This window comes from Olea europaea, chromosome 2 (genome assembly GCF_002742605.1).
Source record: "Olea europaea var. sylvestris chromosome 2, O_europaea_v1, whole genome shotgun sequence".
NCBI lineage: Eukaryota > Viridiplantae > Streptophyta > Magnoliopsida > Lamiales > Oleaceae > Olea > Olea europaea.
In genome coordinates, this window is record NC_036238.1 from 7,861,258 (window position 1) to 7,926,909 (window position 65,652).

Genomic DNA, 65,652 nt, shown 5'->3' on the forward strand with positions numbered 1-65,652 from the left:
ATGTGTTCAAAGAACTAAACATATATAAAGCAATAAGAATACAAACTCCCACTAAAACGTGATATCCTCAAAAAGTACAATACCCATATGAGCGGTGTGCTCATGAAAGACCTTGGGTGGTAATCCCTTAGTAAGCGGATCCGCAATCATGGAATTTGTTCCAATGTGCTCTATAGAAATCTGTCCACTCTGTACTCTTTCCTTCAAAATCAGGAATTTAATATCAATATGTTTTGACTTAGATGAGCTCCTGTTGTTGTTAGAATATAGAACTGCTGAGTTGTTGCCACAATACAACTTCAGTGGTCTTTCTATGCCATTCAGAATGCGCAGCCCAGTGACAAAATTTCGCAGCCATATTCCATGATTAGATGCCTCATAGCATGCTACAAACTCTGCTGCCATGGTAGAAGAAGCTATGAGTGTCTGCTTGGTACTCTTCCAGGAAATAGCTCCTCCAGCTAGCAGATAAATATAATCTGATGTGGATCTTCTACTATCTTGGCATCCAGCAAAATCAGAATCGGAGTACCCTATGATCTCTAACTGATCCGATCTGCTATATGTGAGCATATAATCCTTCGTTCTCTTTAGATACCTCATAACCTTTTTAGCTACCTTCCAATGATCCATCCCAGGGTTGCTTAAATATCTGCATAGTATTCCAACAATAAATACTATGTCTGGGCGTATACATATTTGAGCATACATTAGACTCCCAATAGCTGATGCCTAGGGAATCTTCTGCATTTCCTTAGCTTCAAGGTCATTTTGTGGGCACTGTTTGAGACTAAATTTGTCTCCCTTAGCGACAGGGGTGTCACCTGGTTTACAGTCTTGCATGCCAAACCTCTTAAGTACTTTATCGATATAGCTCTTTTGTGACAATCCAAGAATATCTCGAGAACGATCCCGATGTATTTGAATCCATAATACAAAAGAGGCGTCACCAAGATCTTTCATCTCAAAATTCTTTGATAAAAATCTCTTGGTTTCGTGCAACATGCCTATATCGTTAGTGGCAAGCAGTATGTCATCAACATACAAAACCAGGAAAATATGCTTACTCCCACTAAACTTGTGATACACACAATCATCAACGACATTTACCTCAAAACCAAATGAGATAATGACCTGATGAAATTTGTGATACCATTGACGGGAAGCTTGCTTGAGCCCATAGATGGATTTCTTTAATTTGCAAACCATGTTCTTCGAGTCTCTTGACATAAGGTTTTCTGGTTGCACCATATAGATTGTCTCATCAATGTCGCCATTGAGAAACGCCGTCTTGACATCCATCTGATATAACTCATGGTCAAAGTGCGCAACAAGTGCCATAATTGTCCTTAAAGAGTCTTTCGTTGAAACTGGAGAGAAAGTCTCTTTGAAGTCAATACCTTCCTTTTGGGTAAAGCTTTTAGCCACAAGACGAGCCTTATATCTTTTCATATTACCATTTGAATCCCTCTTGGTTTTAAAAATCCATTGACAACCAATGGGCTTCACACCTTCAGGTAATGGGACAAGATCCCAAACTTTATTGTCTTGCATAGACTTATACTCCTCATTCATGGCATCAATCCACTTTTGAGAGTTAGAACCCTGCATGGCCTGATGGAAATTGATCGGATCATCTCCCACCATTCCATTATTTTCCTCATGTTCTCGGAGAAATACTATGAAATCATCTGAAATAGTACTTTTCCTCCCTCTCGTGGATCTTCTTAATGGTATTGGCTCTTGAGGTTGTTGAGTTTGTATTTCTGGAATAATTACCTCATTTTGGATGGGAGGTACTTCAACATTGTCTGGTTGAGGTTCTGGATATGCTTCTTGATCAACAACAGGTATAGAAACCTGTACATTGTCAAAAGCAATAGTAGGAATCGAAACCGGTCCTTCCTCAACTTCTTTCTCAAAGACAATGTCTCTAACCTTATTTCTCTCCCCAAACTCAACATCCTCAAAAAATGTTGCGGTTCCCGTTTCAAAAATTGACTTAAGTGTGGGATCATAAAATTTATAGCCCCTGGATCGTTCAGAATAACCAATAAAATAGCTGCTAACTGTTTTGGAGTCCAATTTCCTTTCATGTGGCTTATAAGGCCTAGCCTCAGCTGGACATCCCCAAATGTGAAAATGCTTTAGACTAGGTTTTCTGCCTGTCCAAAGTTCATAAGGTGTTTTAGCAGCAGCCTTAGTTGGTACTCTGTTCAAAATATAAGCTGCAGTCTTTAATGCTCCTCAGAGTGATTTTGGTAAGGTGGAATGACTAATCATACTCCTTACCATGTCCTTAAGAGTTCTGTTTCGTCTTTCAGCTACACCATTCATGCTAGGCGATCCTGGCATGGTGTATTGTGGGACGATTCCACATTCCTCTAGGTATTTAGCAAATGGTCCCAGACATTGTTCACCTGAATCGTCATATCTGCCGTAGTACCCACCACCACGATCAGACTTAACGCTTTTTATCCTTTTGTTGAGTTGATTCTCAACCTCAGCTTTAAAAGCTTTGAACACGTCCAGTGACTTAGACTTTTCATGTATGAGATATAGGTACCTATAACGTGAGTAATCGTCCATGAATGATATAAAATATTGTTGGCCATTCCAAGAAGCTGTAGGGAATGGTCCACAAATATCTGTGTGTATCAATTCTAAGACATCTGAAGTTCTTTTAGCACCTAATCTCCTTGTTTTGGTCTGTTTTCCCTTGATACACTCGATACAGACATCAAAATCGGTGAAATCAAGGGAATCCAAAATACCATTTGACACAAGTCGTTCAACTCTAGCTTTTGAGATTTGACCTAAGTGCTTGTGCCATAATGTTGCAGAATTTTCTTTATTTAATTTGCGTTTAGTACCACGTAAATCCACATGCAAGGTCTCATTATATGATGCAATAATATCAAGCAAATACAGGTTATCATATGCAGATAATGAACCAATACCAATAATATTGGAATTTAAAGAAAGACTAAACTGATTGTTTCCAAATGAACAACAATAACCTAATTTGTCCAACGAAGAAACAGAAATTAAATTTCATCTAAAAGACGGTACAACGAAAGTGTCTTTCAAATCCAAATAATAACCAGTTCTTAATAACAACCTAAAAGTCCCTATTACATCAACTTCCACCGATTTGCCATTACTCACATAGATGTATCTTTCATCATCACTTGGCTTTCGATAGTTCAGGCAGCCCTGCATAGAAACACTTATATGAGTAGTAGTACCAGAATCTATCCACCAAGTATTTCTAGGTACTGAAACTAAATTATCCTCAGAACAGACCAAAGTAAGAAGTGTACCTTTCTTTGCACGCCATGCGTGATATTTGGCACAGTCCTTCTTCATATGTCCAGACTGATGGCAAAAGAAACAAGTATCTTTGTTTTCCTTTCGTTTCTTTTGTGCTGGACCCTTAGGAGCAGCTTCATATTCCTTCTTTTTCTTGCCCTTATCCTTAGAAGTGCTTGCCAAGTGAGCACTTTCAGTTCTTTCTTGCTTCAACCTTTCTTCCTCTTGCACACAATATGAAATGAGCTCATTTAAAGACCATTTCTCCTTCTGGCAGTTATAACTGACCTTAAATTGACTGAACTGTGCAGGAAGCGAGATCAATACCAAATGAACGAGCAAGTAATCAAATAGCTCGAGCTTTAGACCTTTAAGTTTTGAAGCAATATGAGACATCTCCATGATGTACTCCCTTATGTTTTCCTTGCCCTTGTACTTCATTGAAATCAAGCTTTGCAAAAGTGTGCTTGTTTCAGCCTTATCGTTTTTCACAAAACGCTTCTCAATTTCGGCAAGAAACTCCTTGGCATTAGTTATCCCTTCGGATACTGCACCTCTAAAGGCTTCCGGAATGCCGCGCTTAATGATCATTAGACTCATGCGATTTGAGCGATCCCACCTCTCAAAGTTCCTCTTTTCATCAGGAGAACTTTCTTCCGTAAGAGGAGTGGGTTCCTCAACCCGAAGTGCAAGGTCAAGATCCATGCAGCCAAGAACAATCAATATGTTCTCTTTCCAATCCTTGAAGTTTGTTCCATTAAGTATGGGAATTGAATTGACATTAGCAGATATTGTAGTAGCAGATGAACTAGCTGTAGAGAGAACAGAAAGAAACAATTAATTATGCTCATATCCATATTTAATGAACAATAAATTCAAATAATGGTAAGCCCCATCTCAAGATATCTAGTGCAACATTAATATCAAGTCTTTGCACAGTAATACTAATTGCAAGTGGTACTCTCGGTGTAGTGATCGAACATTGACAATAACTCCTGTCAAATAATAAACCTATCTTTGGATTGATTTATTATTTACATGGAAACCTTATAATTGTCACACATTCACCACCACAAGTATGTATGTAATTCGGCCAAGTATTAACCTTCCTGTGGGTCGGCTAATACCCGCATGAAGAAACACACACACATCTAAACATCCAAATAAACCAATCTACACAAAAGAGGTCACTTTGGTGACATATTGTTTCAATTAGTTTATTAAAATGCTAGATAACCTTAATTTATTATGAATAAATTACCAAAATATTTGAATTTTATTGTTCCACATAATTAAATCTTAATTAATCCTCTTAAGGGAGTCTTTGGTACCAAAATTTTAGAGAGAGAATCACTTTTTTTTTTGCATTATTAGATGCCTTTAGAAAGTTTAGGGATCTAAGGGTTAATAATTCAAAACTTTTGGGATCAAAATTTGAAAATTTTTAAAACTTTAAGGGCCAATTTTAATTAATCATGAACTTTGGGGGCTTTAATTGCAAAATTTAAAAGTTTAATGGCCCAGATTAAATAATTTTCCAAAATCTAGGGGCTGAATTATTAAACCCATAACCTTAAGGTCCAACTTGGATGGATAACAAAGTTTAGGGACTGAAATTTAAAATTTTAATTTTAAAACCCTAATTAGAAATTGCAAGCAAGGACCTGAGATTACAAAAATTGCACCTCAGGCCCCCGCACCCAAAATCCACCCGACTGTAAGGCATCTCTCTCTCTCTCTCTCTCTCTCACACATTTACGCCGGCGCCGGCCATGCCGGCGATGGCAGGCACCATTGCAGCAACGCCCGGGCTGCTGCCTGCACGTTGCTGTGTTTTGTAGCAGCGTGCCGCTGCTACGAAACGCAGCAGCAGCCAGCGCCGGCAGCGACACCGTCGGCGGCTAGATCCAGTAAAAATTTTTTTTTTTTTTTTTAAACCAAAACTGAAAAAATGAAATTTCAAAACTTTAGATTCCAAAACCTTTTACTAGATCTAGATCTATAACCATAAATAATATGTCAAACAATTCTCAAATTCAACAATAATGAATCCAAATAGTTAAAATTGAAAATCTCAAAAAAAAAAAAAAATTGCAGAAATATAAATTTCACATAAATATCATGGAAGATCCATAACAATAACCAAAAAAATTACTAAATTATTGCAATTTCTCAAGGATTTCAACAATGGATGGCTCTGATACCATTTGTTGTTAAAATTGAAAGGAACCATATGCATAAAATCCTTTCATAAAATTATAAATTTCATGTTGAAATCAAAGAGACAATGATAAGTGCGGAAACATACCTTGATCCATGAATCTGTCTGCTTTAATTGGGTTTTGATTTTCCAATTGATACGTGATTTTTGGTTTTCTTGAAAAGTCTCTGTTGATGAGAATGCAGAGATACCATTAAAAGAAATCACGTTCAAATTGGGGACCATAACCATTTATTAAAATAACTGCTATTGGTAGTTATTAACTTTAAGTTATTTCAAATCGGCCCCTCATCAATTCAAAATAACACCTTCTGGTCTCTACACTTTAATCCCATAAAATTTAATACCCATGAGTCCAAAATTAAATCCAATGGATCACTTTATCGACTATATTTACTTTAAAATAGCTCCACACGTTCTAATAAATGTACATGTGTGGCCCCCAAGTTGGAATTTTTTCCAACAAGGGAGGGATTGGATGAAGAAATTCTCCAATGAACACCCGTGATGTATTTATAGAGTAAGAGACCAACTAACCTAACTATCATAACCACTAACTAACTAAACTAACTGACACAGCTGTGGACAACTGAGACAGCTGGGTTGATCTGTGGAAGACGCTGGAGTCAGAAAAATGAATAAATAAAAGAAAGAAAGGGTTTTTAGATCTGTTTATAGTCTAAAATATTTCAGAATTGAAAATTGAGAACATAATCGTGAAAGTGACTAAAGAAAAGCAAGAAGAAGGGTTTTTCTGTTCCAAACTCTCAAGGGATGTGAAAACATTATACATTATCATGGAAAGTGCATAAAGAAAAACCAAGAAAGCTATGGTAGAAGCACCAGAAGTTAAGAGAGAGAAGCCCAACCCTAATCTTGAAACTTGAAAGATTGCAATAGGAAGAAGAACTGAGGGAACTTCTTTACTTGTCTTTCTTTCTGTGTGTTGTTCAGCCACTACGCAGATGTGAACATGCACGCTTTTAAGTACTCGATCAAGTAACAGTGTGCGCCTGTAGCGCGAGAAATTAATTTGAATTAAAGATCTTTTATATGTTCAAATTATTAGATAATAACATCATACTTGAATACTGGATATTATATTTACAGATCAGACTAAATTATCTTATCTAAAGATTTAATAGTTTAAGTATATTATTTAATAAATTATCGTTCTCAATAAATCCCCACTAAAAAGATCGATTAGGAATTTTGAAAATCTTTTTGAATGTCTGTCATTGCGGGACGATTGGATTTATATTATTGGTCTTCCTGTGTGCTTTATTTGTTTGATCAAGTATGGTGTTAGAAAAATATACGTGGCATGTGCAGAAGATCGACTATTGTTAAACCATATCTTTTATTTATAAATATTATGATTTTTTCAATGAAATACTCATTCTCATATCATGTCATGTAACATCACCATACATGAAATCGAGTATATATTTATATATTCCATTGTTAGTCACAACCAAAATGCGCCTTTCATTTTCTTCATGTTATTATTATGGATTAATTAAGCAGTGGTATACACACGGTGGTTAAAAATAGGAAATAATTTTGAATTTACGTGTAATATTATTTTATAAAAGATTATAAGGTTGACAATGAGTTGGATAAAAAGGAGTAGTGAAGAAGAAACTCAAACATTTAATGAAATCTTTTACCCAAAAAAATTCAAAACGCGAAAGTGACAAACACAACTGAGTAAACCGAACCAGCCGGTAAAGTACTTCCAGCAACGGTAAAATTACCGGCTATAAACATGACATGGAGCCCCACAACCATCAACGGTCATATTGCCCTTCAACTATCCTTAATGCAACGTTTAGTTCCAAAATATTCCCTATATATCCGAGATCTTTGTCGGCAATGTTCACCGGCGAGCAATAATCGGTGAATCTTTAGCATTTATTTACTGATTTGCATCTTGATTTTGTTATACTGCAAAAATGGGCAGATTGTTTCTCATCGCCTTGCTAGTTTTATGTGCGCAATATAACGGCAATGCACAAAGCACTAATGCGCCTTCTCCGGTGCCCACGAAGGCGCCAGCGAAAAAACCTACTCCGCCGACCAATTCTCCCTCGCCTATTCCGGGAAGCCCTCATGCGTCACCAGAGAATTCTCCGGTGCTTTCACCGCCTTCAAAAGTTTCTCCGACCGTGCCGGTTAATTCTCCAAAAACCAGCCCAACTGCGTCTCCGACTCCCATTCCGTCGGCCGGTGTTCTTGTTCCTGCCACATCTCCGGCATTGCCACCTAAGACGGAAACTCCAACCCCTGTGAGTACTCCGGCAGTGTCCCCTCCGATATCGACTCCATTGCCCTCAGCTCCGACGACTTCTCCGTCGGCGTCTGCCAGCGTACCTTCCAGTTCCGTAACTCCATCAGAAGCACCAGAGACGTTCCCATCCAGTAGTAGTCAACCAAGTTCGGCACCAACGGGTTTGGAACCGGAAATTGCACAGGGCCCAGTGGCTGATGATAACTCGGGTTCAAACTCCATATATGAGGCTTCGATTATTCTAAGTGGGCTTGCTGTTTGGGCCTCTTTAGCAATCTAAATAGAACTTTTATCATGGTCTTATACTTTTATCATAGTGTAGTTTTTTTTTGTTGTATTCTACTTTCCACAAATTATAGTGAAGAATTATTTATCATTTATTCCTTAATTTTTGGTGTATATTAATGGATTACTTGTGATAATCATCCTTTTGTGACGAACAAAGTGAAGTAACAGCTTTCTAATATCATTTTTCTCTCGCATATTTTCTTAAGATTCTTGAGCAATTTGATGCAACTCGATGCTGTTTATTTAGCCCCCGTTTGAGCCCCATTTCTTGGAAATTATAATGTTTTGAATAGTGTTTTTTTGAAAAATGAGTGGTTGAAAAGAAAAGAAAAGATTTTGATTTACGTGTAATATTATTTTATTGAAGATTGTGTGATTAAAAGTAGGAGAGAGAAAAATTTAATTTAATTTAATGAGGGACAAATTGTTTCTCATTATTGAGAAAAGGTAACAAAGATAAAATACGAGCTTGTTTTATAGCAATAGTAATTAATCGTTGTTGTTTCAAGGTCAATCTATTCACTCGTCTAGATAATATTTTTCCTTGTTCACTAATAAATCGACTAATTAAACTCATGTTTCTATAATCAATTCGATCCCCCGATTGAATCGGGGCCAAACGCCTACGAAAAATATTGAAAAATATGATCGCTATCCATCACATTAAGTCGACATATTTGACTTTCTATCTCTTGTGTGGAGTTCATAATGATTATATTTTTCATTCACTTTTTTACATTAATGTGTACCAAACGAAGACTAAGAAGAAGAGGTGACGAATGTGATGATAAAATTTTGCGACATCAGTGACGTATTTATTATTTCTTGGTCAAAGTATTGAGTTTCAAAAGTTATATAGTAATATTCTTGAGTGCCGCGGTGCAACCAGTCACGACAAGACCAATTTCAATGATGACACTTGAAAAACATATTCAGAAAGTTTCAGATATTTCTCTCTCCTACCAACCCAATATTAATTGACAGGTGTAACTTGCTTCCCCTGTACCACCATATTCTCCTCTGAATTTCATGCAGTGTTATGTAATTGGGTTGTGCTATTTGCACAGGGCCCTGTGCAAAGAGGATTACCCTATGTAATTATAAGAATCAACCATTTTTTGATATTTATTTGACATCCAATTAGCATGCAATTGTTGGTCTAAACTGTCGGCAAAATATGTTTTCATTATATTTTTTAATGAAAAATGCTACTTTTACCGGGGATGGATTTAGGATTGAATCGAAAATTGGGTTATAAAATTTCAAATCGAGTTACTACGTGAAAAAAAAATTTACACATAAAAAATTAGTTTTTTACCAAAAAAATAAAAAATACCTTTAAAAAAAAGTTGTTGGGCCTTGGGGGGGGGGACTACAGCGTTGCCCTGCCCCCCAAATCCGTCCTTGACTTTTACAACTCTGATTGACAACATCACATTCGTCCGTTTTAAAAATTGTTAAAAATTGTTTTTTAAATTAGCAGCTTGGATTTTGACACCATCAAGGTTTTCAACAATGATTGTCAATAAGGATTGTACAAATAGTTTAATTTTTTTAATTATTTTTTTACCTCATTATTTAAACAAATTCAAATTTCAGTTAGCGAGTAGTTTCAAGAAATTTAAGAAAATTTCGAGAATTAACTCAGTGAGTTCACATTGAGTCTGATGCTTCATACATTTGTTATAATAGATTCGACTCAAGAAAGTTATCATGTCAATGTCAATCTTGGTTGTATAACTTTTCATGTGAACACTTGTACCGTTAGACATGAATTTTAATGCCCGTTTGACACTCACTAATCTAAGTTATGGTTTGCTATATGATCATTTTCAACCACACAATCACACAATAAAATTTTTCACACGTATACCAAAAATTCTTCACTACTTTTTAACAACACATTCAAAACTATTTTTTCTACAATAATGATTGTCAAATATACTCTTATTATAAGGAATCAGGATAAAAGGTTATACTACATGTACATAATGGTATCCATAATGTACAAGTAACACATCATCATTGGAGAGTTGAAAAACAGTTTTTCAACTATTCAATCATGAAATTCCACATGTACATTATGTGTCATGTAGAATTATCCCAGGTTATATGGATGCATATTATCCAATTTCTTTTTGCCTAGAGATGAAGTAAAAGATTTTCCTTATTTTTAGTTTAGAATGATTTGATTTGATATTTTTGAATTCGTTATTTAGCTCTCTTGTTATTGTTGTTGTTATTATTATTATTATTATTATTATAAAAATCGTAATAATTTCTTTTAAAATTATTGTACGGCAAATAGTTAACAAATTAAAAGAATTTGCTCGCACAACAAGGAGGAAAAATGGCCCTAGAAAAGCTCATTCACTGCAATTCTTGAAGAAATCAAAATTGTTCATAAATAGGATTATTGATAGAAGTTGCATCTTGGAGTGAACGAGTTCTTATTTACAGCGTTGCCCTGCCCCCGAAATCCGTCCTTGACTTTTACAACTCTGATTGACAACATCACATTCGTCCATTTTAAAAATTGTTAAAAATTGTTTTTTAAATTAGCAGCTTGGATTTTGACACCATCAAGGTTTTCAACAATGATTGTCAATAAAGATTGTACAAATAGTTTAATTTTTTTAATTATTTTTTTACCTCATTATTTAAACAAATTCAAATTTCAGTTAGCGAGTAGTTTCAAGAAATTTAAGAAAATTTCGAGAATTAACTCAGTGAGTTCACATTGAGTCTGATGCTTCATACATTTGTTATAATAGATTCGACTCAAGAAAGTTATCATGTCAATGTCAATCTTGGTTGTATAACTTTTCATGTGAACACTTGTACCGTTAGACATGAATTTTAATGCCCGTTTGACACTCACTAATCTAAGTTATGGTTTGCTATATGATCATTTTCAACCACACAATCACACAATAAAATTTTTCACACGTATACCAAAAATTCTTCACTACTTTTTAACAACACATTCAAAACTATTTTTTCTACAATAATGATTGTCAAATATACTCTTATTATAAGGAATCAGGATAAAAGGTTATACTACATGTACATAATGGTATCCATAATGTACAAGTAACACATCATCATTGGAGAGTTGAAAAACAGTTTTTCAACTATTCAATCATGAAATTCCACATGTACATTATGTGTCATGTAGAATTATCCCAGGTTATATGGATGCATATTATCCAATTTCTTTTTGCCTAGAGATGAAGTAAAAGATTTTCCTTATTTTTAGTTTAGAATGATTTGATTTGATATTTTTGAATTCGTTATTTAGCTCTCTTGTTATTGTTGTTGTTATTATTATTATTATTATTATTATAAAAATCGTAATAATTTCTTTTAAAATTATTGTACGGCAAATAGTTAACAAATTAAAAGAATTTGCTCGCACAACAAGGAGGAAAAATGGCCCTAGAAAAGCTCATTCACTGCAATTCTTGAAGAAATCAAAATTGTTCATAAATAGGATTATTGATAGAAGTTGCATCTTGGCGTGAACGAGTTCTTATTTTGGCTTGTGGAGAAATCCTAGTTCAATCGTGGGAGTTGTGTAAGGGTTAACATGATGGAAGATTTTCTTGCTTTTGATTCATATTTTTAGTTTTTGGTTTTGCAATTTAATTTCTCAAGAGATTTTTGTAATACCTTAAACGTGAGAAGATTGTATCCTTCTTCTTTAGTGAATCATTTTCTTCTCATGGCGTGGAGCAATGAATATTTCGTTTAGAGGTCTACCACATTCACTACTGAAAAAAAAAATTTCACCTACGAAAAATTATCAACGGATGCAATATGTTGGTAATTAGAGACAGATTATCCGTTAGTGAAAGATATTAACTTTCAGCTACGATAATCAGCAACGAATTTTCCGTTGATAACTATGATATCTATTTACCAATGGATATTCCGTGCTTCATGTAACCGTTTAACATTTGGATCTTTCACCAACATAATATCCGTATGTGACGTACCGAATATTACCAACGGATTGCATATCCGTAGGTCACGTACCAAATATTACCAACGGATGCGTTGGTAATTAGAAACGGATTATCCGTTGGTAAAAGTGCATCTGTTGATAATTAGAAACGGATTATTCGTTAGTAAAAGTAATTCACTTTCAACTACGATAATTAGTAACAAATTTTTCATTGGTAATGATGATATCTCTTTACCAACGGATATTCCATGCCTCATGTAATCGTTTAACATTTGGATCTTTCACCTATGGATATTCCGTTGGTAATTAGAAACAGATTATCTGTTGATAAAAATAATTTACTTATCCCACATCGAAAGTTCACAACAAAATCTTTGGAGTTGCCCTCTATAAATTATTTTATGATCCAATAAGTGGTTAAACAATATTTTGATTTTTTCATTCGGTTGGCTAAAAGTGAAAAAAATATAGAATTATTAAATAAATAATAATAACAATAATAAAAAAATAAATAATTTTTTTTTACCATATCTCACACCTGTGCGACTATTTACAACATTAATTTTTACCAATTGTAATGGTAGACATTTATCAACGGAAAGTCGGTTGGTATTGGTTAAGATTTTTACCAACGAAAATTTCGTTGGTAAAAGATTCACACTTTACCTACGGCAGGATCCGTTGTTAACTATTAGCGACCCTCAAATTAGCAACGAATTTGTAGTTGCAAATATTCTGTTAGTAAAGAGTAATAACAACGGATATCAAGATTTCAGGAACGAAAAATTCGTGCCTGAATTCATGTTTTTTAGTAGTGATTACATCGCTCGTTCCATACTTGCATTTAATTAATTTATTAATTTATTTTTTCTCAACATATTATTGCTATATTAGAGAATCACAAAATGTCGTAGGTCACAAACATGTTAGAACATGCTAGTGAACTATCAGGGTAGATGAGAACTGCATAATTAAATAATTATAGAGTTGGATGAGTTTACTTTGAATGCCAAAGTCTTAAATAAAACTTTCTATTTTGTTGACTAAGAAATTCCGTTTGATCTCTGTTTGCAAGGTTGAGAAAGAGGCCTAGGTAGGATATACTTGAAACTACTTACGAAACCATCAAATCTTTAGAACACCATATGCTTGCAAGCGAATTTGAGAACTACAATCAACCACAAGCAATCTAAGATGAGAATGATTTCACGTTCATGAAGTAGTTAATTATTTATGATCCATCAGAACCATCCGAAAATCACGTACGGTTATTAAGTACTACAACATGTACAAAAATTGGAGAGAAATCATAGTAGTTACATGACTAAAAGGGGTCTTGGCGTTGGAACTGTTGATGCTGGTGGTTGTAAAAATATTGCTGATCTTGCGCTTGATAACTCCGGCCAGAAACGACCTCCAATGGATTTTTTCTTGTGGAGATTAGACCATTGATCTGCTGATGATCAGTAGCTGATGATGAGGGGGAGGATCCAAAACACAAAGTGATTGGCCCTTTCTCAGTGTGGCTGCAACCGGTGTGTTTTTGCACTAGGGATCTAAAATTTGTTATGTGGGCATTCAGATAAGTCGTCGGAGTGAGCCTCGAAGCTCTGGACCGCCTCTGTTTTGGAGTCTCCGGACTGGTTTTCGTCTTCAAATCACTCCCAGTAGATGAATTTGAATTTTCTGGGTTGTTACTTGTAACCACTACGCTGTAATTAGGGTTGAATACGGTTTCGTTTATGTCGAAATTAGTACTTCCCACTATCGTTGCGTCGGAAAATTCGGGACAAGGCATGGAAAAGTCATCAATAAACATTGGTTCTTGGTAGTATTGTTCCCACGGAGAAGAGCTTGGGACATGGTCACTCATGGTGGTTTTAGGCTGTTGTTTCTATATCACTCCCTGTTAACTCTTTTTAGCCTTTGGTCGTAGGAAGAATACAACACCCTTTGCTAAAAACACACATATATAGTGACAATCAATCAGAATAACAGGTTCCGATTATTCTTTTCAAACCGGACATGTATAGAGAGAGAGAGAGAGAGAGAGAGATTTGTCTGGGCTTTTGATGACGTTCAAGGAAGAGCATGACTATAAGAGTAGTAGTATTATAATAAATGATGCATTAGTTTTCATTTTCCACAGCATCCATGCTTTCTTCATTTTTTTATTTTTTATTTTTTATTTCAGCGTAAGATGGTTGGATATGGGAATTAGTAAGTGCATCTGAATGTTCAGTTTAGTCTGTACTTCTTTAACACCATCATTATCTATCAATTCCAACATTTTGTTAATAATATTAAAAGTTGACTACATCAAAGTGTATCTAAGGTAAAAGATTTTACTATACATCACAAAAGTTTCACGTAGAAGTAAAATCTGCATCGCCCCAAGTACGAGGAAACAATTCTAGGAGTTTTTGATGTCAAAATGAGTAGTTGTAATGTTCATTTGAGCATCCCACCAAGTAGGGGAGACGATTCTAGGAGCTTTTGAGGTCAATATGAGTAATTACAATGTCCATTTAGAGATATGAATTCTAATGGAGATGTCTATCCCAAGTTGAATACCATTTGAAAATGTCCTCTAGTGATCAAAACTATAAAACAACCACCAAATATGTTGAGACGTCATCTAATCAAAGCTTTCTCCATCTATATTCTCATGCATAATTAATGGCATGAATCGCGACCACATATTCGTCCTCAAATGGATAACAAGACCAAAGGGAATAGAGTTTGCATGCAAGTAGATAATATTAGGGTTATATGCGTCCAAAACTCTCTAAATTATACTAAATTTACCTTATTTTCTATATTTATATATTTTATTAAAATCTATAATAATTTATAGACTTTAAGGAACTCCAACCCCTCCACATCTCAAAATTGATATTTCTCGCACTTAATATTTAACATTTTTAAAAAAGAAATACATAACATTTTTTTAAAAATTACAAACAAAATCTATATTCTTTTTAAACTTTCCAGTATAACTTTACAAGCGATATGTCAGTTCATGTACTGCACATGTAAAATGATTTTCTAATATAAAAAAGTACTATAAAATTTATAATTAATATAATATATTAGTTAGTATTTTCTTCTCCTAGGATTGTTAAATATAGAAGGATCAATCATATTTTTAATCATCAATTGTACATGATATTTTTTTTCAAAGGGAGGGATTAATAGTATGCAAAGCCATCCAAATTAGTAGTCTTAGCTTCAACAAGATCTGTCCCTTTAGATCAAATTGAAATGACACAATTAAGATCAACATGGCCCACCCTGCACAAGAAGGGATTTGCTACAGTGATAAGGTTAAAAAACAGGGAACAAGTGATGCAACATCATTGGACAGTTAAAGGAAAAAACCCATATTGGTGCTGCGCACGCAACACATGTCAAAGCCCTTGTTTTTAAACCCTGTTTGAGTAGCATTATTGGCACAAGAATGACATACACAAATGGAGAAATACTTGTATCGTCCTGTTTTGTGGGGATTAAAATTTAAGTTTTAATTTAAATCAAAGTCAATAATTAATTTCAACCGTATATTTAATGGGATTTACAACTTTGAAACCACATATTTTATCAATTTTTATCAAAATCTAATTTTAATTTCTACCAAACAAGTGCATAATAAATATTTTCACATGTTTGCCTCATGTACAAAGAATTTGACTTTCTCAAATGATGTAAATTACGAGTATATAAAAATTCTTAGAGTGAAAATCAATCAAAATAGAGGAAAACTACCGTAAATGATATTAAAGTGAAAAGATGCCATTTTTCCTATCTTTCCTATACGTAAATAGAACTTTAGTAGCTAACTTCTCTTAGCAAGCTTGATGTTACGGTCCAAACAATGTTGTTGACAAAAGACGCAAAATTAATAGAAAATGACCAAATTGAATTTGTAAATAGGCAAAGGACCTTAAATTCAACAGAGTATCTACACGTGCAATTAATTCTTTGACTAATTAGAGGAGTGAGTCATTAAAGTCGGATTTTTAGTAAATTTTGATAAAAGTTGATGAAATATGTGGCTGAAAAGTTGTGGGTTCTATAAAATATGTGGTTAAAATTAATTTTTGACTTTGATTTTGATTAAAATCTAAATTTTAATTTTTACCGAACAGGAGCTAATTAGATGAGTGAGCCATTAATTCCGTAGTCAACGAATGGCTATTTGATCAGTGTAAGAGGCGGTCCATTCCATTAGTAAATATATTGGACTTATATTCCAAGGAAATGACTCGTTTTTTCTTTGTAGAACAAGTCACGAATCTTGTGGTTTTGACCAATAAATTTTGTGATATCTTTATATGCAATGAACACAATATTTTCAAAGTTTGAAAGTGTTACTTTATTGACGGGAAAACAATAAAGAATTCTTAATTTGCTACCGCATCAATTATTGCGTTTTCATTTTTGGACCGTAGTCTAAACGTTCGTTGATAGACTTTTAATGCCGTATTTTCATTTGTTTCACTCAAATTTTGATATTTTACTAAGGGTGCGTTTATTTTTCATTTTTGTAAAAATGAGAATGAAACATATAATCATTATGGATCTTACACAAGAAATAGAAATTCAAATTTGGTGACTTGATGTGATGGATAACGCTCATATTTTTTTATTTTAATGGAGAAAGAATTGAAAAAAAACAGAGGCTAAATGAGCTCTCATTAATGTCACAAGAACTGGTTAGCAAGACCATTTGCTTATAACAAAAAGATCGAATGCAGTGAAGTGCCAACTTTTTGATAAAGGATTAGTTCTTGTTTGTTAGAGATTTGTTAATTAATTTTTCGACCGTTAGAGATAAAGAGGGTCTTACTTGTGAGAGAAGAATTTAAAAATGACGCCGGGAATAGTGAAATAGCGGTAAAAAAAATTGATGCTAATTGGATTAAAATATCTATCAAACATGCTCTTAATTAAATCGGACAGAAAATCTCAATTCTATAATAGGAGCAACTGTTCGAATTTTATAAGGGACAATAAATTTAATCCTTTCAAGGGCTTTTCAATTTTAAAATTATAAATATAAATACTCATTCTGCAACTAATATTAAATTATGAAGGATAGCCCTGCTTGTCCAGGGCACCCCTGTCCACACTGGAAGCGTGTAAATTTGTTTTTACAAATTATGAAATCAATTCACTTGACAATTCGTCAATGTAATGTTTCTGATGAGATTTGGATGAAGTTATATATTGGAAGTGTGTAAAAAGTTGCCATCTTTTAGGGCGAGTGAGTGCAATTCTTTAATTTTTACGTTGTACTCCTAGTCTCTGGATGTGATAAGTTTGTTTTTACACCTTTAGCTGAAGGTTTGAAAAATTTACCAACCCTTCCTTGTATATTAATTTGGACTGAACTATAGACTTTGTCAAAGAAGACATGTCCGGGTTTGGTGGTGACGAAGTTCACTTCATGCCTTGCGTGGTTGGTGTTTGCAGGTTGTGCCTTCACCAGATGGTGCGTCGCCTATTATTTTGTTTCGCTTGTCGAGCACTGCTCGATGATTGACTTTCTTAATTACTTCAATGTTTTATAAATTGTTAGACAAATTTGACGAGAATGTAGGGAACCATCGTTATTACTTCAAATGTCGGGAGTTTACTATCAATAGTTGGACTTCTTCTTAGTTCAGTCATGTCAAATATAGAATCAGTAATGTTTTGTCTCACATGGGCATTGATTTTCAATTTATTAAACATTATTGTTGATATGATAATATTTTTATGTATAATGACAAAAGCATACAGGTTATATGGTCAACTAAGAGGAATATAAGAATTATAATTAACCACCTTCACAAGAAAACGATGGGCTGAATGGAGACGCCTAACCTACCAACCATATTGTCTCTTTGTTTGAAGTTATTGATCATAGACCTTTGAAAACAACGAGAGAGCTGTTACATTGATTGTTACCTAGAAATGTATATTTAAGGTAAATCCAAATGAGTAATATTAATTAGTATCAATTTAGATAGCAATGAAAAATGAAGTTGAATAGCACGATAATGATCCACTATCACCCAGATCGATATTAAATAACATAATTCTAAATGATTTCTTAAACTGAGCGAACAATTCGGCACAAGATGCGTTATTAGAGACGTCCTATAGAGAATCGCACATCCTGACAACTAGACCCTATATCCGGTATGGATATGGCTAAATTACCTTGTGAACACACGGATATGTATACACAGGCAGTGAAGATAATTATCCACTCGAAAGAGGACTTCTCCAAATGAGAAATTATGTAACAAATCCATTTCCACATATTACGACAGTTGGGTTGAACAATTACACCCGCTACTGAATAGAAGGAAAAGAAAAAATAAGCAAAAGGATACAAAAAATTGGGACCCACGTCCACCGTCGTTAATTTTCAATTGGCTGGCTAAGCAATACCTGACATCTACTCCGTCCTCCTTTTTCTTTCTATTTCATTCTCATATTTCTTACTCTTATACAGTTATTTCAAGTACAGTGGTAAGCCTCGGTTTTCTATATCTCCTAAGAATCAAAGAAGAGCATACAAAAGTTACAGATGACAAGGCCATGCATGCGGCCACTGGGATGGCAACCTCATTGGAACCCATGGCAAAGACATAATTCCGTCGCATGCGGGTTAAGGTCTTTCTTGAAAGATCGATAGCAGTGATCACATCAAAGTTATTCCTCATCAAAACATAGTCAGCAGCCTCAATTGCAATGAACACATCAGCAGCAGCCAAGGCAGGAGAGTCGTTGATTCCATCACCCACCATTGCAACTACAATTCCACCTTTCTGGAATGGACAAATAACAGCAGCTTTTCTTGAATGCACCACTTCTGCCCCAACATCTGTAATGTCAACCTGGTGGAGTCAGGAGAGTAGAGTTGTGGGGACAAATTTCACAAAATTTTAATTGTGGGGACAAAATTGAAAATTATAATGAATTTTTTTGAAAATCTTGAAAAATCTATTGCAAAATCTTGGATTTCAAATTTAGTGTGGGGGCCATCGTAGATCCGCCCATGCCCGCATACCAACAGCAGATCCGATTTCTACCTCATCTAACATTTGCTTTACATGCTTAATGTAATAAATTCATAACATTTTAGACTTCGATGCACAACTAGGGTGTAATGAACCTTAATAAGAATCACAACAGGCATGGATACAGAATCATGCCCGGAGGTACCATGTTTCAATTTGTCATGCCAATGTATCCCTACTACTCTACGGCATTGGGTATACGTATACTAACATTTTATTATACAATGCCATCATTTTCCATTTCTTGTGTTTGAGCATCCGTTTATCATACAGTGAACTGAGACTTTTGTTTAACTTAGAAGTCTATAAATGACGTATAGTTTCCTCTGCTTCAATCCATGTTCTCACCCTCCGTGCACCTTTAGTGTTGCAAGAATTGGATTAGCGATGTCGAGCGTAAAATTCACACTAGTTCCCCGACACTACTCTTGGAAGGATTATTTTAAGTGAGGAAGGTTTGTTGACGGTCTCTAATGGTATCACAGATCTCTAGGGGAGAATGTAGATGGGGAACTAACTTGAGATTTTTTTTTTTATTTCCCTAGTCGAATAGATTTGTTTAAACTTTCATGTGGCTCATTTCTCATCTTATTGTGGAGGACTAATATTATTATTTTAGAGAAAACCATTTATTAGTTATTGAGGAGTAAAACTCAATTCAGTTGTAGATACACACTCCCCTCTTCTCTTCCTTATTTTTCTGTTCAGGCAAACAATTACCACAAAAGAAGGGAAAGAAGATATATACCACCTTCGCAACAGCCCGAGCAGTTTTCCAATTATCACCAGTAATCATAATAGGATTCACGCCAATTTTCATGAGACCCTCTACTACAACAGCAGCTTCCCTCTTCAATGGATTGGCTACCCCAAGAACACCAATTAGATCGTTGCATATGCCACAAGTATTCCAGTCCTGGCACTTTCTTCCGACTCTACCACAAATTACTCGACAAGGCTTGGTATAGGCACTTGATTTTCAATCAGCAGCTTTCGGTTGCAACCTGTTGAATGGACACATCAGTGAGCAAACATGAGATGTATGGAGCATATTTCTTTTGGTTTAGAACTTCACTAACACTAAATCTAAATCTTGTTTCACTTTGTAATCAAAATATCTGAAATTATCTCAGGAACTCATCAAAATCTGTTTTCCATCTATAAAGTATTGGCACGCCTCTTCCAGGCACAGCAGAGAAATCTGAGACATCAAGAAGCCATCAGGAGAAATTAGACTCCATCCTGTGGCCATGAACATCCTTGGTAGTGTCGGGAATTGCCTTGGCCAGAAGGTGTTCGCTGCAAGCCTAGTAAAATAAAAAATAAAAAATAAAAAATAAAAAAAATAAGTTTCAGAAATTTACAAATCATTTTTCCCCTTAATGACAATAATCAAATAACTATGTTTTTGATTCTACATAGCCAGCCCCTGATCAGAGGAGAGTTAACGATAGATTGCCAATCACTGCAAAGAGTAACTAAGCTTATATAAGTTGTAATTCAAAGTTATCATAGAACTAGATTAGTTTTACGCTGTTAACATTAAAAATGGAAGTTAGTTACAAACTTCAGTTAATGATCAAAAAAAGGAATAGATAATCAGCTGACTATAATGAATCCACAACCCTGGTAGAAAGGCATGATATCATGAGGGCATACCATGCTTAAAGATTAAGCTGTGAACTCTATGTGATTTTCACTGAAAACATATAATAGCCAGAGGGAGAAAAAAGAAGAAGCAAGAATTTCTATTGAATGTATCAATTTTATTAAAAATGTGAACAGTCTTGTTTGTGATATCTCATGAGAATAGTAGAAGACAATTTCTTATTGTTATAAGCTTGCAAGCATCAGAGATCCACTCTATAGGGGAACTAAGTTTAGCTGCTTCTTGTTTGAATTGACAACAATCAAATGCAGCTCCTGGTGATAAAATTCACTTCTCAATCAACTAGAGAAATTACATTGTTTGCTATCAGACAACCAAAATGATGCCAACAATACTTCCTTTCAAAAAAGTTAAGATGAATGTATAAAGATTTTCTCCAGGTTTATCCTTTTAGTTTCATGGGAAAAATGTAAGGAGAGTTGTGTAATCGAAAGATCAGTGCATATTCATTTAGAAACTACATTGTTGGCCTGTATGTGAAGGGAACCAAGTAAATTTATTGTTCCTCCAATAACTGATGAGTTCACATCTTTCAGAACAGGCACAGATTCACCAGTAACCATACTCTCATTTACATCGCTTGAACCCCAAACAACTAAATCATCTGCAGACATCTTTGAACCAGGAAGTACTTTAAATACATCACCAGGTTGAATCGGTAAGGCATCAATATCTTTTCTCCAACAATTTTCCCACCTGCAATATTAAACATATTCAAATTCTCTTCAGCCTCTATTTGGGAAACATTTGTTGAGTAGTAAACTTGATTTTTGGACTAAATAATATGGGCTTAAGGATTTTTGCTTATAGGCCCAAATCAATTAAAAGGCCCAACATGCATAGCATTTCTAGAAGCATTATCTAGAAAAATCTATATAAATATCTACTAGAAAAATTTATATAAATATCTAAGTAAGATATGTAGTTTTATAAAGAATATCTAGAGAATTTTAGGAAAATATCTTGATATGTACTCTAGGTGTCTCTAGAAAATGTGTGGACTAGAATCTTCTTGTAAATACTATATAAAGGGGTAGTGCCCTCCATTTTGTAACAAGCCAAAAAGTGTGTAAAGTCTTGAATTTAATAAATACAAGTTTCCTTTTTCACTTCCTTCTTCCTATTAGTGTTGTCCTCTTAAAAGTCTTAACTAATCCAAATTAGTAAACCCATCTTTCCTCCAACAAACTGGTATCAGAGCCCCAAAGTTCTTGTGAAAAATGGCAAGTGGGATGATTCCTTTTCAAGTCCCCCAACTCAACAAGGATAACTACGACAATTGGAGTATAAGGATGAAAGCATTGCTCGGGTCGCAAGATGCATGGGAGATCGTAGAGAAAGGCTACACGGAGCTACAAGACGAGGTTGCTCTATCCCAAGCACAAAGGGATAGTTTGAAGGATGCAAGGAAGAAGGACAAGAAGGCGCTCACTCTCATCTATCAAGCCTTAGATGAAGGCATGTTCGAGAAAGTAACTTGTGCTACTACAAGTAAGGAAGCATGGGAGATCTTGCAAAACTCCCACAAAGGAGTTGAGAAGGTGAAAAAGGTTCGACTTCAAACATTTCGAGGTGAGTTTGAAGCTTTACATATGAAAGAATCGGAATCAATTTCTGATTACTTCTCTAGAGTATTAGCTATTGTGAATCAATTAAAAAAGAATGGAGAAAAGTTGAATGACACTCGAGTAATTGAGAAGATACTTAGGTCTTTAGATTCTAAATTTGACTACATAGTTGTAGCCATTGAGGAATCTAAAGATCTAGATAGTATGAGTGTGGATCAACTCATGGGATCTTTACAAGCCCATGAGGAAAGACTAAGGAAGAAGGTGAAAGAAAAGCCATTAGAGCAAGCTCTTCAAACAAAGTTCACTTTGAACGAGGGTGAAGGAAGGTTCAATAGTAGAAGAAGCCAAAGAGGAAGAGGACGAGGCCAAGATCGAGGAAGAATTGCATTCTACAAGGAGGAAAGAAGACAAAGTTCATTTTCTACCAGAGGTCGCGGAAGAGGAAAAATGAAGGACCAAGGTATGACAAATCTCAAATTAAATGTTATAATTGTCAAAAACTTGGTCATTATGCTTCAAAATGTAGAAATATTACTAACCAAGTTGAAGAGAAAGCCCACTACGCTTGTCGGGAAAGTGAAGTAGATCCTGCACTACTATTGGCTTACAAAGGTGAAGAGAGCAGAGAAAAGAATACTTGGTATTTGGATACAGGAGCAAGCAACCATATGTGTGAAAGAAAAAACATGTTTGTGGAGCTTGATAAATCAATAAGCGGTAACATTATCTTTGGAGATGAATCCAAGATCCCAGTGAAAGGAAAAGGTAAAATCTTGATCCGCTTAAAAAATGGTACGCATCAGTTTATCTCAAATGTTTATTATGTGCCTAATATGAAGAATAACATTTTAAATTTGGGACAACTCTTGGAGAAGGGCTATGATATTCATTTGAAGGATCATAGTCTTTCAATAAGAGATCAAAGAGAAAATTTGATTGCCAAAGCCCTATGACAAGAAATAGAATGTTTGCGTTAAGCATTCAAAATGATATCGCTAAATGCTTAAAAGCTTGTTTTAAAGATTCATCTTGGCTTTGGCACTTGAGATTTGGGCATCTTAATTTTGGAGGCTTGAAGTTGTTATGTAAGAAGAAAATGGTGAAAGGTTTGCCTCTAATAAATCATGCGGATCAATTATGTGAAGGATGCTTACTTGGAAAGCATTTGAGAAAAAGTTTTCCAAAAGAAGCATCTACAAGAGCTAAGAAGCCGCTAGAACTTGTACACTTCGATGTTTGTGGACCAATTAACCCAAGCTTTCTCGGTAAGAGCAATTATTTTGTTCTTTTTATTGATGATTTTAGTAGAAAGACTTGGGTCTATTTTCTTAAAAAAAAATTGGAAGTTTTTGAAACTTTTAAGAAGTTTAAAGCTCTTGTTGAAAAAGAAAGCGGAGAGAGGAGGAGAGTTCACCTCCAAAAAGTTTGACAAATATTGTGAGGAGAATGGAATTCGTCGTCCATTGACGGTTCCATACTCTCCACCAACAAAATGGAGTAGCAGAAAGAAAGAATAGATCAATTCTTAACATGACCCGCTACATGCTCAAAAGTAAGAGATTGCCCAAAGAACTTTGGGCTGAAGCTGTTAATTGCGCTGTGTATCTGTCTAACCGATCACCTTCTAAAAGTGTGTGGAATAAGACACCACAAGAAGCATGGAGTGGAAGAAAGCCCAGCATCTCTCACTTACGAGTATTTGGAAGCATTGCATATGCTCATGTAACAGATCAAAAACGGTCCAAATTAGATGACAAAAGTGAAAGGTATGTCTTCATCGGCTATGACTCTCGCTCTAAAGGCTACAAGTTGTATAATCCAAGCAATGAGAAGATCACCATAAGTAGAGATGTCGAGTTTGATGAAGAAGGAGCTTGAGATTGGGGTGTCCAAGAAGAAGACTATGACTTCTTACCATTCTTTTATGAAGAAGAACAAAAGAATGGAGAGCAGCAAGAGATTATCAATCCACCTCTATTACCTACTCATGGAAATGCTTCTCCATCATCCTCACAAGGAGAAAGTTCAATCGAAAAGGACACCACAGATGAAGAGCCTACAAGAGCTATATGAGGTAACCGAAAATCAAAATGATCTCACACTTTTTTGTCTTTTTGTCGATTGTGAACTAATAGGGTATGAAGAAGCGGTGCAAAATAAAAGATGGAGAGATGCTATAGATGAAGAGATTAAGGCTATAGAAAAAAATGACACGTGGGAGCTGACAACTCTTCCCAAAGGAAAGAGAGCAATCGGAGTTAAGTGGGTGTACAAGACAAAGAAGAACGCTAAAGGAGACGTAGAAAGATACAAAGCAAGATTGGTTGCCAAAGGTTACAACCAACGGTCGGGAATTGATTAGGAAAAGGTATTTGCTCCTGTTACTCGTTTAGAAACCATAAGATTAATTATCTCTCTTACAGCGCAAAATAAGTGGAAGATTTCAAATGGACGTGAAATCAGCTTTTCTAAATGGTTATTTCGAAGAAGAAATCAATGTGGAGCAACCAATGAGTTATAAAGTAAAAGGACATGAAGGTAAAGTCTTGACACTAAAAAAGGCTTTATATGGGTTGAAACAGGTTCCAAGGGCATGGAATAGTAGAATTGACAAGTATTTTCTAAAAAATAACTTCACAAAATGCCCTCATGAGTATGCCCTTTATACAAAGGTAGATGAGAAAGGAGATATTTTGCTTGTTTGTTTGTATGTAGATGATCTTATATTTACAGGAAATAATCAAAGTATGATCATTGAGTTTAAGAAGGTCATGGCTCAAGAATTTGAGATGACGGATATCGGCCACATGGCCTACTATCTTGGGATAGAGATAAAGTAAATGGAGGACTGCATTTTTATCTCACAAGAAGGATATGCAAAAGAAATTCTAAAGAAACTCAATATGGAGGACTGTAAGCCCGTATGCACCCCCGTCGAATGCGGAATCAAGTTGTCGAAGAATGATGAAGGTGAAAAAGTAAATCCAACACTTTTTAAGAGCCTTGTTGGAAGTCTAAGATATTTGACGTGCACAATACCAGATATCCTTTTTGGAGTTGGGCTCATTAGTCGCTATACGGAGACACCTATCATGACCCATATGAAAACTGCAAAGAGAATTCTTCGCTACATCAAAGGTACGCTTGATTATGACTTAGTCTATTCATCATCTAATGAGTTCAAACTTGTTGGATATAGTGACAGTGATTGGGGCGGAGATAGTGATGATAGAAAGAGTACGACTGGGTACGTGTTTTACTTGGGCGACACAGCTTTCACTTGGAGCTCAAAAAAGCAATCGATCGTAGCACTATCTACATGTGAAGTTGAATATGTTGCAGCTACATCAAGTGTCTGCCATGCGATTTGGCTTAGAAACTTGTTGAAGACGCTTGGAGTATCACAAGAAGAGCCAATCAAAATCCATGTTGATAACAAATCGGCATTGGCATTGGCAAAGAACCCAGTATTCCATGAAAGAAGCAAGCACATTGATATAAGATATCACTTCATAAGAGAAAGCATTGCAAAGAAAGAAGTGCAGCTGAAATATGTAACCTCCCAGGAGCAGATCGCCGACATTCTCACTAAGTCACTCAAGCATGATATGTTCCGCAAGTTAAAAACTCTACTTGGAGTAGCAAAATCAAGTTTAAGGGGGATGTTGAGTAGTAAACTTGATTTTTGGACTAAATAATATGGGCTTAAAGATTTTTTGCTTATAGGCCCAAATCAATTAAAAGGCCCAACATGCATAGCATATCTAGAAGCATTATCTAGAAAAATCTATATAAATATCTACTAGAAAAATCTATATAAATATCTAAGTAAGATATGCAGTTTTATAAAGAATATCTAGAGAATTCTAGGAAAATATCTTGATATGTGGTCTAGGTGTCTCTAGAAAATGTGTGGACTAGAATCTTCTTGTAAACACTATATAAAGGGGTAGTGCCCTCCATTTTGTAACAAGTCAAAAAGTGTGTAAAGTCTTGAATTTAAGAAATACAAGTTTCCTTTTTCACTTTCTTCTTCCTATTAGTGTTGTCCTCTTAAAAGCCTTAACTAATCCAAGATAGTAGACTCATCTTTCCTCCAACAACATTTTTAGTAAATAAACAGTTACTTCTACTATTCAGTCAAAATCAAAGTCAAAGCCAAAGTCAATCTTTAATTCAATCACACATTCAAAATTACTACTCATTAGCCACACATTTCGTGGTCCTCACCACTATTCCTTCTAAAAAGATCCTAAAAAATTTAATAATAATCTTTCCCGAACAGAGGCTCAATAAACACGTTAATTCCAACTTCTAAGAATAGCGGATTGTCCTCCCGGCGTATTCCAAAACTACAATGGAAAAGCTATACCTTTGTCTTGCAAATAGCAATGTAGCGGTTGCTAGCGCGATCTCCACGAGCTTTCTGATAGCATCAAAAATATCCCTTTGCAAGACTCTCCAAATGCTTGCCCAAAAAAGTTCAAAGGTTATTAGCATTGCACTAGTTTCAAAGTATGTTCGATACCAGAACTCGGTGATTGCACCATTTAATAAAGCACAAATTCAGTAGAAGTATGAATCTGAAGTTCCCACTGCAGCCAAAACATCCATGTTTATTGAACCATTTCCAAGCGATATAGAACCACTTACCAACAGCGAATTCAACAACATTCCAAAACTACAATGGAAAAGCTATACCTTTGTCTTGCAAAAGCAATGTAGCGATTGCTGGTGCGAGTTCCATGAGCTTTCTGATAGCGTTAGAAAGACCCCTTTGCAAGACTCTCCAAATGCTTGCCCAAAAGTACAAAGGTTGTTAGCATTGCACTCGTTTCAAAGTACTTTGGAGACTAGAATCTGGTGATTTCACCAAGTAATAATGCACAAACTGTGTAGAAGTATGTAACCAAATTTCTCACTGCAACCAAAACATCCATGTTCGTTGAACCATTTCTATGTGCTCTGCCAGCTGCAATATAGAACCACTTACCGACAACAAATTCAACAATAGTTACCAAAGCCAACTTCAGCCAGTCACCCATTTGGAAAGGACCACATCGCCAAAGTAGCAAAGTATATAACAAAAGTATGCAAGGGCAGACTACTCGGATGATCAGGACGGGGACTTGGAGCCAATTGGGTAGGAGTCAGAAGCCAATCGAGTAGGAGTCAGAAAAATGAATAAGAAGACCTTTTGCGCAAGGGAATGAAGGTGCCTTCACATTTTTGTAGCATTCATCAAGGATTTATTGCACATCAATCATTTTCCTTTTTTCTCCAACTTAGAGTGAACCAAGCAAAATTGTTTTTCAAAACATATTCCTTAAGATTTCTGTTAGCATCTTCTTCCTGATATCAGAATATGCAAAAATAACATGTCTAAAGATTTCCTAATATGTCAAATAAATATGGAAACCAGTCCTGAAAAAATTAAATAATAATTGAATTACACCAATCATGCACGGAAGCACACTAGCTACACTGAGAAACAAGCTGGGAGTAAAAAGTTCAAACATCTTTGATGATTCTTCTAGATCCTTAGAAGACATTCTTGCATAAGGATTCTTGACAAGTAACTTGATTTTTCCATAGCTTCCATTTTCAATTCCATCAACTAAGGATCTAGAACCAAGATGCTCTTGGTCAAAATGATCTTCTAAATCTCTTGATGTGCGGTCAAAATAGAATTGCCTCACTCCCTTAAATGGCTAAGAATGCCTTCCAATGTCTGTTATCCATTTCACTAGATATCCCAATAAGCCCTACAGTAATTTTGTCCTGCTCACTACTCTGCACAAATGAAGCTTCAAAATCAGCACCTTCAATTGCATTTACTATTTCATACTCACTGATAACAACTATGTCATATTCAACTTCCCCTAATGAAGTAGCCAAAGCAACCATGGCCCTTTTCACACTCAGAAGCTTTCTTAGAATACTTTCCACAGAACTGACACAAGCTGCATACGTCATTCCTCCTATTGTAAACTGCCCTACTTGGGTTCTAAGTGGCTTAGTACTAGATGGTTTGGTTTGGGTGAAATCTCCGCATCAAATTCTGCGTCTCCTATTGAATTTTTAATGTCTTCATCCTGAAACAAGAAGAGACAGGCTACAGTCCATTTAAAAACATAAACAAGAAATTACGAGAGGAAAAGTGGAAATGGAGGGGCAAGCCGACTCAACCAGAAAATTCAGCCAAGAATGAAGCAATTAATATATCAGTAATTATTCATGCAGAAAATATATCAACGTTTCCACCAGATGCACAGATCAAACAGGAAATAATTGCGCAAAGATTAAAAACAGCGAGAATCATTAAATACTATAAGATTCTATCCGCATAAAAGCCCATTTGTTGATCAAGAAAACATGCCGCATTGGAAGAGATGCGAAAAGAGATTAGTATGCTTTAATCTTGGAAATGGTCCATCTTCTAAGTTCGATTTATCAAGTTCTACATCCAAATCAAAATTTATCAATCGGTTCTGACCTTCAAGTAGTGTGGCAATCCATAAACACTTTAAATCACCAACCAGTATATCCAGCAACAGAATCATGTCTACCAAATAAAAGAAAATAAGACGTAACCGATTAATGCTTTTGAGGCAGGACTGCAAAAGTTTGTCATTGCATCGAAAGTGGAAAAGATCAACTCATAAGTCATAACCACTGATTGCACAGGGAAACAAAATGTGTGCAGCAGGCATTCAATATATATCAGACATAATAGATAAATCCAATAAAAGGAAAAAACGCAAACTTGACCAGACCCTGAGACCCTGAATATGATAGGTAGGATCAAAGGTGACATCAGCCTTATTCTGGAGCAAGGCGACGGATGCTTTAATGACACCGTTTAGGCTCATGAGAGCTGATTCCACAGAATTTGAGCAGCCTGCACATGTTTCCAGTGTGGATGGATAGTGTTCGTGTTTTTGAAGTTTAGTTAAATTGATTATTGACTCAAATCCTTTTATTTTGTTACTTTTCCAACCTTTTCATTACAAAATATGACGAAATTGTACGTAATTCACGAAAGTGATCCAAACTTTAGAAGTGAAATTTTTATGAACGCAGTGAGATTGGGCTCGTGTTTGGTATAAATTATAAATTAACCTCTCTTTTTTCTCTTTAAATATCGATAACAGTGAATGAAGTATATGGTTAGAAGAATTAATTAAAGGTAATTATATTCACACAATAATTTTTTATATTTGTACCAACTTTTAATTACAATTATGATTTCCAATATTTGATCACTTTTTGCTTTATATCCTCAACTTTTTTCCTCGAATTATCATTCTCAACCTTTAATTAATTAACATATTTTAGGCCTAATCACAATTTTCATCCAAATATTCTACTAACATGCATTGAAAAGATAAAAAAAATGTTTTGTTTAAATTTTGTATTAGTTATTTATTTTGATTATTTAAAAATACGATAGATAAATCTGTCTTTTTGGCCCTTATTTCAAACATTTTGGACGAAAATCATCTCTATAAATAAGATGTGAAAACTAAATAGAGGGTAGATGATAGAAAACTTTTTTTAAAAAAGTTAAGAAGATAAGTTTTAAAATAAGAAAAGTTTAAGGATATTAATTGTAATTAAAATGTAGTGCAGTTAACAAAAATTATGGGGCGAATATATTTACCTTTAATTATGTGTAGGGAACTTTCTTATGGTTACTATTTACTCATTAAAAATTAAATGATTATCCAATACTCATTGAACTATTTATTAACTTACTCAATGCTTACCATAGTTAATTACTTCCCAGTACTCATTGAACTATTTGTTAATTTACTCAATGCTCACAATAGTTAATTCCTTCTATAAAGATGGACAAATATGTCTACGTCATAGATGAAAAAAATGACTTGACAACACACGGCGTTGATGAAAAGGAGGATAAAAACTCATTTTATTAATTAACAACTTTAATTCATTTTTTCCAAAACTCATTTTTAAATGCACATTTTTCTAAAAATTACTATTCGAAAACACATTTCTTTTGTAAAATGGGGCTCAAATAGGGCATAAGGACGTTTATGTTCTACATTTCTGGCTTGATCTCTCTCACACACATATCAGACTTGATTATTATTCTTTCTTCTTTTTCATTATCTTACTCTTTACCTTTATACATCACAATAAATGATCAACGACAAAGCAAACTATTATTATTTCAAAAATGTACGAACAAAACAATAGTATCACCCAATTATTCCTTCCAGCACGAACCAAGGAGAAAATACAGTTTAAAAAAAGGAAGGAAAGCAAATATTAGCAAAGACAATTCTCTAAAAAGAAACAAAGATTATTCTTATCCTTTTCTTTACTTGCCTTCTGTTTTCCTCTCTGTTTCCTCCCTTGAGGGAAGAAGATTAGAAAGCATGATTGGAAGAAGAATGCAGGGAATCATGGAAAGCAACTTTTTGAAATAGTTAAAAATATTGACTAATTAACTAAATTCAAAATAATGTCTGTCTGATGTTTTCAGAGCTGATGCGAGTATAATCGGAATGCATGGCAAAAACTGAAATCACGTCATGAAGAATTGCAAGAGATTTGTCTCTTTCATCTGACAAAGAGAGAACACGAGATTGAAGCTCTTTCAACTAAGTAGATAGGATGGCTTTTTCACCATATTCTTCTTCAGCATGCTACAAATAGAAGAAAAGAACACCATATTTACATGCAAGTCTTTAGCTCAAGATAAACAAGAAATAATACTATCAGCAATAGGAGTAGAACCACGTCATTTGCCTCCTTTGCACGTTGCACCATTTGTCTTAGCTCTTCAACCCTATCCAGTATAACAGCACCGCCCTTGGCAGCTTCCATGTTTGCTTGTTCTGCATTTTTCTCTTTAAGCTCCACTTTCTTCATCATGCTGATAACATTCTGCACCATAGTATATTACAGGATCTTGTTACTTATATACCAGGGTTGACACTCGACACCCCGGTGTACCGACCGCCTCACAATATGGGGGCCCACGATTTTTTTATTCGTCCTAGGCCCCCCTTGTTGTGAGGGGTGGGTCAACCCGGTGTACAAATATCAAAATCCTATATTCTAATAACAGTCAAACAAGATGAAAAGTAACCTCACTTTTTTTCTTTACTTACTGTAGGGGAAATTCATAGACAAATTTTGAAGATAAACACATTTCATGGAGCTTACTATATGATTGTACATTAAGCATATTGAATAACGATCCTCTTTTTTTCTCTTTTTTTAAACAGATACAGTCTTCATATTTACTTTGTTACAATGAAACTACTGAAATGCGCTATTCCAAGGTGCCTTGCGCAAACAGATCAAACTCTTCTCCATTAGATTTTACAATTTCAATTTCCAACTGGATCTTAATACAAATTTAATATTCTTTATTGAGAAATAATATTAAATTCCACTACTATGAGAAATACTTCGTCAATAGTTAAATATCTTAATTGCAAGGTAGGATTTAGACTAATTCACAGCCTTACGCATCAAATTATTATGAAGGAATAAATAGTATCATTTCATGCAATAATCTCCAGCTTTCTTCTATGCTGAAGTTCAATTAATAAACGATAAACAATAAAGAGTTTAACATTGCTGATACCTTGTTATTTCTTGCATCTGCAATGACATCCTCAAGAAGATCAATGTGTTTAATACTGGTTATAAGTTTATTAATTTAAGAAGAACTTAACCAAACCCAAATTTTTGTCCCCAATAGATTCGGTATTTTATATAAAGAGATTGACATGCATTTTCATGACTTTCATTGAAAAAATAAAATCAACATAAAAAATATAAGTCTTTTTTTATTTGAAAGATTGGTTTGGGAGCAATTATTGGCTGCCAAGTGGTGGTGGGACATTGGAGAAGATGAGTTGTCCTTATTATTATTATTATTATTGTTATTTTGTCGAGCCGCAATAACAAATCAAGAAATTAAACAAGTCAGCTATTCAACGTATCACATCAATAATTTGGCTAAATTAAATAACAAAGATGAGTACAATGAGCAACATAGAACAAAATATAAAGTTGAAAATTGGATGGAAAAGAGCAATTGACACTAGAACGATCTCCGAAGACTTTTTTGCTTGAAAAAATTTATCGCCCCTATTTCCATATTTCATTAGCACAACCATTAGGCTGTTTGTCATTTAGATTCAACTCTACCTTCACGCTTCTTTTCTTCATTCGTTACAGTAGTAACATCCCCAAACAAATTTTCTTTTATCTCCTTCGCCTTTACCTCTTTCGTCACCACCTTCTCTATTTCCTCACACAAAAAATAATTAGATTCACATTCCGTCACCGCATCTACAAAAATAATTTGGCTAATTGCATTTTTATCCACACTATCTTCATTGTTGCTGCAAACAGCTAATTCTATAACTGCCACCGAATTATTATTTCTGGATTATCTTAAGTAACAATCAAACTATTTTCACCTACAATTTCTTTCTCACCTAATGAATTCACATCATCCAAATTAATGTTCCTTTTAGAACTATGTTGCTTCGTCATCACCTGGCTTCTCGGCGAAGAAATGGGGGGAAAGGGTTCTGGAAAAATTAGCTCAAAACCAAATAACCAATACTGTTGCCAATAATAACATCTATTCCTTTGTGGAATAACTCCAAAAAACCATAACCTTAAAAATCTGGAAAGAAAAGTGCAACTAATAATTGGCGCGATAAGACTGTAAGTAACCATTTCACTCTTGTCTATATTTGGAATGCAATAATATTGAATTTCTACAGGGATTATAAATGCTAACACGGCATTGTGCAAAAAACATGTACTAGTGAAACAACACGTTACTATATCCTTAAACTTTTCTAGACAATACATTACAATATCCTTAAACTTTTTGAGAACTACTATTACCATGCTAATTACTTTCCCATGTTTGGATTTGAGGTATTTTTTTAAAGAATTCCCTTATGAGGAAAAGAAGCAAACACTATAGGGGTGTATTCAATTGAGACTTTTAATAACTTTTTGAGATTTAAAAAGTTCAGGAGTATTCAATTGAGACTTTTTGAAATTCTTTAAAAGTCACGGTGTATTCAATTGAGACTTTTAAAAACTTTTAAAAAGTCTCTAAAAGTTACGGTATATTCAATTAAAATTTTTTAGAAGTCTCTATAAGTTTTAGAGTATTCAAATTCTAATGATTTATAGAGACTTTTATAAAATTCTCTAAAGTGCTAACTTTTAAGCAGAAAGTACTAATATAAAATTTTAAAATTTGTCTCTCATTAATCAGGAGATTTTGGGAGACTTTCATAAAAATAAAAAAAAATAAAAAAATCAAATTTCTTTCCTTTAATATTTTATGGACATGTATGATTAAAATTTATTTTTTTAATTGATTATATTTTATTTATCTTTCTTTCTTTCTCTTTTATTATTTATCTCTATTTTCTATGAAAAATTAAATTAGATTATTGAAACTTATTTTTTTTCATTCATTTTTTTTGTAAAAAATATCTATTTTTAATTAAATTATAAAAGTTTATATTTAAATTATAATTAAATTTAAATATATTGATTTTTATTTATTTTTAAAAGTTACCATACTAATAATATTGAATCATATATAATTTTAGTTATTATTTATTTAATTAAGGTTTTAAATTTATTTTTTTTCAATTTTTCTTTATTATATGGGAAGAAGAAGGGGAATTGTGAAAACTAACACGTGAGAATTTTACACTAGATCTAGTAAATTCTATTTCAAATGAAAGTTTTCAAAATTTTTTTTTAAAAACCACAAAAGTCTATAAGTTTCAAAATAAAAATCTATAGATGTCTACGAAACTTCTACTAATTCCATGCAAACCTATAAAAAATCCATGAAATCTACAAAATTCATCACTTAAAAAAATATTCAGCAAAATTTTCAAAAGTTCTAATTGAATAGACCCTCTAAACCATTAGTTTGCTTGGGGCTGTTGGCAGGGCTTCTCGTTTTCCTTCTACCAAGAACTTCTTGAGGAAGTTTTCTTAATTATTGTTTAAAATTTAATTTCTAAAAAAAGCATTTTCTTCTGGAAGAGCTTTAAGAGAAAGTTGCATTAGATCGTATAACTAGAAAAACACATTTGTAAAATTAACCAATTGAGTTCAAAAACAGTTTTTCAATCTCAAAAACACTCATTTTTACTTCTCAAAAAACCATGTCAAAAGGGTTATTTCAAAGAGATGCTATCTTATAACTTAGGTATTCACAAATTTTATGGACCAAAATCCACCAAATGTGGGTCCTGTAGCTTATAGGTTGGATAAGTTGAAAATTCACAACTTATCTGGCTTAGGGATTTTGGTTTTTGTAGGTTCTGGAGTATGTTTTGCCTTGACCATTCTGCGTTATATGGTGATCCCACTCATGATGGTTTCACTATTTGTGAAGAGGGACGAGGGTTTGTGGAGGTGAAATAATTTGGTGTTCCAGACGCAGTTAAATCAATGTCATGGTGTGGTGAGAATATATGTGTGGGAATCAGAACAGAGTATACGATCTTGAATGCTACAAATGATGCCTTGTCTGAGGTGTTTTCTTCAGGGAGGATTGCCCCCAACTTTGGTGATATCTCTTCCATATGGAGAACTTCTTTTGGGCAAGGTAATATATTTCTTATGGGTAGCTAATATACATGAAACCAAGACTAGACTATAACTCAATCAAAGGTTGAATCAGTTGTTTGTTTTATGCTTTTGATGCATTCGGAGCATATCACTTTGATGTCGTTATGGGTATAATACTTTTGCAATGTACAATACAATGATGGAACATGTCATAGTTTATTCAGATGAATATTGCACATATAGATAATGAACTGTGTTCCTGTAGAAATTTAATTATATAAAAATCAAGAAAATAATAAATATTCTATCGTCATGTTAGGTATGCTTGGATTATTCGACAACCAAAACATAAAAGTATGATATCTATGTTGGTTTGAATTGCTACTTTCTGACAATGAGGATTTTTTGAGTATTGTTGTTTATGTGTTACTATGTACTGTGCTGAACAACTCTGTTTATTATTCTCTGTATTAATTCTTTGGTTAACTGATAATTACATTGATAGTAATTTACATTCAGGAATTCCTGTATATATGTAGATATAAGAATTGGTGTGGCCATGTTTGTTATCTTCTAGAAATTTTATTATTTTCTATATCATTATCATTGAAATAGGACTTCTTTAAAAAATAATAATCATGATGTGCATGCTATAGTATTTATTTGCAAGGTAGGATCAGTGTTCATCTAATTGTGAAGGCACCATTGAACAGTACTTCTAAAAATTGTGTGACTAAGATTTTACCAGACAAGACACAACATCTTTCCCTTTTTCAATTCTACAGTTGAAAAGTAAACACACTTGAAGGTTAAATATGATCAGTTGCTTTTCGTTCATTCCTTGATGTTCATTCTATAGTTCTTACGTTCTGTTGTGGCCAAAACAAGTTTAATTTATTTTCTTAGCTAAGGCATATGTATACTTTTGTTATGATGCAGACCATTTCTTTGTTCTATTTTACTTATTGCTGCTTAAACCCTTGCATATATGACCATTTTTATCAGGTCCTTGCTTGTAAAAATTAGTTTTCTTGTGGCAACTTTGTGAGACATACCAAAGTTGAAGATTATACCCAATTCTTTTGGGGGGTTTTTTGTTCAAAAGCTAGTGTTTTGACTACACAGGATAATATTTGGTGCTAATCTCTGGGCCTGATTTGGAATTCATGGTCAGTGATAGCAGTGAAGAGAGGAGATCGACCTGGGAACCATATATAATGAAAATAGTCAACCTACACATATATAACATGTATGCTTCTGTTCACTTTGTTATATCACTAGCACAACACATATGCACATATCACAGTCTGGGTTTTTCTTTAAGAAGATGGTTTGTGCGGGCAACTGATCATTAGAGTGATGCAAGAGTTTTTAGCATCCCTGTAACGTTAACATGCATTTGGTCACTGTATATAGACAAAGTTCATTTGTATTGACAAATCTCGAGAATAAACTCTTGTAATAACTTCAGTTTGAAGGATTTATTCTATTATCCATTCCCTGCTCTCTTTTATTCAGTTTGTTCAGAATAGTTATATTTCTTATAGCATATCCATCTTTATTTTTGTCAATCTTGTCTTTAGGATCCATCTCAATAAAATAACAAAAATAAGCTGTTTCCATTTTCTTCAGGGTAATATTAGTGTGTTTGTTGGCCAAAATAGAAAGCTTCTTCAGTGAGGCAGTATTTGTTGGTCAGAGGATCCTGCAGAAGTTACCATTGAGAATCCATATGATCTAGGTCTCTTACCAGGACATGTTGAGGTATGCTGAACTTCAAACAAGGACTTTTTTTATTGTCTGCATTTCTTCAGTTCAGTTTTTAATGAATATGCTGATACGGTCCCTTTGGTCTCCTTATCCATTGATACAAACAATTGTTCTCAGCAATGTTCGGGGTCTCCTTCGAAGCTGATGTTATTATTGTAGTGGTGGACAATTCTGTTTATGGCTTTTTTCCTGTTCTTGGTGCACAGGTGTAGAACACTATCTAGAAAATACAAGGCACTTCCATCTTTTTTTATGCAATTCCAGAATTGTGTTCTGTTACGAAGGTTTTTGTGATTGCGATGGCAGTGTGGTAGGAACTTGGTGTTGGGAACCAATATAAACTTGATCTTCTCAGAAAGTTTCCTTCAGTATGTACATTTATAATTTAAGCAATGACTAGTTCTGGAACTGATGTATCTAAAACAACTCAGAATTCTGTATCAATGTTGTATCAACAATTTCATTATGTTTTGTTCATAGAGCAGAATGACTCTACGTCGAAGCATAACAGAAATTGAAGTTATAAATATTCCTGCCCTCCAGTTCTCTGACTTTCGAACAAAGAAGATTTTATAATATGAAATGAATGTTACATTTTCAAGGGGTGCCAAGTGGTTGAGAAATCCTAGAAAATCTATCACTGTTGAACCTAATAAAAGTTCCATGAAAATAGTTTATTTTATCCCGCATATCGTGCAACTAACAGCATCTGGTGATTTTGAGGAAGCACTAGCTTTGTGCAAATTACTTCCACCAGAATATTCAAGTCTTCGGGCCTCAAAGGAGCAGTCAATCCATATAAGGTAGTTGTATGCCCTTGTAACCTGTTGTTTCTCCTATCCAAGTCTATCTGGTGCAGTTGTAAGAAATTAACATCAAGAATTGTGAGTTTCTAATCCACATATAAGTTTTGTGCAGTTTGATCCAGTGATGAGCACATCTTATTGAATGATCTACTTGCTGGCTGCTCAATAATTAGGAATTCAACAACTTTTATATTCACTTCTTTGTAATAGATTTGAGGAAAAATGTTTTCATGCATAATCACATTGGCTTGACTCTAGGATAAGATGGCCAATGCCTTTGGTGTAGGTGTTTGGTCTTCTGGGCACCAAAGGGTTCAGCTGTATTACATTGCTATATCAATCAAGTTGTATTGTTTAAATAAGGAACTCAATACCATTAGAATTTTAAAGACGAGACCAACCTTTTCAGATTATTTTTATTGGAACACCAAGACCGAAAGGAATGAATAAGATATAATAACATGTTGAAAGCAGTTGACCTTACATCAAATGGACTAGAGGAACTGATTATTTGGAACAAACTTCAAAATTTCATTCTAATGCTTTGTCCAATTATTGGGTTCATTACAAATCTTTAGAGTGATAATTCTTTAAATTGAAAATAAGTGTTGGTCAGAATACCAACAGAGAAAAGTTTGCTAAAATTAACATTATATGTTCATGTAGAAAGAACCATGTTCCTTATGATTTCTTCTGGAAGATAATTGAATATCTACATACAAACCCATGGTTGATGGTTTTGAGCCCTAGATCCTTCAACTAGAGCTGCAAGAACCTAATTTAGGATGAAACTGATCTGAAGATCAGAAAATATAAGATGCTGGCATTGGGAAATTACAATAGCGCCTGAGGTATTTTGAGTTGATATTACGTGAATACTGCTAGACAGGAACATAAGTATGTGGAATATATCTCAATCACATGACTATGTCATTGGTAACTTCATTATTTTTTTAATTTTATATTCTCTCCTATGGGCCTAGAAGAGATGTCAAACTACCAGCTTCCTAAACCGATCTGATGACTCATATAGAATATTTTCTGTGAAGTTATTTAAACCGAAACCATGTGTATATTCTCTTTTTTGTTTCTGGAAAATGGGAAGATGGCGCTAGTAAAGTAATTAATTGTGCTTAGTTGTGTAGGCCGAAGTATTGTATTTATCCTGTGATATAATTCTAAGAGGTCTGCAGGCTAAGTATGAGGGAATATGACAAGCTAGCAAGATAGTTACTGCATTGCTTTGTATACACTTGAGGCAAAAAGTATTGCTGAAACTGGCAAAATTTGTTTACTTTTTCGAAAGGTTGCTGTGCTTACCAAGAACATCTGAAATCTCAAGAGTAGTTCCTAGTAATGTGGAAAAACTTAACAAAGTATATCTCCAATGCCTATTAATGCAGTCTTGCAAACTATGATAGATTAAATGGCATAAATCAGTTTCTAATTTTTTGAAAACACAGAAAGAGAGAAAGAATCACAATAACCATGTGCTATGTTGATTCAAGAGAGTATAAAAGTGCTGAGACCCTAAATGGTTGGAGAACAGATACAGTTGACTGACTTCATTTTCAGTGTATGTTCTAAGCTAGACATCTGTAATCATGTATGTAATGTTCCTGGAACTTATTCGATATGTAAAAGTTTCTGATGTTGAACTATTGTGCATGTACGGTTACGCTTACTATTTGTTTGAAAATGGAAACTCTGAGGAGGCAATGGAACATTTTTGAGCATCTCAAGTGGAAATCACTTATATTCTCTCATTTTATCCATCTATCAAACTACCAAAATCATCTGTGATTCCTGAACCAGAGAAGTACACAGATATCGCTGGGGAGGTTCCGGATCTTTCAAGAAGTTCCTCTGGCATGTCAGATGATATGGAATGTTACTGGAACTTATTGTGATGTTGAACTATTGTGCATGTACAGATACGCTTACTATTTGTTTGAAAATGGAAACTATGAGGAGGCAATGGAACATTTTTTAGCATCTCAAGTGGAAATCACTTATATTCTCTCATTTTTTCCATCTATCATCATACTACCAAAATCATCTGTGATGCCTGAACCAGAGAAGTACACAGATATCATTGTGGGGGTTCCAGATCTTTCAAGAGATTCCTCTGGCACCTCAGATAATATGGAATCTTCACCTTCACTGCATGTATTAGACTCTGAGGAGATTGCAGATCTTGAATTGAAAAAAATGAGCCACAATACTCTGATTGCTCTCCTTAAGTTTTTGCAGAAGAAGAGATCCAGCAATATTGAGAAAGCAACTGCTGAGGGGACTGAGGAGGCTGTTTCTAATACTGTTGGAAATGATTTTGTAGCTTATGGAACTAATCGCTCAATGAAAGCAGGGAAGGTATGCTGTTGTGTTTTGCTTTTGTATTTTGTGATTCTAAGTGCTGCAACTCTTCCGTTGAAGACAATCAAGACATTAATCAAATCACTTGCAGTTTTATAAAGTAGAAAATTTTTGAAGTCCCTGTGTATTGGCCTCATTTACCGATTGAAGTTGTTTTTGATTGGTATCATCTTTAAGTATGTTAATTCTATTTGCTGGACTAGGTTGCTTAATCTTAGCTAAGTAAATCGTGTATGGTTCACCTATATAGTGGGCATGTCAAATGCCATATTTTGGACCTTTGGATTATGTGGAACAGGGTCTTGAGGTTTCATGAAACATAAGCATGCTATTCTTTTAAATAGCGCTAGTTTGCTCCTATGAAATTGTGTGTGAGAATTATAAGAAGAGAAAATTTGTATGTTAATAAAAAATTATAGAAAAGCAGATCTAATATAAGAGAAAGCATGCGAACTAAAAATTGTTACTTCTACTTGTAGATTGTAGCTGTGGGTTTGATGTGAAGAGTGGTAGCCTTTCGATTCTAGATGGAGTTAAAGAAGAGTCACTTGCCATGAAAAAAAAATATAAATAAAAATAAAATTATTTGCACTCAGTCTTGTGTTGTTAACTTCTAGGACATTTGAAAAATGTTTAGATTAAGAATTGACTAATTGTTCCCAGAGGTTATAACATATCCCATTAACAACTCCTAAATATACCTTTGAAGTCCCAAAAAATGCATTCTGCCATGAACAAGTGAATGCTCTATCTTGCATATTAACAAGCAACAAAGAATTTATAACTTGAATATATAAACACATTAACCAAAAAGTTAAAGCATAAAGCCCGATTAGGCCGTATGTGATTTATTCTTGTTCTCTTCTACTCTTCATTCTCTAGTATCATTGCCTCTAGCTTCAGATTATTAAGAAAGAATTCATATAAAATTTCTGTCACAGAAAGGTCATTCTTTCCTACTAGAGAGAAAAGGAGGAAAGTAAGAATACTGAGGTGCAACGGATAAGATCACATTAAAATTGTAATCAAAGTTGGAAATTTTGGACATACATGTAATTGGTTGGTTCTTATGCATTTGAAATCTCCGTTCTTTACTGTAGATGAAGGTGGTTGTGAACAGAAACCAAGCCAATGATCCTTATCGATGTTAACATAATTTTCTAAATATTTTGAAGCATCTTAAGGTGCTTGTCTCTTTTTGGCAAAAATGAAAGCACTGGTTGTAAAAGATGGAATGCAGAATGCAATGGTTGTGATCATAGGGTAGTGGCACCAGTTAGAACTCTCCCATATAAGTTTGCATTGTTTTTGTTACCCAAGTCATATGGGTACTCTTTATGCAGATGAATTGAAGCTGGTGTAAGTGGTCAAAATGACTAGATGGAGGGTGATCTTTTCATAGTCTTTATTATCATCTACATTGGAAACCAATAATTTGTATTTACTGATATTCTGGAGTACAGTGTAGCATGTGGGTTCCTAAATTGTTTTTGAGCAATGGAATCTATGTTTTTGTTTAATATTGCTTCCCCTTATTCTATTTCGTGATTTTTCACTGGTTACAACTGCCACATATTGAGTCACAATCTTTCTTTATTAATAAATGACATGGTAGACCTTGTCTTTCATCATTTTATAGTTATGAGCAAGTTCTTTATAGAAATTGCAGTGTTGACTGACCGCTACTGTTCCTTAATAAATTAATGTTGCAGGCCTTGTCTGAAGATCATTTTCCAGCTATAAAATCTTCATGCAAAGTTCAATACTGTGTTCTAAGCGCAATATTTGTACGTGGGTTGTTCCCCCTCGGCGCATATGTTAGTAAATTATTTGAGTTATCCATACAAAAGAAAAGATACTTCTTTTATTTATTTAATTTTTCTCGTTTTGTCAAATATAATAATTTGAGTTATCCATAATAAAGACCCTTCCATTGGTCCTGAACTTGACAATTTACTGTGTTATGTTTTATTTTGCAAACTGTTGGCTACCTAGTGCATTTCGTTTTCTTTTTAATATTGTTGGGTTCCTGTATTTACTCAAGTTCAAAGATGTCACATGCTTAGGTATTTTGCAAGACCCAAAGAATTTAATACCCATCAAATAAATTTTCTGTTTTCCCTCTTTTTCATTCCACAAAGTGGTTTCTGTCTCATCTAGGAAAAAGAAAAGGTAAGATTTGTTAGCCTACCTGAGGTTGAGGGTAATCAATTGGCTGTTCGGTTTTGTGCCATCTGTTTTAGTCTACAAAATTTTTGCATTACCTGTTGGGTCATAAGGAAACTAATAGTCTAAAAGAACAACTTCAAAACTGGATAAAAATCTACTCTCTCTCATAAATCTAGATTTGAGCTTAATTTGGTAACAGAAAATATTATATTAACTATGGTGGAAAATGAGTCATACAAACTGATGTTTTTTCTTCAAGTTTCAGCATTTATTGCTCATTATGTGCAACAATGTACTACAGGATGCTTTCTTTAAAAACCAGCATATTTGATTTTCCGTTCAACAGGGATGATCAAATATTCCCATCAGTTCAGTTGCTAGGGATATGGCAGCTATGCTGGACACTGCTTTGCTTCAGGCTTTTGTTTTAACTGGACAATCTTCGGCTGCATTTGAACTGCTGAACAGTCTTAATTACTGCGATGTAAAAATATTCCAGGAATTTCTGCCAGAAAGGAATCAGTATGTGTGTCTGCTAGAACTTTAGAAATGCAATGCATCGTGAAGCTCTCAAGCTTCTCCATAAATTAGTTGAAAACTCAAATTCAGACCATCCACCGCCAGAGCTCACCCAGAAGTTCATGCTGGAGATGCTCATTGAATATCTCAAAGTAAGATTTGACTCATACTGATTGACCATTTATTGTGTCATATCTTGGTGATTGTAAATTATGAAGTCATTTGGATTCCCTTGTTTGGATAGAAATTAGATTATTAAAGCTGGCTTAGCTGCTAGCTACTGTGGAATAAACTTTTCCAAGGTGACTGAACGTGGAATGTGTTAAAACAGAGAGATGATAACATGTTTACCATTTAGTGGAGTCGGTATAATTAAAGATCAACGATGTGTCAAACATGTAGGATTACCATTTTAGTCTAAGTATTGTGTCATCTAAAGTGGAGATCTGTGTGTTTCAGCATTTTACATAATAAATCCACTAGAATCAACATGCTAGTCATAATAATATGGGGGTACAATTGTCTCTTGAGTATTCTAAGCTTAAGTAATTTATTACTTCTCACCCTGTTCAGACATTGTTTTCCAACGACATCACCTCCACCATTTACTTTCCTTCTTCACAATTGTTTAGTAGGATGCCGAGTACTTAGTTTTGATAAATATCTCTGATTCTGAATATATCTTTGTTGCAGCCCCTCTGTGGGACAGACCCCATGCTTGTCCAAGAGCTCTCCATGCTTGTTATTGAAAGCTCCAACCTAAACTATTGAGCTATTCTTGCCAGGGAATATTCCAGTGGACTTGATCAACTCTTATTTAAAACATAATGCTCCAAACATGCAGGCTGCATAATTGGAACTTACGCTTGCAATGAATGAAAGTAGCATTTCAGGCTATCTCCAGAATGAAATGGTAAAGAATTTACATTTTCTTTAGCTGCTTTACATGGTAGCTTTCGTGATTATGATGTTTGAGGAAAGATAAACTATTTCCTGTTTTATATAAGAAAATCCATGCATGTAATTATTAGCGACTCCTCTAGAAGTTTGCAATCCTCTTCCCCTCAATTAGCAAAAAATAAATAAATAAATAAATTGAAATAATATACCCATCATAAATATACCACTCGTTCACACAACCAAACTGCTGGATTGAGCTTTGTTGCTTTCTTATTTAATGGTGCTGTGCTATTAGGTATGGATTTTTTCTTTTAAAGTATATTCTGCTGCGTGGCAGGTAAAAATCTATCTTTTAGAAGGGCTTGACTGGTATTCAGATCTTAATTCTTAGCAAACTGGGATGAGAATGATTATTCTTCGACGAGGAAGAAACTCTTGTCTGCTTTGGATAGTATTTCTGGGTATAATCCAGAGGTTCTGTTGAAGCGTCTTTCCCCAGATACTTTGTATGAAGAATGTGCAATTCTTTTGGAAAAAATGAATCAACATGAGCTTGCTCTGTCCATATACATTCATAAGGTACTTTTTCATGCTGAAGTTTTTTCTGTCTTGTTATGCTCTTTGCCGAGGAGACATGCATTGATTAAACACGCATGTCTATCTTAAGGTTTTCGTATCATTAGCATCTGATGTGCATATTTTAGTTTTCTTTTGGTCTAAATATATTGAGATTGTTCTGAAGCTTGTATGTTGGCTGACGAGTGTGTTTTACTCACGAGTTTTATACAATTTTAACTTGATTAATTGCTAGATCTTATGAGAATAGAACGTTTTTGATGATTTGTTAGTGTTGTTTTGAAAATTAGGAGAGGTGGTGTAAAAAGGGGTTTTAAAGTGGACAAAGAAGCTAAAATCAAAGAATTTAGAGTATAAAGTCAACGTTAAGGCACTACCTGTTAAACATCACGGCACCTAGGCGTTGCTTCCTAGCGCTCAGGTGCTGCGCCATTTTCTTTTAGGGTTACTCGTTTTGGCCAGTGAAAAGCCTATAAAGACTCCAAATTTGGGAATAACATGGGGAGGAGTATAAATACAAGTTTTTGACACTTTAAAAGGGGATTCCACACATTGAGGTACAATATACAACGAGAGATTTCAAGAGAAAATCAAAAGGAAGGAAAACAAAAAATCAAGATCTAGGTTTCGAGATCAAGATTGGAGGTAAGGAGAGAACTTGGTGCAAGTTTCATCTTCTTTTTCACATCTCAATTCAAAACTCGGTGATGTACTGAATGCAATTCTTTAGTTTTTTTTTTTTTTCATTATCATGAATAGCTAAATTCATATTAGAGCAAACAATGTAATCTTTTGAGATCTTTTATTTCTTTTATTTAAAATTCAAGTTCTTTAAATGCACGTGTGTTGATTTTAATTCTGTACTTAACGCTTTGAATTCTCCAGCCAATTATTCAATGATTTTGTGAATCTTTTACGAATCGAGAGGTGAATTTTAGATTTAGACTACATATTAAAATCCAGTAAATTAATATAATATGTAGAGATACCTATAATAATTACTGCGGTCTTAAGATGAATTCTTAGAACTAACATTTTGTTTAACTAGGCTTGATTCGCATAAAGATATAATATTGAATTAGTTGAATATGCTCAATCAGAACTCGAGAGAAGTAAATTGAATACAATAAAAGAATTCAATCGAACACTACATTAGGTGTGAATTTTGAAATAAGATCTAAATGTGATCAATAGATGAAAATTTTCTACTATAATATCCATCTCATATTTGAATCCTCAACTTATCTTTTTTTTTATTTTTTTTTAATTTTTATTTTTTATGACCATGGGTATCTGGACTAGTTTACGCGCACCTCAACTAATCCCACGAGGTCTTGAAATTTACAGTCGGAAACTCACCTCAGTGGCCCTGAGGGTATTCAAACTAGTGATTATTGAGGAGCAAACTCAAAGCCTAACCACTAAGCTATCCCTCGTGTAAGTAGTTAGAAATATTAAATTAGGCATTAAAGTATGGTCCTTGTGGGAACATTAATTTGAACTCAAAGGTCTATTATATTACTTGTAACATATACTTGACAGAAATAAAATCGACAATGTCGGCTTAACCAAACAAGTTATTCACACTGTCTAAGATTGAAAAATGTATCTTACTGAGCCAGATCAATTATAACCAGCCGCCTTCTGTTGACCTTTCAGGGATCAAGAATTTATGATGCCTCAGTGCATGAGATTATACAATGCAAAATCATAATAACGTCTACAAGAACTGTTGTTCGACAGAGTTGCTAAACTTGTTAAGTCAGCTTATTGGACTTTGTTTGTTAGGTACTTAATGCTTCCTTCGTGTGTGTCGTGTAAAGTAGATCATGTGCAAAGAGATCTTGTTAATTCTTTTTCTTTTTCTTCTTTTTTCTTTGAGCAACTCTTCATTTTAAATATGCTAACCTCTCTCTCTACATATAATTTATAGCTTCAAGTTCCTGAACTGTACTGTCCTATTGTGACCGGATATATGACGAGTCTGCACTCCAACATCCAGCAAAATCTAGTGAAGTACACCCAACTCTACTACAAATATATTTGAATTCTCGGAAGACAACCAAAAACCTTGAAAAAAGAGAATCACTAATTTGACATCCATTCAGAGCCCTGGAATCCCAAAGCTTAGTACAGGGACTGGTAAAAATAGAGGCCGCTTCTACAAGAGGATTGCAGAAACTGAGGGAGCCGAGGACACTCAAACCAGTACAAGTTGCATTGACAATGTGAGTGATGGTGATGATTATGGTAATGGGGATGGTGATGACATTAGTGAAGTAACTTCTAACATTATGCTTGATAAGGCCCTTGATTTGTTGAGCAAAAGATGGGATCGAATAAATGGAGCACAGGCCTTAAGGCTTCTTCTTAGGGATTCTAAGCCGAAGTTAATGCTCTTGCCGGGTTAATTAGCTACAACCATATGTAATATTTATCTACTGTCATCATTTATGTTTCCAGGGTTTGCTGGGATGAATGAGCTATGTAATACATATTTGTTTAGAATCTCTCTCTTGGTGAAAGCTGCCTGTTCTGGGTAGTAAATCTTTATTAAAATTTTCCATCACGGTAAATGTTTTCCTTCTGGGTTCTCTGCAGAACTTACTTCCTTTTCTTGGACCGCTTTTGAGAAAAATCCAGTGAAACATACTGTTTCAGCGATAAAGAGCTTGAGAGAGAGAGAGAGAGAGAGAGAACCCAAGGGTATGTTTGCTTCTAAATATGCACGGGTATAAACAAGAGAAACGTACTTTTCTTTCATACGTTTATATGTGTCCTTTCCCTATGTTCTGTTATAAAGCATGCCATGCTAACCAAAAGGGCACGGCTAGTGGCTTTTCTAGTTCAAACTGTACGCTGTGAACTGCATTTTCTTTCTGACATTAGTCACATTGAGAAATAGTGTAATCATGGATGACTGGTATTTTTCAGTCCAGTCTGTAGTGCAATACCCTTTTGTCACTTGGGTTCCCTTGTGTGTTTAGTACAAGATGGATTTGGTAGAGTTTAGAGCATGCAAAAATGCTTGATCTTAAATGGTAAGGAGGGAAACCAATCTAAAGTTTTGCCTCTCGTAAATGTTCATTTTTTTTCTAGAACATAATCAGAATTTACTTTGTTCTGTTTTACCTGCAACCATCTTTTCGTTTAGTGGCCGATGGTATATCACAGGTAAAAGATGAATTCTATAAACAAAGGAAACATCGTGAAGATCACCAGCGATGGCATGTCCTCTCCTTGTGACAAAAAGATAGGTACTAGTGTCATCGCTATTTATCTCAATGGCAAAACAATTGTGCACTTTATATGCTTCAAAGATTCACAAATATGAAGGCTGTTGCAAAAGGGTCTCCATTGCTGAAGAGATTATAGTGTGGTAAGTAAAAGACAATTGTGCACTTTGTAGATTGTTTTTGGCGAATAAACATATGATTTCTGCCACGTGTGGTAAGTAAAATTTTCAGACTCGGTTTGAGCCCCTTTTGGGGTAAATGTGTTTTGGAATAATGAATTTTTTTGGAGAATGTGAAATAGGAAAAATTTTTGGGTTTACATGTAAAATTATTTTATGGGTGAATGTGTGTTTGAAAATGAGTTTTGAAAAAAATTGGGCTCCATGTGATCCGCAAGCAATGGAAAGTGAAGCCCAATTTGTTCTTTCATTTGAGAATTGCTGCCTCTTTTGGTATAGATGCACGATTAAGTAGTGTGCTATAGTTTCCTAGAAGTTATCTATCTATGACCACAAAGGAAAATGCCCTTTGTACAGAAAATTTTCCATGGAACTTCTACAGGTAGACATATGGGGGTGGACCCCATGTAAATATTTTATTGGAATGGGCCTCACTATTTTGTCTATTCTAAAAAACACCTGTAATATTATTTTCTATAAGTATAGCATCTTCCGACCACAAACTTGGAATTGGCAGCCGGGAATACCGGAAGCTAATATCTGTAATAAGCCAGGGTTGCTGTTCCTTATACATTTCTTCTTGAAGATGAGGTTTGCTTTCTGAATGTTGGTGATGTTTTGCATTTTGAGTTTCACTATGGTAGTTGAAAGTTGATTTTGTTGTAAAAGAATAGTTATTGAAATTAATTATTTTACGGGTTCGCGAGTGTGTTTGAACTGCGAGTATTTGTCATGATTTATAAGGTTATAATAATTTTTATAAGATGGGATTTGATTATTTTAAAACCAAATTTAGATTAGAAAAGCTTACACCATTCATGTATTCAAGTTACAATCACCCTCGACTCTTCATGAAAATATTGGTTTCCAATAAACAATTAAAATGTATGCAAATTAGTAATTAAAAACCATGTTTGGCAAAATAAATGACGTCCAAGTTCTTACAATATTGTTAAAGGTCGGCCGATTTTGGGTTTAGTTTCCCTGCAAATTGATACACAACCACTCCAACTCTAGACCCATTGGAGGGTTCGTCATTGTGTATAATCTCAACATCGAAAGACTTCTTGGCCTTCTTGAAGAATGCAGATTCCTTCTTCCATCTCTTCTCATGGGCCATCAAAAACACAATCCTTTTCTCACTTTTTAGCAAAAGGAACTTGAGGGTCTCAAGCAGAGGCTCGTATAGATGATCATGGTACACTAAATCAGACCCCATAATCAAATCGAACTCTCTTCCTATAGCCTCCATGTTATAAGTGTCACCCCAAGAAAGCGCCGCGACTTCGACTGCACCGCCGTGGTGCTTCAACATTTCGGCGTTGGCATTGACGTTAAACTGAATGTTGGGCAGCACGTGAGGTAGGTCTGTGACAGTGACAGTGACACTTCCACCAAGTACGGCAGCTGCTGCGATGCCAACTACACCAGTGCCTGAGCCCAGTTCAAGAATGCGGATGGGCCGGTGTTGGGTTGCGCCGCTGCCGTTGAGGACGGCGGAGAGAGGTGTGGTGATGCAGGGGTGGTGGCGGTCGAGGAGGGTGACTAGAGTGGTGGCGGCAGGCCAAAGCTGGAACGAGAGGCCTTGGGAGGGGAATTGCCTGATTACTATGGTGGAGTTGATTGAAAGGAGATTGTAAATTTGTTGCTGGATCTCTTGGGATTGTACCTGTTGACTTTCTGTGCAGTCTTCTTGGATTTCAGATGGAACATCTCGAAGTACTAATGGTTGGAACATAGTGAAAGGGATAATATCAATGAAGTGGAGGTTGCCGAAATGGGCTGCGAGAGCGGAGCGGGCGGCGCTTTAATGCGATGTTTGGGTGGTAACCTAAGCAATTTTGAGAAAGGTTCGTCGCGGATCACTTGACAAACCAAGGTAGATCATCCAGAGATAAACATGCTCTCAGTCATAAATTTTGCAATTAGAGAAGAGTCTAGCACCGAGCCAAGGATCTTTATATGGGCCTAAAAGTGGACCAAGTCCATAAATTTATGTGGTAATTACACAAAATCCTACCACTAAAATCATGAATTCTGAAATCAGATGGGAACTTTAATCTTTCGAAAATCAGATATTAATATATATTAATATTAATATTAAATATACATTTTTTTATCCCAAACCCTATCATTTTCTCTCTCGTATTACCCTCTCCCTAGTTTGCAATCCCCAACCATTTTCACTCTCTCTCTCACCGTCTTCTCTCCCTTGCCCCAATCACCCACTGCGCCATCACCACCCACGGCATCCCCGACCAGAAGAAGCGTCAATCGCCGGCCAAATAATGCAGACAATTGTCGTCGTGAGGATTCGCGTCGTATTCAAGCTTCGCCAAGGCACCAACCGGTGGGTTTTTTTTTTAAATTTTTGCTAAATGGTTGTTGGACGGTGGGCTGCGACGGTGGATCTGGTCGTGATTGACTATTGTGCTGTGTGTTGTGGTTGTGCAATGTCGTGGCTTGTGATGTGGTGGTATTGTGTGTGTACTGTGGGCGGTGGTTGTGCGTGGTGGTGGTGATGTGTTTGTGGTGGGTTGTATGTGATGGTGTTGTGGTTGAGTGGAGGTGTTGATACGGGCGGTGGGATGGTGGTAGAGTCCAGTGGCAGATTGGGGATTTTTTCTGGTGGGGGCAGTGCGATGGTGGTGGTGTTCGTTGGGGCGGTGCGGTAGTCATGGTGGTTTTGGTTGTGCTAGTGGTGGTGTTGTGTGGTACGGTGGTCGTGGCGGTAGACGACAGTGGGTGCGGCGATGACGGTGAACTGTTGGTGGTTGTGGTCTATTGAGGTGGATATGTTGATTCGTTTGACAGTGGTGTTGTTGATGGGTGGTGGTGGTGGCGGTTCTGCCTTGATGGTGGCGGTGGTCACAGATTATTTAATTGAATGTGACCAACGAATTAGTTAATCTGTGAATAATAAACAATATGTGACCAATGAAAAAAAATTGTGACTAAGAAATATTGTGTGATCTAAAAAATTAATAATTTGTGACTGTTTTTTAAGTTGTGACCTATAATATTTGTGATCTGTGACTTATAAATTTTTGATTTGTGATCGAGAAATAAGTTGTAACCAATAATTTGATAAGTTGTGACTAAAAATTAATCGTAACTCATAAATTTTTTGATTTGTGACCGATGAACGAGTTGTGACTTACAAATTTTTTGAATTGTGATCGTAAAATAATTTGTGACAAAATTTCTTATTCGTGACCAAAAAAAATAAGTGACTAATTAAATTGTTAATTTGCAACCAAATAAGATGTGACCAATAACAATTTTGATTTCGTGACCTATAAAATTTTTGATTCGTGATCGAAAATAATATGTGACCTATAAAATTTGTGTTTGTGACTTATAATTTATTGAGTTGTGACCGAAAAATTAATCTGTAACCTATAAAATTTGTGTTTGTAACTTATAATTTATTGAGTTGTGATCGAAAAATTAATCTGTGACCTATAAATTTTTTTGATTCATGATCGAAAAATAATGTGACCTATAAAATTTTTAATTTGTGACCGAAAAATAAGTTGTGACCAATAATATGATAAGTCGTGACTAAAAATTAATCCGTGACTAATTATTTTTGGATTTGTGATCAATAAACAAACTATGACTTACAAATTTTTTGAAATGTGATCGTAAAAAAATTTGTGACATAAAATTTTTGATTTGTGACCAAAAAATAATATGTAACTAATTATATTGTTAATTTGTGATCAAATTGTATAGATCTGTGACTTAAATATATTTAATTAATAAAATAATTAATTAACTAATTAAATTATAAATAATTTTTAATAAAAATTTGATTTTAGAAATTTGAAACTTGTTTTCTTGTTTTTGAAATGTGCCATAATTAATTTTTTAGTTATGAAATTTTCCCTAAATTTATTATCTTTGTTAACATCAGTTTTAGGAAAAATTAACTCAAACCCTCCGCAGGTATGAAAAGTTCTTAATGTCAATTGAGTATCGGCTTTCTAATCGATTGTCCTGCAATAATACATACAACTTCTCTTAATTCAACTAGGTCACCGTGAGTAGGAATCTATTTTCCATATATCAGAAATGATCTGCTATTTGGTGCTTAATTTATGTTCGGTAACATGACATACCATTTAATTAGCGAATCATTGAATTTATGGGACCTACTATTTTCTTCTTCATCAATTAAATGATGTTTCATGTCACTGGTGCTTAACATAAGTTAAGCATCAACCTATGGTTATTGGCGTAGCGAAAATTATAGGGAAGATGAACAATCACAAAATGGGAAAACTCTCAAGGAAATTTTTATTGTATTCAAGAACTGTTGCCTCAAAGGGTTTACAACGCCTTAAATAAAAAAAAAAAACTAGCAAAATTCGGAAAATAGAATAAAATGTATTTTTCCAAAAATCGAAAAATATGATATAATTACTAAGATGGGAAATCCTTATTTTCAAGATCATTCTCCAACAAACGGAATACAAATCCGAATTTTATGGAAAGAAATATTGCAAAAACAAATATGACCATAAATAGCAAAAACGCCTAAACAAGGGCCTAAACGATGAATTTTGTCCAAAATTGGTCTTGCATCAGGGCCAAAGGCCTTGAGTTTTATTCATTGGCTCGATTTCGATCGAATTAGACTAGCAATTCGTCAAAAACGAACAAACTCAAAGTTATCATGAAATCAAAAACCATTATTTTGCCTTGTAACGGTCCCATTTCATCAAAAACTCTAATCCCTTATGCACATCATTAGTTATAATCCATACCCCATCCTACCCACCTCGTACCCTACCTATACCACTTGCTAAAAACTCTCTTTCTCGACATTTACAAATGAAGCTTTATCTCTCTAGCATTTCTCTCCTATAATTCTTCAATTTTTCGAGAGAGTACTTAAGCATGCAGACTATCTTTCTAAATTATTTTTCTTTCTCTAGATCCCTCACATATTTTTTTTTTCACACAGCGGTGCAAGCTAGAGTTTGTATACTATGCAGAATTCACTTTTTATATTAATCTCTCTCTGTAGATGCTTCGCATATTTTGGCATCGGTAGTTAATGAATTTCAAATCTGAAGCTTGCTGTGGGATAGAATGGCTCTTAATGGATTTCAAATCTAGATGATTGTGTGGTGGTAGGTTTATGGTTTACAGATTGTTATGGTGATGACGCGGGTGGTTGTACGTGGTGGTGGTGTGGTAATTTTGTAAATGGATGTATAGATTTATGTGGTGGAGGCTATATCTGTGTCGGGGTACTTTTAAGAACCACCCAGTCAAAAGACCAATTTTTCACATTGACTAATTTTTTTTTGCCATTCACCAAAAGAGCCTTTTGAAGAGTAATTGTCATTTTTACCCTTATTATGTGTTGTAATTATAAAAGCATATCATTTGCTCAAAAGACAATAATACCCTCTTTAAAAAATTAATAAATCCAAACAATCCCACTTAAATTTTAAAACGAAATTACTTTCCTTATCAGATTCTCCAACACAGTTAAAAAAAAAATTCCCCCTTCCATCTGCTTAAACATTGAAATCTCAAAAAATTATCAAAAGCTCAACGAAAAAATGTTACTCACAGTCGGCACTTGAAATTGGTAAGTATAAATACATATGTTTAATTTCATTTTAGATAAATTAGTACATTGTTTGAATATTTAAATCTTATTTCAACGTATGATTTTAGAAAAATAAAATATTACAATCTTAAACGGATGTATAATTTTTTTTAGCAAAGACAAGGAAAAAAATTTATTTGTTCAGATGCAATATGTAGAAGACAGCCGGCCAAAAGATCGGGCTGGCTGTCAACATTCGGGCCGAATGTTAACATCCGGGCCGGATGCTACAGCTGGCCCGAGCCCTTTTTCGTGTCATATTTTTTTCGTTCTTTTATTCTCGTAATTACTATTTTTTTAATAAATGATGTTTCATAATGCAGATATGAGATCACCTGCTGTCCCGATTTGTTACTTTGGTGAATTTGAAAATAATGAAAATGATCGATAGGTGTGAAAATGGACGAGTGAAAGATATGGTTGTACTGCAATTGTAATAACATCAAGTACATCATATGCATAAATGTACAATGAGATACAGAACTTGCTAAAAGTCTATCCCTCTGAGTACGCCATGGAATTGTGATTTCTAATAGGCGAGCATACATCCATTTCAATTCTACCTATAATTGTTACTTCTGAAGTTGAAATGAATGTTTTAATTGAAATGAATTAAAAACGTGCGGTTCCTATTTGCGTAACTTTGATGAAGAAGAATGTCCTCGAGAGTGAACACGAAAATTTCGATGGAAGGGATCGAAATGTGAATGAGTTTTGGGACATAGTGGAAATAGTGTGTGATGATATTGTAGCTGTTCCAGAGACAGTTACTCCTCACCATGATCTCACCGTTACACACAGAATTCGCTCGTTAGTTCAAGACAACGAAAGAGATAATGATTTTACAAATGAAAATTTCATTGCTTTATCCCGTTTGAGACATGAGTCGAGTGGGGTGCACGGTTCTCTAATTGTTCACGTATAGTCCCTGATGATGAAGATTTATATGTCGAGCAACTGTTTGACATGAAGAAAGATTTGCAAGAAGCTGTTTATCAGATTGCTTTGAAACACAATTTTGAGTTTAAAGCGAAGAAATCAAACAAGTTAACTTACACAATCATTTGCGTTGATGACAGTTGCCTTTGGCGTTTGCAAGCAACGAAAATGGACACGAATGAGTTCTTTATGGTTCGTAAGTATGCACGAGAACATACTTGCGAAGTGGATATTCATCGAAATGATCACAGACAAACCTGATCATGATTAATTGGTCGAGAAGTAATTCACAAGTTTTAGGACCCATGAACAATCTACAGACCTTCGGACATTATTAATGACTTTCGTTGAGAGTATGTGGTGGTCATGAGCTATCGAAAGGTTTGGAAGGTCAAAGAATGCGCGTTGGAGGACTTGATGGTTTCGACCGAGGAGAGTTATGCTAAATTGGCCAGGTATTTCTTTGTTTAGATGTTTATTTAATAGTAATCTAGCTAATTCAATCATTAATTTCAATTGTTTATTTAATTATTTATCGATTCTTTATCTAATGTATAATTAATTATTTAATTCAATTGTTAAATTTTCAATTTTTTAATATTGTTTATTTAATTATTTAAATTATTATTATTGTTTATTTAATTGGTCAGGTTTTGCTATAACATGAGAAGAATTAATACTGGATCGACACTTTTTTATTGAGAAGGATGACGAGAATCGCTTTAAGTATTTCTTTATGACCCTTGGACAATGCGTTCGAAGATTTCGAAACACAGTGCGACCCTTAATCCTAATATACGGTATAACCCTTAAGGCGAGATACTGTGACAAGTTGATTATTGCAATATGTCAAGATGCTAACATCCAAATTTACCCTCTTGCATTCGGCATAGTTGACGGAGAAAATGATTTGGCAATGCGTTGATTTTTCACGAAGTTGAGGGAAGTAATTGGGGATTTCGAGAATCTTGCATTCATAATAGACTGAGGGTAGTCAATAATTAACGGTATCGCCGAAGTCTTCCCCGACGCACATCATGGTTATTGTATGTACCATATACAAGGAAATCTGAAGATCAAGTATCGAGGCAAGGGCATCGTTATGTTGTTTAGGAGAGCTGCAGAGGCTTACAGTTTTCAAGAGTTTGAAAAGTTTATGATTGAAATAGAAAGTAAATCCTATGATGCATGGGAGTATCTAACAGAGATGGGGATCGAACATTGGGCATGATCACAATTTTCAGAACGTCGATATAACATGATGACGTCTCGCTCAATGCCTTATTTAAGAAGGATCTAGAGTTACCAATTCTCGCAATGCTTGAGAATATTCGTGACAAGTTACAATAGTGGTTTCAAGATCGTCGTGAGGAATTACAGAGTTGCACAAGTGTGCTAACTCCGGCTCAGGAAGATAAACTCTTCAAGACTCTAGAGGTGGCAAGGAAGGTATATGTAGAACCACTAGATCAGTTTCGCTTCTCCATGAGATGTGCACGTAATTTCAGATACATCGTCGACTTGAATGATAACACGTGCACGTGTAGACAGTTTCAGTTGAAGAGTTTTTCATGTACACATGCAGTGGCGGTGACTATGTATAGAGGAATTCTACCACACATCTTATGTAGTGCTTATTACACCACTGGCTCTTGGAGAGCAGCATATGCTGAAACTATATTTCCTGTACCGAATGAAGCCGAGTGGGAAGTTCCCGATCACATTCTTCCATTGAATAACTTGTTGCTATCAGCAATTGGCCAACGTACTCTTTAACGTACACGTACGTCTAGAATACCATCGACAGGAGAATTTCCCCGGTCTCATAAGTGCGGCAGGTGCAGTCCAACAAGACATACTAGAAAATTTTGTACAAGTCAGATCCCTCTACATGACAACGTAACAGATGTATAATTGAAGTTTATGTAACATTATTCATAACATTGATATTAATTATTTATGCATATTCTTAATCTTAATTATTTATGTTAATTACTAGATTTAGTTTTTTATTTTAATATTTCATTAATTAGTTTCGTAATATTTGAAGTTTTTTTTTTTAAACTCAGTGCGTTCTCTACAGTATACCCAAACATTATAAATACATCATGAAATATTTAAATAAACACAGAAACTAAAAAGTAAAAATTAATTATTAAAAAAAATATATGTTTTACAATTATTTCGTAATTACAAATGAATGAATGAATAAAATATACAATGTTTAAACGTTACAATATGTACAATTATTTTAAAGAAACACGACTCAATATCTACGGATCACCATTAAATTCAAATAAATCACAAACTAATTTATTTCTCCAATTTTGTATCCACGCCTGGTTGATTGCATCAACCTTCTGTGCTACACTAAAAAATTCTACGTACTTAATAGCGAATATGTCGCAATCACCCCTACAATTACAAAATATTGTATTAGCACATCACCGTCTAACTAGAACGTAAATTGTAAATTATAAAAATAAAATAATAAACACTTACGATGTTTGCTGTCTCGCCGTCGTCGTGTCCCGCACGGTGGTCAATCTGTCCTGCACAGTAATGTTCGCTCATCTAGCCAGAATGGGGGTGATCACAGACACCGACTCTAGATTTTGCTCGAGTTGATCTTGTGTCAGGCATGAATGATTGGGGTTATACATATACATAGTCGAGTCGGCGAATACAATCTCCATTGCAATGTAGTAATGATTGACACACACCGAAATGTACAGATGCGTACAACTCTCCTATGTCTTTTCCCCGACACTCGGTCACATCCCTACGACCTACTCTATCATGTATGTAGGCACCGTGTACTCGCTACCCATAGCTTGGAACGTCTGGTACTCAATATCAACGGCACATATGAACTCAATTTTCAATATGAGTCGACCACAAATGTTGAACGATCTTGGATGTAGTTCAGCTCGGTCTCGTAGCAAATTCATGGCGAAGTCAATATGCTACACCAGGAAACATCAATTAAAAAAGGAGTTATTTAATTTCATAAATTCAAAACTCAAAAATATGTATACGTAATAAATAACAATATTACTAGGCGAGCCAAGCCCCCGAAGTGGTGATGTCGTGAAACCACTTGTAAGTGTCCCAGATCGTCTTATGAGCAATCCTGCGATTGGCTCTGAAAATTAAGAAAAGAAATTGTTAAGTAAAAGTATAGATGAGTCAGTATCTGCGTAATGTACTAATTCTTAACAAATAATACAACACTTACCCGGGCACAATTGCTCTCCACTCCGCCTCGAACGCTTTCCACTTGGTGTGGTTTACCTCCATGAATAAATTCGGGTGCGTGCCGTCGACGAACCTCCTTCTTTTCGCCTTCGCGGTAAATGGAGAAACGACGTAATGTGATGGTGCCCTCAGCCTCTTGCCAACCACCAGCTCCGACACGTCAACGGTACGTGACACCCTCCCAATATTCGGCAATCTCTCACCTACCATCGGGACCACCTCTTTTGTCCCCTCTGATACAAAAACTACGTCCGGCGAGTCTGGCGTCTGAGATGGTACCCTCTCTACCTTGAGTACCCCCTTCCTCCGGCACCCTGATGACCTCCTCCTCTGGTACCTCGAGTACCCCCTCCTCCCCCGGCACCCTGATGACCTCCTCCTCCGGCATCCTCTCGTCCTCCGCCTCGGGTACCCTCTCTTCCTCTGATACCCTGACGACCTCCTCCTCCGACACCTTCCCGACCTCCGCCTTCGGCACCCCCTCCTCCTCTGACACCATCACGACCTCCTCCTCCAGCACCCTCCCGACCGTCGCCTCGGGTACCCCTTCCTCCTTTGGCACCCTCCTGACCTCCGCCTTTGGTACCCCCTCCTCTTTCGACACCCTCTAGACTTCTTCCTTCCTCTCCTCCCGACCTACTCCTCCGTCTCCATCTCCATATCTATCGGGCCATCGAGATATGAAACTAATGCATCATCCGATGTCCACAATGAGTCAACATACCCCATCTGACCTCCTCGACCCTGATAACCACCGATCCCTCCGTCACTCCCATTGTCCCGATAGCCGCTGCCCCTCCGTCCCGATAGCCACCTGTCCCTCTATCACCCCTCCGTTCTGATAGCTGCTTGTCCTTCCGTCACCCCATCCATCTCGATACTCGCCAATCCTACGCAGGCGTACTACGTTGCCCCATATCGCTACGATCTCAGTATAAAGGTCTTCTAAACCGACTTGTACCATCTCTACATCATGTCGTAAGTTAGCTATTTCGCCTTGTAAGTCAGCTACGTCGCCTCTTATCTCCATCGTAAGTCGGAACATATCATCGATGGAAGCACTTTGAATACCTGCAGCTGATCCACGTGGGTGGTGTCCGGATGCATGAGACGGTGATCTCATGTAGGGAGGTGATCGCATGTAATGAGGTGACATCCTCGACGGATGCGACATCCTAGGGGAATGTGACACTCTCGACGGAGGTGACCTCCTCGGAGAATGTGATACCCTCGACGGAGGTAATAGTCGACGGCGCTCCTAAAAAAAGAAATATTACAAATCAATAACTTAATTAAAAAATTATAACGATAATCAACATATTATATTCAATTAACATACCGTGTCCCGATCGACGATGGACTCAGACCTCTTTCGAGCAGCACGATCTATCAACGACTCACGGATATAAGTTTGACCCTCCTCTTCGATCGGTGGTGTCAGCTCAATGAGGATTTCAAGCTGACATATTGACATTTCATCAAATTACTAACCACGTATCCAGTTTCGAAAATGACATACAACAGAAAGCGCAAATATATAATATGTACCTCATGATCGTCTACGATAACTGATAACTGTTTTGCAAGGGGCTTGTCTTGTGCTCACTAGTGGTGCATTCGAGGGATGCATATATCTTCTCTCTTCGCATACTGACCAGCCAGGATGGGAACAGTCCCGTAGACCCAAATTTGCAACAATTACGATTATTATATGTACAATTTAATAAAAAATGGATAACTTATTATGGTAAACATTTACCTGCAAAGCTAACAGCAGGCCATATACATCGTACTTACGCTCTGACCTATCTCCCCTAGGCATCAAATGCCCATTCCTGAAGATGCATAAAGTATCGACAAATCATCTCTCCTCCCCACGGATAGCTCTTGAACGTATCGACGCCATCATTTACTTGCAAATGAAAAACGTCAATCGACGTCTTCATGTGATGACACCTCAGTACGCTCTCCAGTATAAACACCATCCCCAACTTCAACTTGTTGGACATCTGGTCGCATCCCTTGAATGCATTTCCTAACTGCGCCTGTGTCACTATCATGTGCCCATTAAAATAACCATTCAGCAACCTCTTGTCCGTCAGAATACTGGCTCTCACTGCCTCTTCGCCCTTACATCTCAATCTAGTGATGAGGGCAAACTCGAGTATAGAAAATGTAGCAACCTTACCCCCAACATCAAAGTGTAGGGCATTTCCATCAACTGGGTTAAGCAACCGACACAGTAATGAATCGATCAACTGTCTAGAGAACTGTACAAATCGCAGTGAATAAGGAGCCATAGGCAGGATCGACGAAATATCTCTGCTTGATCCTCGTCCAGTGAATCCAACACTGCTGTGAAGCTAGCAAAGTTACAATTCGACGTAACTCTGCCAGGAATCTGTCTCAAGGCTGCGTCCAAATGGTAATCCATCCTACAAAATTTCAAATGTTAGAACATTTGAAACATAGTGTCACAAAATTAATCGAACTGTAAGTAATATATGCACGAAATAACAGATAATAAAGAAAATGAATTAAAAATTACACAACTTATAGAACGGGGAAAAACTAATTTTTGTAAAATTATTTATTTCATAGTTTATTTTAATCCATGTTAGAAATTTATTTCAATTCATTATTTAATTAAAATTGATTATTTATATTTAATTACATATTTAAATAAATTATTTTGAAAATATATATTTCTTAGTTATTTAAATTGTTTATTTTTATTTAAATGCTCATTGTTTATTTCAATTGTTCATCTAAATTATTTATTTCAATTGTTTATTTGTTTATTTAACATTTATTTTAATTGTTTATTGAATGCTTAATTTTAATTATTTATTATAATTGTATATTTAATTATTTTCTTTAAATTATTTACCGAACATTTAAACGTAAATATGTAATTATTTGTTATATTTTTCTTTAGTTGTTTATTCAATATTTATTTTAATTATTAATTGAATATTTAATTATTTATTTTAAATGTTAGATATTTATTTCAATTGTTTATCTACATTTTAATTACTTACTTTGATTATTTTTATCCAATTGTTTTTCAATCAATTGTTTCAATTGTTCTTTTAAATTATTTGATTTAATTACTTAAATTGATCGATTATTTAAATTATTTATTAAACAAGAGCAAACGCAAATATTTGATTATTTATTTCAAATGTTAGAAATTTATTTCAGTTAACTATTAATTAATATTTTGATTATTAGCATTTATTCATTTATCATTTAAATAATCATTTAATTATTATTTAAATGTTCATTATTTATTTTTGTGCGTTTCAATTAATTATTTATTCCAATTACTTTTCATTTATTTGTTTCAATTGTTCATTTAAATTATTTTATTTAATTACATATATGAATTGATTATTTAAATTATTTATTGAACAAGCAAACGTAAATATTTAATTATTTAATTCAAATGTTAGAAATTTTTATCAATTAAATTTTAATTGCGTATTTTGATTATTAACAATTATTCATTTATCATTTAAATAATCATGTAATTATTATTTAAATGTTCATTATTTATTTTTGTGAGTTTCAATTATTTTTCATTTATTTGTTTCAATTGTTCATTTAAATTTTTTGATTTAATTATTTATATGGATAGATTATTTAAATTATTTATTGAACAAGCAAACGTAAATATTTAATTATTTAATTCAAATGTTAGAAATTTTTATCAATTAAATTTTAATTGCGTATTTTGATTATTAACATTTATTCATTTATCATTTAAATAATCATTAATTATTATTTAAATGTTCATTATTTATTTTTGTGAGTTTCAATTAATTATTTATTCCAATTGTTTTTCATTTATTTGTTTCAATTATTCATTTAAATTATTTAATTTAATTACTTATATGGATAGATCATTTAAATTATTTATTGAACAAGCAAACGTAAATATTTAATTATTTAATTCAAATGTTAGAAATTTGTATCAATTAAATTTTAATTGCGTATTTTGATTATTAACATTTATTTATTTATTATTTAAATAATCATTTAGTTATTATTTAAATGTTCATTATTTATTTTAGTGAGTTTCAATTAATTATTTATTCCAATGGTTTTTCATTTATTTGTTTCAATTGTTCATTTAAATTATTTGATTTAATTACTTATATAAATCGATTATTTAAATTATTTATTGAACAAGTAAACGTAAATATTTAATTATTTATTTCAAATGTTAGAAATTTCTTTCAATTAAACTGTAGTTAAATTTTAATTGCGTATTTTGATTATTAGCATTTATTCGTTATTTATATTTTTCATTTATTATTTAAATAATAATTAAATAATTATTTAAATGATAGTTTAACAGCATTTCAATTATTTTAATTCTCATGAAAAAAGATTAATACTCGATATAGACGACCTGGGCCGTCCCAACTGGACTGTCGATTAATAGACGCATAGGCCGTCTGTTGTAGAGGCCGTCTCTCTGCCCGGATATCGTCATTTTCGACGATCTCCGACCACCAAAATCTCAAAAAACTTACTTTATAGTAATTTTACATAATCTACAAAGATTTTTACAATTATTTCCAACAAAATAAACCTTTAACATTCAGGTTCAAAAATTAATGGGGGAAAAATAAGCAAAACTTACTTTCTTCGCCTCTAATGGTGGCTGGTTGGTCTCCTCCCAAGAAAAAGTCGTCGATTTCCTTGTTATTTCTTCCCCTTCTTTCTCCAGACTTCGTTTTGAGAGTGAAATATCATGGACAATTTTGGGTTTTCAATGTTTTTAAGGTCTTTACAAATTTTTAATTTTTTTTTCAAACTGTAGTCAACAGCCATTTGGAAAATTGTCTGTTTTTGATGGCTATCTGCCACCATTTCCTCTATCTGTGTCATGGTCGTGGTAGTGGTAGTGAAGAGGTGGCAACATTGTTTTTGGTACAGAAGTGTGTGGTGATGGTGAGGTGAGGGAGATATATATTTTTTTATTCTATTTTTATTTTTTATTTTTATTTTTATTTTTTCGGAGGTGCTAGTGGTAATGGGGTGGAATGGTTGGGATGAAAATTGTGTTCAATTATTGGGCAACTGTGACCAATAAAATGAATAATTTATGGTAAATAATATGTGACATAAAAATGTCTGATTTATGTCTAAATTTATAATTGTGACCTATAATTTGTAGACTTGTGATTTATAATAAGTTGTGACAAATTAATTTGATAACTTGTTATTGTACAATGAGTTATGACCAACAAATAATTTGTGACTTATAAAAACGTGTAATTTACGTCAAAATTTATAATTGTGACCTATAGATTATTTATTTGTGATTGTGAACTTGTGTGGTTTGTGAATAGTGTGTGAATGTAATTATTGATTGTTATTTATATGTAGATGAATATTTTCACATTTTTAATAATACGAATATTGTTTGTTACGTTAATGTGGATGATAGAATGTCTTTTTTAATAATTGCTATTTAATGTCAAACAAAATTTATGACAATATATTTATGATAACAAGTCATAATTCGACATCATATCACATTCAACAGATTATGGTCACAATATGTCACAATTAACACAAATTGGATCACAAAGAGTCACAGTAACAATTAACATGAACTGGGTCACAGAGAGTCACAATTAACATACAAATAGTCACTAACTTTTAAACATAAACACGTTTTGGCACAAATATTCACTACTAACAGATGTCTGGTTATACATGTAATATATTGTTAGCATGGGCTCGATTACATACAGTCACAGTTAAGATAGACTTAGTCACAGACAGTTACAATGAAAACAAACTTGGTTACAGTCGGTCAGAAATAACACATACCTAGTCAATAATAATAACAACAACAATAACAACGACTCAAGCAGATTTGATCACAATCAGTGTTAAATGGAACCTGATCACATATAGTACAAAAACATAGCCAATAGGTCACAGTAATGCTGAAATTTTGTGAAATACAAAAACCTGTTTAGAAATTATAAATTATGAAATATACAAAACATTTTCAGCAACAAAATAAACCAAATTAAAAGTTTATCATCTAAAAAACTTTTAATAATTAGATTATAAATCAATGGTGCACAAGAGAACTAAGTCACTCTTTGAATCGTCGTCTTCGTAATGAGTATGATATTCAGTGAGCTTGACAATATCTATATTGTATATATTCGATCTCCTAATCATATTCTTTCATCTAATGCTTGTCTTGTGTGCGTTCCACAAAGATGAACGAAATTACCTATATATCTCATCCACTACTCCAAATTGCTTATAAATCAACAGTATGCCGAGCTTAGTGTATGTGTACCTTCAAAATCTAATCACAAATTTACTATAAGTGCTTTAGGAAAATTAGATTACTGGAAATACAAGCTTCATCTTCTCCACCTAAACGTATTTCATAGGTTTCTCATTTGAATTGTGAATTCATATACTAAACAGGAATGTGTAAGTCTCCAAGTCGATGATTTTTGGGAGAAATTTTTAGTGATTAGGAGAGAATTTCGGAAATCAGGGATTCCAGAGAGAGAGAGAGAGAGACTGACTGTTTGATGATGGTTGGAGTGATATAAATGGTAGAAATTTCTTTTTTAAGATCTAGATTGAATTATATTTTATCCAAAAATAGATTATATTATCTATATAGTATATATATGTTTATATTGCTCTATTTCTTTTACCACATGATTTTTGAAACTAATTTGAAAGATTGTTAGTTATGAAATGTTATTCTTAGAGTCTAACATTTGGGTGTATTTTTCCCTAATTTTTATTATCTACATGTTTTGGCTTATAGAACTTTTATTAATTCCATCTTACTCAACAATCTAGCTTGAACGTAAACTAATTCGTCTTTTTGGCTTGTTGAGAACAATTACATCTTTCTTTTGCAAGATACTTCTTATATTGCTTGTCTATACAAAATAAATTGCAATAGAATTCAAGCACAGACTAAGCCCAGATTAGGGCTTACACTGTGGCTTGAAACGAGAAAATAGATGCCCATTTGACAAAAATGGCCTTTGACCTTTTAAATGGTACAAAAAGCTAAAATCTCACAATTACCCTTCTCATTTCAAACATGGAGAAATCAAGAAAAAAGGAAAAAAATTGAGGAAACCAACCAAAATTGACGTTTCAATTGTAAACTTTTTATTCATCTCTATCTTCTTCTTCACTAATATTCAATGTTAGGTTCTCATTGATTGTTTATTCGTCGTTTTGCAAATGGGTAGTGATGCTACCAAAAATCTGCATATATTAATTCCTAATCTTGACGATTGAGTATGAGCACAACCAGAATCTTCAATACATGAAACAAAGGCGTCAATGTGTGGCACTGTCACCCCTTCGATGCTTAAGTTAGTGAGAAAGAAAATATGATTGTGAGCTATGAACTAAAAAGAATGTAAAAACATACCTGAATAATGTATTTGGGACCTGTTTTATAGATGTAGGTAGATCAATTCTTATATGATTGGCTTGGTTGAATGGCTTATCTAATTAAAAATCATAAAAGGTTCGAGAGTCATTTTGTTGTCAAACATCATGATTTGGTTGAAATTGTAGAACTGTTTTGATTGGATAATAGTGGGACTTAAGAAGTAGAGTCATTCTATATCAAGTAGTCCCATTAGGAAGGACAAAATGGCTTAACAGTTGAGTAAACGTAGCAACGGGTTTGGGTGTCACGGACTACCCACACCATCTGGGCTGTCAGATATCTACGAAGATGCATTTTTTCTCGGTTTTGCTTTAAAAAAATTTAAAAATGTATCTATCTTTTAACATATGTCGAAATACTAACAATTTAATAGTAGTATACTACTTTAACGAAAATGATATCGATTCAAAGTAACGAATATAAACTAGATCTTTCTATCGAACTTATGATAAACTTTTGAGATTTTGGCTCTGAAGAGTATGAAAAATGAAAGATTTGTAAAATATCCACAATGAAATGAATACATTTATTTTTCAAATGATTCATATCGTTAAGTTTACCCATTCCAAATTTGTATCCATTTTTATGATATTATGCATGGATCAGGTACATCAAGATGACATTACTTCTTCAGCCCGAATCGAGGAATCGCTTAGATATGATGCAAAATGTTATGTTTGGAAAAAAAAAGGGATAAAGAAAATGACTTTATTTTGAAATTTTAATAGAAAAGTGTTTATTTTTATTATTATTATTATTATTATTATTATTATTATTATTATTATTATTATTATTATTATTATTATTATTATTATTAT

General features: G+C 34.4%; 1 protein-coding gene and 2 pseudogenes across 1 annotated transcript; 1 reads left to right on the plus strand and 2 right to left on the minus strand.

The window, feature by feature from the left end:
• Positions 1–18,500: 18,500 nt before the first annotated feature.
• Positions 18,501–33,302, minus strand: LOC111371926 (annotated as a pseudogene).
• A 1,129-nt stretch (positions 33,303–34,431) lies between these two features.
• LOC111410185 lies at positions 34,432–46,704 on the plus strand (annotated as a pseudogene).
• A 1,649-nt stretch (positions 46,705–48,353) lies between these two features.
• On the minus strand, positions 48,354–49,440 carry LOC111410193 (protein N-lysine methyltransferase METTL21A-like). Its single transcript, XM_023040435.1, has one exon. The coding sequence runs from the start codon at positions 49,270–49,272 to the stop codon at positions 48,487–48,489; it is 786 nt and encodes a 261-aa protein (XP_022896203.1). The 5' UTR covers positions 49,273–49,440; the 3' UTR covers positions 48,354–48,486.
• Positions 49,441–65,652: the final 16,212 nt, after the last annotated feature.

What these genes read in the sequence shown, in the direction of transcription:
- LOC111410193 (XM_023040435.1), bottom strand. Translation starts at nt 49,272, where the DNA reads ATGTTCCAACCATTAGTACTTCGAGATGTTCCATCTGAAATCCAAGAA.